Below are 72089 nucleotides of genomic sequence, written 5' to 3'. Positions count from 1 at the left end.
CAGCCTCAGATGTGAGTAGGAATAGAGCAGGGCAGCCGTGTTTTGGAGTGTGGGGAGGTGATGGGGAAGGTGTTTCCTTTATCTCAAGTCATCTCACAAGAGCCAGAAACTCAAATAATCCAGCGTTTAGGGAAGCCGGGCTTGGGTAAGAGCCTTGGTCTCTCCTTCAGGGGACTGTGGTTTGTAGTAATGCTCTTGTCAGCCCCTCAGGAGCTGCCACCATCCCTCTCCTGGATTGTAATCATGTCCTCCACCCTCTCTACTGTGCCTTATTTAGCTGCCTTTGCCAAAGAATCCCTCCACCCCCTTGCTTTTGCTGAAGTCCCCACGAAGCACAAGGAGCCATCTCAAGAGCCAAGAGTGAGCTTGTACCCACATCACAGTAACAACGGCTAGTGACTGAACGTTAACTGAGCCAGACCAGTTCACATCCTTGTTGCACATGCCTGTACACAGATATCCCATGTATTTTTTCTACCATTAGACAGGCCGAGATGCCAGACTCACAAAGCAGCCACACCACGCCCCTCCAGCCTGGGGTTCAGAAGTCACTACCCAAGCCTGTGTGCCGGGGGGCGGTGGGAAGGCCAGACCTCTGATGCTGATGGCAGGCTGTGACATTCAAGGCTGTGATCTGTGAGTCCTCACCGGGGACCTCGTCTCTTCACACATCAACTCTGCTCACACTTAGGGAATCTAAGGCAGGGCTCAAAAAAGGAAACGAGAAAAGTTCGACTTCAATGAGGTTGTACAAAATTATCTGCTTCAGATAAAAACCTAGAAAGACATTTTAATTTCACCATGGATATAGTTTTTTTCTAATTTATGTCGTAATACTGTATTTATATATACCTTTGAATCATAGCTAAGGGTATGGGGGAATAAGTATTAATAGCCTTTTCAGGGTCTGGGAAGTCTACGGGAAATAACCCTGCTCTGTCTACCCTCATTGACTTGCATCCATCCCAGTGTCTACAGGCCCCCGTTCCTGTCTCACTTGATTCCAACCCACTATCTCCACTGACACCAGAATCATTTTCCTCTAACTCATGCCCCATGTGGCTGTTCTCCATAAAACCACCAGCTCCAGGCTAACGCTCCAGGTCTTCACCTGGTACGCAGACCACGTGTGCATTCCTCCTTCCTGTGTCTCTCACACACACCTGCCCCATCTAACGGGATATCTCTCCTTCCTGTACCCCTCCTGGTCTTCCTGGTGAGAGTTGAGACCTCCTTTTTCTGAGCTTCTGCCTAGCATGCTGGGCACACCTCTGTTATCAGGCTGTCACTGTGATCATTTGTTTTGATGTACCTGTCTTCCCCAGTTAACTATTGGGAACTCAAGGAGGAGAGGTAAATTTCACTTACCTTTATGCTCCGGCATGAAAGAGGGGAAGAACGGAAGGAAGGAAAGACGGAAGGAAGCAAGGCAGGGAGGGGGAGAGGAAGGAAGCAAGGAAGGCAACATCATAGCCTGTGAGTGTTTAGAAAAAAAGGCTCCACTGTCACCCCCTCTTCCATCAGGAAACCCAGATGACTCCACTTTGGCCAAGGAACCCCAAAAGAAAAAGTCCTCTACACGAAGACAGAGGCGTTTCTGACTGTGGCTCTCACAAATGCCTCTGACCCCAGGGTGAGCATCCGTTCTGACACTGAATGGAAACAAGACAAAAGGCAAAAATAGAAGCGTGGTTAATGAAGTGTGGGGAAGCCGGCCACGCTCCCACAGCAGCCTGTGAAGAGAACACCGCTGTCAGAGGCACATCCTGGGGCTCTGGGAAGGCTCCGATTGCTCACATCAGGAGCTAATGTTGTCAGCCACAACGCCTCCTGCTGCCTCTCCAGGCTTCAGGGTGCAGAGTCAGACGTTGATTCTACAAAGTCAACTGAGGAAGACGCAGGGCATCCTACAAACCCAACCTTCACTGAGCGTTAAGACACCCTTTCTACATCTTCCTCCAGGTACTTAGTACCTGTGATTTGTTCTTTTTTAATTAATCAAGTAGTTAATTAACTGATTAATTTCACTGCACTGCGTCTTTGTTGGTACACGGGCTTTCTCTAGTTGCAGTGAGCAGAAGCTACCCTCTAGTGTGGTGCACGGGTTTCTCCTTGTGGTGGATTCTCTTGGCATGGATCATGGGTTCTACGGCTCTCGGGCTTCAGTAGTTGCAGCTCCTGGGCTCTCCAGCAAAGGTTCAATAGTTGTGGCTCATGAGCTTAGTCACTCTGGGCATGCGGACTCTCCCTGGACCAGGGACTGAACTCGTCTATTGGCAGGTGGGTTCTATACCACTGAGCTACCAGGGAAGTCCACCACTATTTGTTCTTAATGTAATCTTGGTTATCTACACACAAAGGTAGGACAGCACAACAGGCATAATTGCAATTTTCAGTTAGTTTGCATGAACTTTTTCACTAAAAATTATGGAATCAATTTAGACACTGACTCTACCACTTTGATCAGTGATCAATGCAAAGAAATAGAGGGAAACAATAGAATGGGAAATTCTAGAGATCTCTTAAAGAAAACTAATACAATTATGTAAAGTTTAAAAATAAAATAAAATTAAAAAAAAAAAGAAAGAAAATTAGAGATACCAAGGGAAAATTTCACGCAAAGATGGGCACAATAAAGGACAGAAATGGTATGGACCTAATACAAGCAGAAGATATTAAGAAGAGGTGGCAAGAATATACAGAAGAACTATATAAAAAAGATCTTCATGACCCAGATAATAATGATGGTGTGATCACTCACCCACCCAGAGCCAGACATCCTAGAATGTGAAGTCAAGTGGGCCTTAGGAAACATCACTACAAACAAAGCTAGTGGAGGTGATGGAATTCCAGTTGAGCTATTTCAAATCCTAAAAGATGATGCTGTGAAAGTGCTGCACTCAATATGCCAGCAAATTTGGAAAACTCAGCAGTGGCCACAGGACAGGAAAAGATCAGTTTTCATTCCAATCCCAAAGAAAGGCAATGCCAAAGAATGCTCAAACTACTGCACAATTTCACTCATCTCACACGCTAGTAAAGCAATGCTCAAATTTCTCCAAGCCAGGCTTCAACACTACGTGAACCATGAACTTCCAGATGTTCAAGCTGGATTTAGAAAAAGCAGAGGAACCAGAGATCAAATTGCCAACATCCGTTGGATCATGCAAAAAGCAAGAGAGTTTTAGAAAAACATCTGCTTCTGCTACACCAAAGCCTTTCACTGTGTAGATCAAACAAACTCTGGAAAATTCTTCAAGAGGCGGGAACACCAGACCATCTTACCTGCCTCCTGAGAAATCTGTATGCAGGTCAAGAAGCAACATAGAATGGGGGGACAGGGAGGAACAGACTGGTTCCAATCAGGAAAGGAGTATGTCAACGTTGTATATTGTCACCCTGCTTATTTAACTTATATGCAAGGTATATCACGCAAAATGCCAGGCTGGATGAAGCACAAGCTGGAATCAAGATTGCTGGGAGAAATATCCATAATCTCAGATATGCAGATGACACCACCCTTATGGCAGAAAGAACTAAAGAACCTCTTGATAAAAGTGAAAGAGGAGAGTGAAAAAGCTGGCTTAAAAGTCAGCATTCAAAAAACTAAGATCATGGCATCTGGTCCTATCAGTTCAGTCAGTTCAGTAGCTCAGGCATGTCTGACTCTTTGTGACCCCATGGACTGCAGCATGCCAGGCATCACTGTCCATCACCAACTCCTGGAGTTTACTCACTCTCATGTCCACTGAGTCGGTGATGCCATCAAACCATCTCATTCTCTGTCGTCCCCTTCTCCTCCCACCTTCACTCTTCCCCAGCATCAGGGTCTTTTCAAATGAATCAGTTCTTTGCATTAAGTGGCCAAAATACTGGAGTTTCAGCTTCAGCATCAATGCTTCCAAAGAATATTCAGGACTGATTTCCTTTAGGATGGACTCTCAAGAGTCTTTTCCAACACCACAGTTCAAAAGCATCAACACTTCTGCGCTCAGCTTTCTTTATAGTCCTACTCTCATACCCATACAAGACTACTGGAAAAACCATAGCTTTGACTAGACCAACCTTTGTTGGCCAAGTAATGTCTCTGTTTTTTAGTATGCTGTCTAGGTTGGTCATAACTTTTATTCCAAGGAGCAAGTGACTTTTAATTTCATGGCTGCAGTCACCATCTACTGTGATTTTGGAGCCCAAAAAGATAAAGTCTATCACTGTTTCCACATCTATTTGCCATGAAATGATGGGAACAGATGCCATGATCTTAGTTTTCTGAATGTTGAGTTTTAAGCCAACTTTTTCACTCTTGTCTTTCACTTTCATCAAGAGGCTCTTTAGTTCTTCGCTTTCTGCCATAAGGGTGGTGTCATCTACATATCTGAGGTTATTGATATTTCTCCCGGCAATCTTGATTCCAGCTTGTGCTTCTCCAGCCCAGTGTTTCTCATGATGTACTCTGCGTAGAGGTTAAATGAGCAGGGTGACAATATACAGCCTTGATGAACTTCTTTTCCTATTTGGAACCAGTCTGTTGTTTCATGTCCCATTATAACTGTTGCTTCTTGACCTGCATACAGATTTCTCAGGGAGCAGGTCAGGTGGTCTACTATTTCCATGTCTTTAAGAATTTTCCAGAGTTTGTTGTGGTCCACACAGTCAAAGGCTTTGGCATAGTCAATAAAGCAGAAATAGATGTTTTTCTGAAACTCTTTTGCTTTTTCTATGATCCAATAGATGTTGGAAATTTGATCTCTGATTCCTCTGACTTTTCTAAAACCAGCTTGAACATCAGGAAGTTCACGGTTCACATATTGCTGAAGCCTAGCTTGGAGAATTTTGAGTATTACTTTACTAGCATGTTAGATGAGTGAAATTGTGCAGTAGTTTGAGCATTCTTTGGCATTGCCTTTCTTTGGGTTTGGAATGAAAAATGACCTTTTCCTGTCCTGTGGCCACTGCTGAGTTTTCCAAATTTGCTGGCATATTGAGTGCAGCACTTTCACAGCATCATCTTTTAGGATTTGAAATAGCTCAACTGGAATTCCATCACCTCCACTAGCTTTGTTTGTAGTGATGCTTCCTAAGGCCCACTTGACTTCACATTCCAGGATGTCTGGCTCTAGGTTGGTGATCACACCATCATTATTATCTGGGTCATGAAGATCTTTTTTATATAGTTCTTCTGTATATTCTTGCCACCTCTTCTTAATATCTTCTGCTTGTATTAGGTCCATATCATTTCTGTTCTTTATTGTACCCATCTTTGCATGAAATGGCCTCTTGGTATCTCTAATTTTCTTGAAGAGATCTCTAGAATTTCCCATTCTATTGTTTTCCTCTATTTCTTTGCATTGATTGCTGAAGAAGTCTTTCTTATCTCTCCTTGCTATTCTTTGGAACTCTGCATTCAAATGGGCATATCCCTCCTTTTCTCCTTTGCCTTTTGCTTCTCTTCTATTCATAGCTGTTTGTAAGGCCTCCTCAGACCACCATTTTGCCTTTTGCTTTTCTTTTCCTTGGGGATGGTCTTGATCCCTGCCTCCTGCATAATGCTAGGAGCCTCCGTCCATAGTTCTTTAGGCCCTCTGTCTATCAGATCTAATCCCTTGAATCTATTTGTCACTTCCACTGTATAATTGTAAGGGATTTGATTTAGGTCATACCTGAATGGTCTAGTGGTTTTCCCTACCTTCTTCAATTCAGGTCTGAATTTGGCATTAAGGGGTTCATGATCTGAGCCACAGTCAGCTCCCAGTCTTGTTTTTGTTGACTGTATAGAGCTTCTCCATCTTTGGCTGCAAAGAATATAATCAATCTGATTTTGGTGTTGACCATCTGGTGATGTGCATGTGTAGAGCAGAGTTTTCTCTTGTGTTGTTGGAAGAGAGTGTTTGCTATGACCCATATGTTCTCTTGGCAAAACTCTGTTAGCCTTTGCCCTGCTTCATTCTGTACTCCAAGGCCAAATTTGCCTGTTACTCCAGGTATTTCTTCACTTCCTACTTTTGCATTCCAGTCCCCTATAATGAAAAGGACATCTTTTTGGGTGTTAGTTCTAGAAAGTTTTTAGGTCTTCATAGCACGTTCAACTTCAGCTTCTTCAGCATTACTGGTAGGGGCATAGACTTGGATTAGTGTGATATTGAATGGTTTGCCTTGGAAACGAACAGAGATCTTTCTGTTGTTTTTGAGATTACATCCAAATACTACTGCATTTCAGACTTTTTTGTTGACTATGATGTCTACTCCATTTCTTCTGAGGGATTCTTGCTGGTCCTATCATTTCATGGCAAATAGATGGGAAAACAATGGAAACAGTGAGAGACTTTATCTTTTGGGCTCCAAAATCACTGCAGATGGTGACTGCCACCATGAAATTAAAAGATGACTGCTCCTTTGAAGAAAACCTATGACCAACCTAAACAGCATATTAAAAAGCAGAGACGTTACTTTGACAACAAAGGTCCATCTAGTCAAACTATGGTTTTTCCGGTGATCATGTATGGATGTGAGAGTTGGACTATAAAGAAAGCTGCGTTTTGAAGAATTGATGCTTTTGAACTGTGGTGTTGGAAAAGACTCTTGAAAGTCCCTTGGACTACAAGGAGATCCAACCAGTCCATCCTAAAGGAAATCAGTCCTTACTATTCAATTGGAAGGACTGATGTTGAAGCTGAAACTCCAATATTATTGGCACCTGATGCGAAGAACTGACTCATTGGAAAAGACCCTGATGCTGGGGAAGAATGAAGCCAGGAGGAGAAGGGGATGACAGAGGATGAGATGGTTGGATGGCATCACCAACTTGATAGATATGAGTGTGAACAAGCTCTGGAAGTTGGTGATGGATAGGGAAGCCTGGTGTGCTGCAGTCCATGGGGTCACAAAGAGTTGACGTGACTTAGTGACTGAACTGACCTGAACTAACACTTTAAAGGCCTGCATTCTTGTAAAATTTCTTTCTGCTCTCTAGCTTCTGAAAATAATAATAAAAATAGATTATATTCTCTCTAGTGGTCTCATAAGGTTGTGGTGAGAATCAATATAGCAGGCGTGGGATTGTTCAGTGAACTGTAGATGGTTATTATTCCTGTGTTTACTTTGCATATTTAAAATCAGAGTTGAAACTCATCAGTTCTGACTTCTCCCAAGCACACTGAGAGATGGAGGGAGTGGATTGGGTGCCCACTCTGCTCCAGGAGACTTTCTTCATAAGAACCGTTGTCGACCACAGCTCTGGTGTGGCTCAGTGCTCATTCTCTGGTGCATATTATTATAGATGATCACATGCAATGTTCAGAGCAACACGCTTTGTCTAAAATGCTGTAAGTGCTAGAGGAGACTTAAAACTTTAACAGAATTTACCTTTACCTGGAAGTTCTGGTCACAAATCTGCAGAGGAGCCAAAAGTTTCACAGCAAGAGCACTTTATCACAGAGAAGTTTTGCAAGAGTCGGAGTTGAAAGCTTCACCTTTCCTTGACCCTTCTTCCCTGCCTCCCTCCTCGCCAGTGTATCTCATCATATGTTTATGAATTCTATGTCCTCAAGCACTGTCAGTACACCTTTCTATTCTGCAAATTGAACCTTTGAACCAAACTGCCGGGCCAGGGTTGGAGGATGTGGTGGTAGTCCTCTTGGAGATCAATCAAGTGTGTTAGTTGCTCAGTCGTGTCTGACTCTGTGCAGCCCCATGGACTGTAACCCACCAGGCTCCTCTGTCCATGGGATTCTCCAGGCAAGAATACTGGAGAGGGTTGCCATGCCTCCTCCAGGGGACCTTCCTGACTCAGGGATAGAACCTGAGTATCCCACATTGCAGGCTGATTCTTTACCAACTGAGCCACCAGGGAAGCCTCCCTTGGTCAAATGGAACCTCTTATTAGCCACCTCAATGGGCTTCTCTGGTAGCTCAGATGGTAAAGCATCTGCCTACAATGCGGGAGACTTGGGTTCGATCCCCGGGTCGGGAAGCTCCCCTGGAGAAGGAAACGGCAACCCACTCCAGTACTCTTGCCTGGAAAATCCCATGGATCGAGGAGCCTGGTAGGCTACAGTCCATGGGGTCGCAAAGAGTCGGACATGACTGAGCGACTTCACTTCACTTCAGGGCTGTTGTCAGCATCCTGAGTAGACAGCACTCAGCCCAATTCCTGGTGCTCAGTAAACACTCAATATATTGAAGGTGAGATGGATTACTGACCCTCTCTGCTGTCTTCGAGGCTGCCTCCCACGTGGCAGTGACATCAAAATTCTCAGATGAAACACTATAGTTACATGGAATAATTTATTTGCTTCTAGTGGCTAAGACAAAAGTCACACAGGCAGAAGCACCGCCAAAATTGGAAGAGACAAAGGTGGAAGGTGGACCTTTAGTCCTCCTCCCAGAGGGTTTACATGGCAGGTAAGAGAATACATTCTCTTTTACATTGACCCACAAGACAAAGAGTGAGAGAGACCTAGGTGGTGGAATTTATTTTATTTTTTCAGGCAGCCAATGGTAACTTGGTCCAATGGATTAAACGTGCTTTGTTGTCTTGGAGACCGAGGAGAACGGGAATGGAGAGAAAGTAGGGGCACCCGCCTTCTGTCTACACTTCAACATTCTTCCTAGTACCTCAGCATCCTTTTTGGTATTTTAGTATCTTCTCCTAGTACCTGTGGGAATGTGCAAAGGGACAGAGAAAATCCCTTTTGTATTAACCAAGATGGGGAATGTGAGAGGGAAAACAAAGAGTTACCCTCAGGGGAAAAAAAAAAAAAAAAGCTTGATTTCTGAAACAGAACTGCCAAACGAAAAATACCAGGTAGGCAGAAGTTGTCCAATAAATTGTAGCTATTATTATCTATTTCAACCTCACATTCCAGTGATTTATGGTTTTTTTTATTTCCCCTGCTTAAATTTAAATGCCTGCCAACAGGGTATACATGTCTGATTTATCCTTTTATTGTCTATAAAACTTTGCACACAGAAGGAGCTGAGTAAATATTTGTGTAATATGTCATGTGTATGTGCGTGCGTGTGTGTGATCAAAGGAAACCAAGCAGCACTTAGTTACTCATCTCTAAATATGATCTAGAGACTCTGAACTGAGACTTCACGTGCTGGGTGTTGATGGTGGTTATGACAGGTTCAGAATGATGAGCTTTGAGGCAAAATTTTAGATGACCAGAAATCTCAAACCTTAAGATTTGCCACCAACACTTTTTTTCAGAGTCTGCCAAGATTTACTGAATTCTATGTGTTAAGTGTTACGTTAAAAGATTCTGTATGATATTTACAGTTAAAGAGGCTCTGAAAAAAGATGTCATCACCTCCATCTTCTAGATAAGAAAACGGAAGTTTAGGGAGGTGAAATAATTTGTTCAAGGTCATGTACCTTGTACCAAGTTGAGCGGAGATGCTGAATTCAAACACATATGTTTCTTGGGAAAGACTATGAATTTGACTGCTATAAGGAATTAATTGATCATTTTTAAGTCAGGAAAAAAGTAAATATGCAAATATTATATGTCAAATGATTATTTTCTATGAAAAAAAGTTTCTTCATTTTCATGAGATAATATTTATAACTGTAGGATTGCTTCACTGATTAGTATTAAAAATTTGGGTTAATATAAGAGTCATAGAATCATATTGATTAAAATAAAGGGATTCATTCAAAGGGACCTAGGTTGAGAAAACTTAAAAAAAAATGAGTATACTGCAGTGGGATTCCACATAACATGATGAAGAAAGACACATTTCTCTCAGAATATCCTATTAATAATGACAATTGCTTTAAGGTCTGGGGAGCCACTTGTGGCTCAAATGGTAAAGAAACTGCCTGCAATGCAGGAGACCCTGGTTTGATCCCTGGGTCTGGAAGATCCCCTGGAGAAGGGAATGGCCACCCACTCTAGTATTCTTGCCTGGAGAATTCCATGCACTGGTGGGCTACAGTTCTTGGGATCGCAAAGAGTTGGACACAACTGAGAAACTAACACTGTCACTTCATTATATGTGGGTTTTCTTGTCTAATGCAGGAGACCATCTCCTTGAATCAGTTTAAGTTTCTTCTCTCCTCACTTCATCACACTTTGTACCTCCAATAATTCTGAGCATCCTGCCTAACTGTATGCAAGTAAGATATGATGTTTTCTACACACAGACTCTTTAGGAGACACAAAGGCAATATATGTGAAACAGAGGCAGGTTACCTGGTTGAGATTAAGTGCTACATTGTAGAAAGCCAATGGAAGTGACCTTCTGGGCTGTGTATTGAGAATCAAAGGTTTTAGGTTTAGATGCTAAACAGACCCAGATATAATCTCCATCTCTCTCTACCTGGGGAATTTGCCCAAGTAGTTTTCCTCACCTGCACGCCTGGCATAATAATATCTTAGGAAGAAAGTGCTTGTTGTGGTGATATGAGGACCTTATTAAAATATCTAGCAAGAGTTTGGTTCAAAGGAAGCCCTCAAACATACATGCTTCCTCACTGCTCTGTCCCCTCTGGGCCCATTTTGGGGAAATCTAGTTGATAGTTGAAGAGGTTTCTTGAAAGGAATCTTACAGACGTTGAAAGAGGCAGGAGAGATTCAAGATTAAATTATGGGAAGATGGTTATTTTGAACACCTAGCCAACCTAGGAACATTAGTGGTTTATTCACAGCTATATGTGATCTATTTAAAAGCAATTAAAAGTATCTGATGGAGAAGGGAACGGCTACCCACTCCAGTATTCTGGCCTGGAGAATTCCAAGGACTGTACAGTCTATGGGCTCGCAAAGAGTTGGACACGACTGAGCGACTTTCACTCACTTACTCATTCAAAAGTATTTGAAACCATATCATACTCGACTCAGCTTAACTAGGTAATGAACTATAATGTCTGCCTTTCTTGTTATTCTAATAACTAGTCCTGCTGCCTCAGACCTAGTAAATATTTGATTATGTGGTCCATCCAGGTCTGGTACCTGGAACTGTAACAGGAGGAGTGTTAGGGAAGCATTTTCGTTATCGGTTAACTCTTAGAGTTAACTGATACAGCAGCAATGGGTGTATCTTGGAAACTGAGATGAAACCCAGCAGGCAGTAAAGTGAGAAGGATGGTGTAGTTCAGTTCCTTATCCCCAAAGAACAGCCGCTGAGTGCTAAGTTGCTGGCGTAATTCAAGTCCCCCGGGAATCAGTAGAGATGGCTCATCAGGGGACGGTGGCCATTCAGCCAACTCAAGAAAATCAAGTTAGATGTGTCAGGTCTGCTGAAAGAAGCAGCAAGCCTTAGAGGGAAGGTGGAGGCAGAGGACACTGCAAACTACTCTTTATTCCTTAAGTGACATCATGAGATAAGGAGTGCTTGACATTTCGCCTCCCTCAGGGATTGGAGAAAAATATAATTTAGAGTAGGAATGGACCCCAAGAACTTCTAATTCTAGTGCCATTTTCTCAGAGTCCCTTCCTGGCATTTGTGACTGTATCAAACCTATTTTTTTATACCATTAAGACAGTGCATGTCTCTTTCATTGTTCTTATCTTCCTCACTAGGAGCTGAATCTGGTTTAATTTCCCACTCTGTTCTTAGCACCCAGAGAAGCACAGGCCCATGGTAGGTGTTATGTATGTGTTTGCAGAAACAAATTTATAAAATTGTCTTAGAGGGAGCTCACATGAAGCAGGGTTGTTGTTTTTATTATTATTTTTGATGATTTCCTTGATAAGAACACTTTTTAAGAGTTTGTTAAATTTTGTTACAACATAAAGCTTCTGCTTTATGTGTATTTTTTTTTTTTTGGCTGCCAGGCAGGTGGGATTTTTAGCTCCCTGACCAGAGATCAAACCTGTACTCCTTGCATTGGGAGGCAAAATCTTAACCTCTGGGCCACCAGGGAAGTTTCAGCGTGGTTGTTTTTAATCAAATCCAATGACACTTTAAAAAAAACCAAACAGACAAATGTCAGAAAGCAAGCTAAAAATATATTATGTGGAAGTATAATATCCTAATTATTTTGGATGAATTAATTAAAATCCAGAAAGCAGTGATGCAGTTTAACATTATAAGTAAACTAAACCAGAAAGCCAGTGAGTAGCAGTACATTTCCTTCCTTCAGTGCCTTCTGCTTCATCCTGCAGATGAGTGCTGGTTTTCTGAAGATGGTGCATGGAATCCAGGCACCTCTGAGGTTAAGTTGTCTCCACGTTGGACTAGCTCTGATTCAGAAAAATCCCAGGAAGCACTCTGATTGGGAAGCACTGGGTTGTGAGTCAACACACGTCTAAGGCTTAGCCTGCCTTTAACCTTTTCTGCCACAAACCATGAGGTAGGAGGGGGCAGAATTGCTCCCCAAGAGAAGAGGATGCTGTTGTTGAGGAGGCAAAGGGCACCAGGCAGGAACGAAGCAGAATGAGTACCCAAGTCAGCCATAGAAGCACTTCAGCCCTTCCCTGGTGGCTCAGTGGTAAAGAATCTGCCTGCCAGAGCAGGAGACTTGGGTTGGATCTCTGGGTTAGGATGATCCCCCGGAGAAGGCAATGGCTACCCTCTCCAGTATTCTTGCCTGGAGAATCCCATGGACAGAGAAGCCTGGTAGGCTGCACCAGAAAGAGTCAGACAGGACTGAGCAGCTAAACAACAACAAATTTATCTCCGTCTCAGAAAGAAGCTTCTCTGAAGTCAGGAGAAAAACTCTTTGTCTCCTCAGACCACATTTCCCTTTCTTACAAGTAAGGATTTAGTACCATGGACTCTCTCCTCGGTGCTAACTTTTGGACTGGATAGATTTTATAAACGTATGTTTCTCTGTATATAGCCATATATTGGGTTGGCTAAAAAGTTTGTTCAGGTTTTTCCATAAGCTGTTACAAAAAAGCCTGAATGAACCTTTCGGCCACCCCAATGCCCAGCATGTGTGTATATGTCATATGTCACTTTCTCCCTCCCGTGTGTTCACTCCCTCCACAGCTCCTTACTTTATGGCAGTTCCCCTGGTGACAGGTCATTGGTCCCAATACAACATGTCCTGCCCTACAGGAGTCCACTCTACTACAAGGATAAGGTAACAAAGACTCCGTGGAACCGCTGAGTTACATGCACACCGGGCACCATTGTGTGACCCAAGAATCCCTTTCCAGACTCAGTGGGAATTCCTCCAAGGACTGTGGGTCCTTATATCTGTCCTTAACATAAAATGTAGAACACAGTAGCTAGATCATTAGCATGTAAATGAATGAATGGGTAAAATCATACAACTAAAAACCACACCCTTCCTAGTTGCACTCATTTAAAGTTTTAGCAATTCATCTATATCTGATGTATGACTTTTATTGTCAAATTTGATTATGTTTTATTATAATTAAACCTTTTAGTTTCATAATTAACAAATTTTATTTAAATTTTAATAAAATTTAATAAGCCTAATACCTTTCATAAAGTTGATTAGCTTCTGCCATTCAATTTGCTAATGGAATGTAAAGCCAATGAGTTCCACTTTTCTACAGTATAACATTCAGAGGCGATACTTAGTCTGCAGGAGTTTGTTTCTTACGAAAACATCTATAATAAAGAATAAAGTTTGTTCAGAATAACTGCATATTTGGAATTTATATTGAATCTTAAATTATACATGGACATGTTAATATCCTTTTCCTATGGTTGAGAGTTACTAGGATTTTGACTTTAGAAAATATATTTCTGCTTTGAATGACCAAACTTTGGTTAAGTTGATTTAGTTGAAATTTTAGGCAGTTTTTGATTCGAGACACGGTAGTGCAACTTCATATGGAAGTTATTTTTCAGAATAGATGAACTCTGGAGTTGACATTTGTTGGCATGAATGAATCAACAGAGCTATGTGAAGGAGACTGGCTGGTTCTGAAGCCTTTAGAAAAGGAGTGTTTTGGGAACAGAGGTGTTTGTCTCAGAAGTAATGGATGGCAAACAGATTCTCAGATATTGGTTTCCAGTTACTTCCTATTCTTGTTGAAAGAAAGAAAACTAGATAGACAGGCAGATGGGGCGGCAGGGTGGGAGAACAATTACCCAAACCCAGCAGCAACCTAAACTGCATGTATGCTCAGTCATGCCTGACTTTGCAACCCCATGGACTGTAGCCCTCCAGGCTCCTCTGCCCATGGGATTTTTCAGGCAAGAATACTAGAGTTGGTTGCCATTTTCTCCTTCAGGGGATCTTCCCAACCCAGGGATCAAACCCACCTGTTCTACATCTTCTGCATTGGCAGGCTGATTTTTTTATTTTTATTTTTTTTAACCCCTGAGCTACCTGGGCAGCCCAACTTAAACTACAGTATTTGCTAATAAAGATGTGTAAGGGTTATGTTTTTCCTTTTTTTTTTTGGCAGAGCAGAACATTGAGGGCATTCCAACTAGCCTTGGGATAAGAGCATGTACACTGACATCTGTTTCTAAGGAAAGCTCACAGGATAGAGATCCACAGGAGGTCAATGAAAGGATGCACATTTGATACACTTTCTCTAAATGGAAAAATTAGTGTTGTCTTCACCAGAATACCCAAAGCCTAGCCCTGAACTCCTGGGATGGTTCTCTGAGAGCAAATGATATGAATCTCCTTCCAAAAATGCACATCAGGATGTCACATCCAAGAGAGGATGGAGAAGGGAACAGTGGAGACCGGCATGATCCAAACACATTGGGAGGTTAGAACCAAGAGTGCAATGTCTCAGGTGCCTGGGGCCTGTAAGAGGCAAGGAGCAGGAGGCAAGGACATCCATAAGAGACCAGAGGGTGAGCAGCGATGTGCCATGGAGCAAACCAGGACATTCCTATTTCTTGGATCGGTGGCTTGAATTCTCCCTGGTGGCTCAGTGGTGAAGAATCTGCCTTCAATACAGGAGCCCTAGGTTTGATCTCTGGGTTGAGAAGATTCCTCTGGAGAAGGGGAATGACAACCCACCCTAATATTCTTGCCTGGAGAGTCCCATGGTCAGAGGAGCCTGGCAGGCTATAGTCCCTGGGGTTGCAAAGAGTGGGACCCAGCTGAGTGACTAACACTTTAGTCTAATATAAAAGCCAGATTCTACACATGTAGGCTGTTTGATATCATATAAGGAGACAAACAGTACTAGCTTGATTTGCAAACTAGACATTTTACACTCAGAATACTTGGCTTAAAATATTTTCTTTTCACTTTGCTTATAGTTTCCTTTGATGTGCAGAAGCTTTTTAATTTTAATTAGATCCCATTTGTTTATTTTTGCTTTTATTTCCAATATTCTGGGAGGGGGTCATAGAGGATCCTGCTGTGATTTATGTCGGAGAGTGTTTTGCCTATGTTCTCCTCTAAGAGTTTTATAGTTTCTGGTCTTATGTTTAGATCTTTAATCCATTTTGAGTTTATTTTTGTGTATGGTGTTAGAAAGTGTTCTAGTTTCATTCTTTTACAAGTGGTTGACCAGTTTTCCCAGCACCACTTGTTAAAGAGATTGTCTTTTCTCCATTGTATATTCTTGCCTCCTTTGTCAAAGATAAGGTGTCCATAGGTGCGCGGGTTTATCTGTGGGCTTTCTATTTTGTTCCATTGGTCTATATTTCTGTCTTTGTGCCAGTACCATACTGTCTTGATGACTGTGGCTTTGTAGTAGAGCCTGAAGTATTACTCAGCCATTAAAAAGAACACATTTGAATCAGTTTTAATGAGGTAGATGAAACTGGAGCCAATTATACAGAGTGAAGTAAGCCAGAAAGAAAAACACCAATACAGTATACTAACACATATTTATGGAATTTAGAAAGATGGTAATGACAACCCTGTATGCGAGACAGCAAAAGAGACACAGATGTATAGAACAGTCTTTTGGACTCTAGGAGAGGGAGGGGGATGTGATTTGGGAGAATGGCATTGAAACATGTATAATATCATATAAGAAATGAATCGCCAGTCAAGGTTCGAGGCAGGACACAGGATGCTTGGGGCTGGTGCACTGGGATGACCCAGAGGAATGGTATGGGGAGGGAGGTGGGAGGGGGGGTTCAGGATTGGGAACACCTGTACACCCGTGGCGGATTCATGTTGATGTATGGCAAAACCAATACAATATTTGAAAAAAAAATAATAAAAATAAAATATTATTTTCTGTTTAATGCATGAGGAAGGAAAGACTGGGAGAACTAAGCTTGTGCAGGATTCCAAAAGAATCAGCCTTTCAGTCGCAATTAGAGCCCACTTCGGTCTGATTCTTAAATCTTAGTCTGCTGCCTGCTCCGTGTTGCCTTCACAGATGAGGAAATAAGGGGCCATTGGTCAGGGACCAGAGATCATGAATAGAAAATGGGAGGGAAGGGAGGGAAGGAAAGATGAAGATTATAGCTAAGGGAAATTGTGTGTGTGTTTTGGGAGTGGGGTTTAGGAAAGCATGTTGGCTGGCCAAAATCTTGGCTTTCTCTGCCCACTGAAACCAAATAAAAAATACAGAGACAGAGTCTGGAGGAAATAGAAAGTCAGCTTTAATTCTCAGCTGGCAGAGAGTGGGCTCATGCTTTAAGAATGGTGTCCCCCCTCCCTGAGGAGTCTGAATGAATGAAAATGAAGTTGCTCAGTCATGTCCAACTCTTTGCGACCCCATGGACTGTAGCTTACCAGGCTCCTCTGTCCATGGGATTTTCCAGGCAATAGTACTGGAGTGGATTGCCATTTCCTTCTCCAAGGGTTCCCAACCCAGGGATGGAACCCGGGTCTCCCGCATCGTAGACAGACGCTTTACCATCTGAGCCACCAGGGAAGTCCAAGTCTAGGGGCTTATATAAGATGAGGGCTTGCAGTCAGGAGTAGGTGATGGGAAACAAAGGTGTTAGGATCTTGATTTCTTCCTCTTGCATTGTTTCAAAGACAGTCATAAACTGGCCTCAGTAACCCAGTAATTGAGTTTGGCAGTTCGGTGGCTCTGTGGCCTTCTTTCTGATATGTAACTACAAGGGGAGGGGTGTTGTAAGGGTAAACACCAGATATAGGATGCATTTAGCATACGTCAAAGGAAAATAGGTGTAAAGTGTAACTCCTGCAGAATTAGGGGGCTGGAAAGCAAACTCAGTTACAGACATGCAGAGTTAGGAGCAGTTAAAGTAGGAAAACTAGGAATGTTCAGATCTGCTCACTGTTGTCATTATATTCCTTGTTCTCAGGGAAGAAAACAAAAACCAAAAAACTCTTTCCCCTTCTTTCCTTTTCACTGCAACAAACATTCCTTTCCAGTTTCTGGGACATGGTTGTTGTGCCAGGAATCTGTGAATTCTCTGACCTGAATGTAGAAGAGAAGATGGAAATCAGTCTCAGGTTTTATTTTCTCAGAGCCTGGAGTAAGCTGTCTGTCCTCCTGTGACCTAAGTCATCAGAGCTCAAGGTGCTCAGTGGAACTGTGTGAGTGGATCTCACATCACCAGGAAGTGGAGTCAGGCAGATTTGAGCTCCAGCCTTCGCTCTGCTGCTTGTTGCTTAAGGGAAACTGGACACACTTAAACATTCCTTGAGCCTAAAGTTGCAAAATAAATACAAATGGATATAATTTGTTCCTCAAAGCGTAACTGTGCCAATTCAATTAGGTAGTGTATGCTAATAAGCCTAGTACAATGCCTGGTGCATTGCAGGCTCTTAATATATATTAACTCTTCACTCTCTTAAACTTCTTTTTTGTTGGAGCATAATGGCTTTACAGTATTATGTTAGTTTCTGCTGTAAGGGGGAGTGAATCTGCAATATGTTTTACATATATTCCCTCCTTCTTAGACCTCCCTCCCCTGTCACCCCCACCCCACCCCTCTGGGTCATCACAAAGCACAGAGCTGAAATGCAAATCAAAACTACAGTGAAGAATCACCTCTCACTGGTCAGAATGGCCATTATCATAAAATCTACAAAAATAATACATGCTAGAGAGGCTGTGGAGAAAAGGGAACTCTCTTGCACTATTGATGGGAATGTAAATTGATACAGTGAAAGTGAAGTTCGCTCAGTCATGTTCGACTCATTGTGACCCCACGGACTGTATAGTTGCTGGAATTCTCCAGGCCAGAATACTGAAGTGGGTAGTCTTTCCCTTCTCCAGGGGATCTTCCCAACCCAGGGATCGAACCCAGGTCTCTCCACATTGCAGGTGGATTTTTTACCAGCTGAGCCACAAGGGAAGCCCTAAGAATACTGGAGTGGGTAGCCTACCGCTTCTCCAGCTGATGTTCCTGACCCAAGAATTGAACTGGGGTCTCCTGTATTACAGGCAGATTCTTTACCAACTGAGCTATGAGGGAAGTCAAACTAAAAATAGAACTATCATATGACCCAGCAATCCCACTCCTGGGCATATACCCTGAGGAAATAATGCAATGTACCCCACTGTTCATTGCAGTACTATTTACAATAGCCAGGACTTGGAAGCAACCTAAATGTCCATCAACAGATGAACTCTTCACTCTTTTTAACAAAATGATGTCACTCCAACTTCAGTCTTCCCACTACACTCTCAACCATTCACATCACCTAAAGCAGTAGGCCCATGGCAACTATTTGATTGATAGGATAATAAAAAAGATTACCTAGATGAATATCTTGGTGAAGTTGGAGAATGGACAAAGATTGATTTCAGTATAGTAGCATATCTTTCATGAATCATTTTTTCTTTCAAAAAAACTCTCTCCAACCACCTCATCTGAAGAATGTATTTCTATCAGGCTCTGTCTAAACTTCCACCTAACCAAAAACTACTGAAAGACATGCTTTACTATTAGCCCTGCTAAGTCACTTAGGTGGTGTCCGACTCTGTGTGACCCCATAGATGGCAGCCCACCAGGCTCCCCCATCCCTGGGATTCTCCAGGCAAGAACACTGGAGTGGGTTGCCATTTCCTTCTCCAATGCATGCAAGTGAAAAGTGAAAAGTGAAAGTGAACTCGCTCAGTCATGTCCGACTTTTAGTGATCCCATGGACTGCAGCCTACCAGGCTCCTCCGTCCATGGGATTTTCCAGGCAAGAGTACTAGACATCTTTTATTGTGATTGTTTTTATTCATAGCATAAATAATGATTGTTCCTAGCAGTATCATTTTCTTCATTCTTATCACCCCTTGGAAAGAGATGCTCTCACTGTAGTTAAACACTTAATATATTTTCGTGCAAATTAGGGAACCCTTGTGGGGGATGGCCAGAGCACTTTCCTTACAATTATGACACACAAGGGATACAGCACTAAATGCTAACCCGTTCTGAATGAATGGATTTTCTTTCTGCACTGCTCTCTGGACCATTCATTGGCCTTTAAGACTGAGCAAGCTTGAGGATCAGAATTGTGTCACGGTGATAATGCTTTGACTATCCCACTCCAGTAAAGAGAGCAGATTTCCTCTCGTTTGAAATGAGGACAATGACATCTTCCATAAATTGATATTGAATAGTTCGTGTAATAGCACTTTGCACAATTGGATACTTTACAAAACCTATGAAGAACGGGTTTTTTCTTGATGGGGCGATTATTTGTCCCTAGACTGACTTCTAATTCTTGGACATTTGCTTAACAATGACTTCCTTCTGCATTTATTGGCAGGGAGGAGAAGTTAGGTATCATTGCCTATCTAGTTATTCTTATCACTATTTGATTAAATAGCTGTTTGAGGACTCTCTATAAAACTGCCTTGACATTGGGAGGGTGGAGGATCCCTTGAGGGAATTTTCAAAACCTAAAGGACCCAAATAACTCATTGTAGAAACATGTTAAGTATCCATTTTATTTTTATAAAGAAACTGGAGGACAGCAAGGATTCACAAAATCTTCCTGAGGCATGGGCCAGTGCACCACACAGAGGGCTAAAGCATTGTTGAGAGGGTGGGTTTTAAAAGGTTTAAATTAGACTATTGCAATGATTTTAAAAAATACTGCATTCAATGATTCTCGAAATCCAAGATAGCTCTCATTCATGTATTTACTCCTTCAACAATTCATTACTGAGTGTCTACTATATTCTCCTCATTGTTTACCAATTGTTTAATGTGCGCGTGTGCTCATTCACTTATGTCCGTCTCTTTGTGACCTCACGGACTGTAGCCCACCAGCCTCCTCTGCCATGGGATTCTCCAGGTAAGAATGCTGGAGTGGGGTGCCATTTCCTTTTCCAGGGGATCTTCCCAATCAGGGACTGAACCTGTGTCTCTCAGGTCTTCTGCATTGGTAGGCGGGTTCTTTACCACTGCGCCACCTGGGAAGCCCTAAGGAACAGACTAGAGTGACTGCAAACTAGGCTCCCGAGGTACCCCGCCCCAAAATATTCACGTTCCCAGTTCCTCAGTGAAAGCATTAGTTGCTCAGTCCTATCCGACGCTTAGTGACCCCTGGACTGTAGCCCGCCAGACTCCTCTGTCCATGGGATTTCCCAGGCAAGAATACTGGAGTGGGTTACCATTTCCTTTTCCAGGAGGTCTTCCTGACCCAGTGATGGAACCCATGTCTCCTGCCTCTCCTGCATTGTTAGGCAGATTCTTTACCACTGAGTCACCTGGGAAGCCCAGTATTTTGGGGGTCAATATCAAATTCATTGTTTTGGTTGAAACCTGATTTCCCTGTCATTCTAGGGCTTATTTGGACAAGTAATTGTGTCTTTTGTGTAGAGATAACTAGTTCTCAGGAAGACTATGGTCTCCAGTGCTGCAACTGAGCCAATCATGATGCACTCAGAGCAGCTGAGTGATTGATGTGTTGTATAAATAGAAAGTTGAAAACACAATATGGGAATAGGAAGAGCCAAATGTCGAAAAAACAGCCCAGAGAATAACCATTCAAATACATGCAAATTGCCTAATTAATTGACCTCATTTGTGCATGCAGATCTCCTCTGCCTTTCCCTTTGTGAATTGGTTATTTTTCCTTGTGCTCCAAAACAATATTCCAAGGCTAATTAAACCTTTTCAAGCTATAGGTTAATATTCAATTCATATGTAAACACATTTATAAACAGTCATCAAGTTCAAATTACTCATTTCATAAGTACTATTTTCTTCATTTTTCACTGATAAGGTGTTCTCTGCATTTATTCAGTGTTGGTCTTGAGCAGTTTGTGTAGGGAAATGATGGTTATTTAAATGGCAAGCCAGTGTTTACTTCCAATTTGATGAAGACTTTTGCTAGTTCCCAACTGTTTGTTTCTGTAAATATTTAGCATAAAGTCTTCATCTGGAGTGTTGGTGCGGTGAGTAAAATGTAATGATGATTATCATTCATCCCAGAGCATTTGCTTTAAAGAGATGTCAAAGGGAAGACTCGCCATCTATTTAGACTAAACTCAGGGAAGAGTAAAATGAATCTTAATGGGGTCAACATCATCTCAGATCTAGCCTGAGCTCAACATTATGTTTCTTTGTTCATTCATTAATTAGATGGCTAATGGATGTAGTATGAGCACCAGGAGATGGTGAAAGACAGGGAGGCCTGGTGCGCTGCAGTCCGTGGGGTCGCAAAGAGTCAGACACAACTTAGTGACTAAACAACAACAATAATAACAACGGATGTAATTGAGCTAGCCAAAAATTCATTCAGGTTTTTCTGTAAAATGTTACAAAAAACCTGAATGAATCTTTAGGCCAATACAATATTTATTCATTGTTATCAGCCTACCCATCCATCCACTTAAACATTAACTCACTCAATAAACACATGCAAACTATCTTCCAGCCTTGAAATTTGAAAAATGATTGACCCAATGCAAATTCCTGGATTGTGTCACAAATCCACAGAATCCAACACATCTACTTTTAAAATAAACTTCCAGAACAATTATGTGCATCAAAATACTTCTGTCTTACATAAATACATATCATGCATATGCTAGTGCAAGGTGCTGAAATAGGGTTTGGGCACTGGGCTGCAGCTGTGAGTGGGGAAGACACTCCCTTCTGTCATGGGGATGTGGCTCAGACAGGAAAGAATCTGCCTGCAATTCGGGAGACTTGAGTTCGATCCCTGGATTAGGAAGATCCCTTGGAGAAGAAAACGTCAATGCACATGGAGAGAAGAGCCTGGTGGACTGCCATCCAGGGGGTTGCAAAGAGTTGAGTTGGCCACGCCTTAGCGACTAAACCACCAGCACCGTATACAATGAAATACGCTGAGTACTATGACAGTGGATGTAAGGAGTTGTTAGTTGCAGCGTATGGGATCTAGTTCCCTGACCAGGGATTGAACCTGGGTCCTCTATATTAGGAGCACGGAACCTTAGCCACTGAACCACCGAGGAATTCTCTGACTACCTTCTCTTTTGCTCCCTTTTCTCTTCTTCATTCTCTTTGTCCCTATTTCCTTTTCTCCACTCAGCTGAGATCTTTCTTCAGCTCCTTGCAATGTGCATGAGTGAATTCCTCGATGAATCCATGTGAGGTATGAAGAAGGGAGAAGTGTCTGCTACCAAGACAGACCTCTTTACCCATCCTGAAGTGTTTTCATTGTCTTTTTGTTTTTATTTTAAGTTGTGGAAAGACTAGAATGTGGTCACACCCAATTTCTGGGTGAAGCCAACTTCTGTCATTTCCAGTGTTGAGATTTCTAAGAGCCAAGTTAAAAACTCTGCAGACTTCAATGGGTCAGCAATAAACATGTAATTATTTGTTCATGTATTGGACAAAGAGGCGGGCCCAGCAGGGGACAGAAAAAGAAGAAAGCACAGAATTCCTGTGTGAGAAGGGCTTAGCAGCTGAGGCTGGGAGAGAGTGAAGGTTGGCACCACTGGTATCATTAAACATTGCAGAAAACCCAGTGTGCATGGGTGGATTGTATCTGCATGTGTGCATGTACACATGTGTGTACATATGTGTGAGTAAGCCTTTGTCATTGTGTGTTTTCCTGTATTGGCACACGAGTGTCCCAGAGTGCACCTCAGTGTGTGTTTGTGTGAGAGTGTGTGTGTGTGTGTGCCTGCAGAGTGCCTCCAGGAATTGCTGAGTATGTAGTGAAAATAGAACTCCTTGGGAATTCCCTGGAAGTCCAGGGTTTAGGACTTGGAGCTTTCAGTGCCATGGTTGGATCTGACCCCTAGTCAGGGAACTAAAATCCTGCAAGCAGAGAGCATGGGGCGGCAGGGGTGGGGGGGAATTAGGTCTCCAAATTACATTTTGAGGCAGGAGAAGACATTTCAATTTTTTTCCCCCATAGTGAAGTACAATATAACAGAAGTCTAGTATAGTCCACAAATAATTAATGTGAATTTTCACAGGTTAAACACATTTGTGTAACTGACACCAAGATGAAGAAACACAACATTACCAGAATGATAGAAGGCCCTCCTATCTCCATCCAATCACACTTCTTCCTAAAGATAACTATTCCCCTGACTTGTACCATCACTTATGTGGTTGGTTGTTCAGTTGCTAAGTCGTGTCTGCCTCTTTGTGACCTGAGGGATGGCAGCATGCCCGGCTTCCCTGTCCTTCACAACCTCCTGGAGCTTGCTCAAATTCATGTCCATTGAGTTGGTGATGCCAGCCAACCATCTCATCCTCTGTGGTCCCCTTTTCCTCCCGCCTTCAAACTTTCCTAGCATCAGGATCTTTCCTAATGAGTCGGCTCTTCACAACAGGTAGCCAAAGTATTGGAGCTTCAGCTTTAACATAGTCCTTCTAATCAATATTCAGTATTGATTTCTTTTAGGATTGACTGGTTTGATCTCCTTGCAGTCTAAGGGACTCTCAACTCTTTTCCAGCACCACAGTTTGAAAGCATCAATTCTTCAGTGCTCAGCCTTCTTTATGGTCCAGCTCTTACCACCGTACATATGTGATTTACCTGTTTTTAACTTGGTATAAAATATATACGTATATCCTATGTTTTTTCATGCCTGGGATCTTTCACTCAGTATACCTCTACATTTTTTTGTGGAAGTCATCACGGATTTGAGAAAATTTACAGGTTCTTTTTTTTTTTTTTTAATTCTTAATACCTGATATTCTATTTAAAGCTTTCAGTTAGTCATGTTCCTATGGATGGTCTTGTCCCTCATCTTTAGTGAATGAGTGTGTATTTGTTGGGTGTTAAGTCTGGGTGTAGAATTGCTGGGTCACCGCATCTGTACATCCTCACCCTTAATATATGCTGCTACAGAGCTGGCCCATGTTGTGGTACCAACTTATATTTCCATCAAGAATGTATGAGTGTTCCAGGTGCAAGACAAACCCACCAGCATTTCAAATCTAGTATCAAGTAGTAGCAGTAGTAATTGCCAGGTGAGTTCCAAGGCTTGGTTTAAAATCATGCTCCTGGCACTAACTCAATGTCACTCCCCATCAGTCTGCCTCAGTTCCCACAACTGTCAAACAGGGTTAATACTTCCCTCATAGGATTATGTGAGAATCAAAAGTCTGCAAATACGTACCAGTCATTTAGAACAGTGCCTGGAAAGTAAGACTTCAATAGAAACTCAAATGCACTGGTGAGTAACTATTATTCCTTCGTTCTGTAAATGAGGAAACTGTGCCTCCGAGTGCTCAAGGAATTTTTAAGACATTGCCTTAATAAACTTCCAAATCAGGTCATATCAGATCTTTATATATACCTTGGGTTGGTATATTTGGAAGATCTAAATTATTCACTACTATTGACACAAGGATTGTAATTCCAGCCAATGTGTTTCATTAATAGTGCATAATTTATTTCTAGCTTTTTAATTCATACTAAATGTAGTTATCAAATATGCTCATTTGTATCACAGTTTATTTTTGGTTACATGTATAATGAAAGTTCACATCTACATATGTACATTTTACCCATTTTGGAATATGGTTATAATGCATATGCATTGATAAATAATTGGTGTGTTTGTGGCTGTGTGTTTATGTGTGTGTATGTACATATGTGTGTATTTAGCATAGAAATGTGGAGTTGCAATTACTGAAATTATTTCTTGCAGGGTTGTGCTGAGTGGAAAAATAGTTAGATATATTCAGAGGTTCTGTGAAACATAAAGTATTTAGTATTTTACACTTGTTTTATTTCCTGGTTTGTGATTCAAAGTGCAATGTTAGAGATGTGACTTGCATTAATAGATGAATGTTAGGGGCAGGGTAGTGCCACTGGATTCTTATGGGATTGTTCATGTAATATCCTAGAACCCCATCAGGACTTGTAAAGATATGGGGGATCAAGGAAAACAAGATTGCTTGGGAAATTTACTGGCCTTGAAGATTCACTTTCATGGCAGTTCTGTCCTTGTGTAGGAAATCCTATGATTTAGCTCCTGTGATTCTGGCTTGGTCTGTAATACTCAACTACTGATGTTTTAGTTGGAGAAGCAAGACTAGGTTGAGGTATGGAAGGAAAAATGTGGTGAGTTTGGGGGCAGAAGTCAGGATTAATTTCTTACATAATCCAGGTACACAAAAGTTCTATCTTTTCTCCAATAACAAACTGTTTTAACTGTAACTTTATAGAACATCTTGCAATGAAGAATCAGGTGGTGTGAGTTCTGCAAATGTGTCATTTTTCAAAATTGTTTGGCTCTTCTTATTCCTTTGCTTTCTATACAAATTTCAGAATCAACTTGTCAATAGGAGATAATAACTGGGATTGCATTGACTCTGTAGATGAATTTAAGAGTTCCAACATGGAGTCTTACAATCCACAAAGCAGTATTTTTCTCTCTGTTTACTTAGATCATATTTGGTTATTTCACTAGGGGTTTGTAGTTTTCAACCTTTGGATCCTGCCCATATTTTATTAAGTATGTATCTATTAAGATACATATTTAATACAAACTTTATTAAGTATGTATCTGTATGTATATTTCCTTTTTGGATGCTATAGTGAGTACTACTTGAAAATTTTCTGATCTCCAATTGTTTATTTCTAGTTTATAGAAATATTTTATATTACCTTTGTAAAGTGTGACCTTGCAGAACTCAATCATTCATTTTAGGAGCCTTTTCGTAGATTCCTTTGGATTTTTCCTGCATGGGCAATCATGCCATCTGTAAACAAAGACGATTTTCTCTCATTACTCCCTCACTCTTTATTGCTTTCGCAAGGGCCATTGTTGTTCATCTGGATATATGTCATCGTCTGGCCTTAACCCGTCCCTCATAAATCTCAGATTATATTTGTGAATTTGTCCATTTCTCCTTTTAGTTCTACCAGTTTTTGCTCCATGTAGCTTGAAAATTTGAATTTATATTCATGGACATTTTAGCGTTACAATGTTTTTTGATATTATGAATCAAATTGTGTCCCTCTCAAATCTGTGTGTTGAAATCCTAGCCCTCAGTATCTCAGAATGTTACATTATCTGGGGAATGGTTGCAGATGTAGTTAGATGAGGACATAATTCAGCAGACTGTGCTTCTAACCCAGTACAAGTGGCTGGTTTGTAAAAGGAGGAAACTTGGACCCAGACATGTATACAAGCAGAAAAGCCTGTGTGGAGATGAAGACAGGGATTGGGCTGATCCTTCTACAAGTCAAGAACACCAAAGACTGCCAGCAGAGCAACGGGAGCCAGGGAAAAGGCAGGAAGCAGATTCTTCCTCGACTCTCAGAAGGAGTCAGCCTTCTGAGACTGAGTCTTAGCTTCTGGCTCCCAGAACTGGGAGACAATAAATTGCTGTTGTTTAAGTCATTCAGTTTGTGGTACCTAGCTATGGCAGCCTGCACAAACCAACATACTTGGCAAATTGTCCATATTATCAATGATATCTGTTTTGATTCCTGGTAAGGTTTCTTTTTTGCCCTAAGAAATAATAACCACTTTAAATTTTATTTTTCTACTTTTTTTTTTTTTTTCCTGTTGTTGTGCCTTGTGGCATTTGGGATCTTAGTTCCTTGACCAAGGACTGAACCTGTGCCCCCTGCAGTGGATGTACAGAGTCTTAACCACGAGAGCACCAGGGAACTCCCACTAGGGAAAACCACATCAAGTCTTCTTGATCTAATACTAATAACCACTCCATTTTTTTCTTTTAAAATTAACATTTGCTTAATACATCATTTTCATCTTTTTGCTTGCAATTTATCTGTATTATTTTATTTAACAATGGTATTTTATAGATAGAAATAGGTCTTTTCCCCACCAATTTAATTTGACATCTATTAATTGGTGTGTTTTGACTATTTACATTTAACGTAAATATTGATATGACTGCATTTAAGTATATCACTTAATGACTTGCTTTCTACCTGTCTCCTTTGGTTTTTGTTCTTTCATCCCTCATTTACTTCCTTCTTTAGGATTACTTTAATATGAAATGAATAGCATTTCATTTTAATTAATCTATAGGCTTTTGAGTTATACTTTTGGGGGGCCTTCTTATTGGTTCTTTTAGGTAATACAGCATCTATACCTGTCATATCTTTCACAGTCAGTTTGGAATGAATATTTCATATAAATTAATATTTTTACCTTTCCTCCTTAGGTTATATTTCTCACATGTATTACATTTACATACATCAAAAGCAGACTAAAAATGACTGGAGTTCCATTCTGTTCCAAAGGCAGCCTTTCACCGAAACTGACCAGGTGCTATTGTAGGTCTTGCTGGCTGTGCCCTGGTGCTCACTTGCTCTGTCTGTGCCAAGCCTCCTCATGGACATCTACTCCAAGACCAAGGGTCGTCTATCCAGTCAACAATTGTCCTTAGCACAGTCACACCTGTTGTTAAAGAAGTCACAAGCAAGTGAAGTTTCCAGATTAAAACAGAACTTCAGCAGTACCATTTTCTAGATTCCATATACTTGCGTTAATGTAGGATATTTGTTTTTCTCTTTCTGACTTACTCTGCTCTGTATGACAGACTCTAGGTTCATCCACATCACTACAAGTGACCCAACTTCATTCCTTTTCAAGGCTGAAAAATATGGAGTCTAGAAAAACAGTATCGATGAACCTGTTTGCCGGGCAGGAATAGAGACATGGATGTAGAGGCTTGAGGACACCGTGAGGGAAGGACAGGATGGGCCAACCTGTGAGAGTAGCACTGATGTGTATACACTGCTGCTGCTGCTGCTAAGTCGCTTCAGTCGTGTCTGACTCTGTGCGACTCCATAGACAGAAGCCCACCAGGCTCCCCCGTCCCTGGGATTCTCCAGGCAAGAACACTGGAGTGGGTTGCCATTTCCTTCTCCAATGCATGAAAATGAAAAGGGAAAGGGAAGTCGCTCAGTCGTGTCTGACTCTTAGCGACCCCATGGACTACAGCCTACCAGGCTCCTCCATCCATGGGATTTGAAATAGACAGCTAGTGGGGAGCTTCTGGACAGCACAGGGGGCCTCAGCTCTGTGATGACCTAGAGGGGTGAGATGCGGGAGCTGGGAGGGAGGCTCAAGAGGGAGCAAACCAGAGTGGGAAGCTGCTTGCAGACTCCAGGCTTGTAAGTCAGGCAATTACCTATTTAAATGAAATCTTGACTCTCAGCCAGGCAATCATGGACAAGTCACGGAATATTTCTGAGCATCTGCTTCATTATTTGTAACATTTGCCTGCTGATAATCATGCCCAATATAGGGTTGTTATGAAGCTTAAATTAGTATATATTGGTAATGTGTTTAAAGTCTCAAGAAAGCCTCAAAACCCACGGTTTTGGTCATTTCCCGAGACATGGTGCCCGTAATTTGAGGTCATGGCAAGTTGCCAGTGCCATTTCTCGCCCATCTTGTCCACTTGAATGACTGTCTCTCTGGCTCTAAGGCTGCGCTCTCATGCCTCTTGTCCCTGTGGTTTTCACTGACCCCCAGCTCAAACACCAAATTGATAATGTCCTCATCTGTTTTCCCAGAATACCCGACATGTATCTCTCCTATTAAATCTGCCTCCTGATCTCCATACTCTGAATTCCTCAAGGACAGAGATCTGATCCTTTTCATCTTTGTTTTGTTAGACAACCTCAGTAAAATTTGATGGTTTTTGTATTATCGATTATATATATGAAATATTCCTACAGATTATTATCTTATCAAGGGCCCAACTTGCCTTGCAGCTAATGGTGCTAACGTACATAAAACAGGCATGGCCTTTAGTCATGCACATGGTTTCCTTTATTTATTCTACTCCCCCATTCGCACCTTGGAGCCGTTTTATTTTAATGTTATTCTTTTCTTTTCCAATCCTACATTTTCTCCAATTCTATATGTTACAAGAATCACTCAACAAGGCTAGCTTCTGTGGTCTTCTCTGTTAAATGGTTAAATCATTGTCTCTTTTGAGTTTTGATATACAGCTGTTTCCATAGATACCTGATCATAATAGCTAATTAGCCAAGCATGTTTTCCAAAGCCTTTTGAATGACATTTTTACAATAAACATCCAGCTTTTATTCAATTAGTACATTTTTCTCTTTTCTCTTTGGAAACGTTCAGCAATGCTCCATGATGTTTCCACAGATATAAGGTAAAAGGACTCAGCTAAGTTTCTGGTCCCTATGTGGGAGCCATTTCTGTTCATTGCACCATCTGGAAGTCATCTTTTTCTGCTTAATCAATTCCCAGAGCAGAAGACTTAACAACAATGATGCATACTTTAAAACCACTTTTTTAGTTTAAAAAAGTGCTTCTGTATATGCTGTTTCACTAATGCCTCACAAAGAGCCAAGGAATTCAGTGTAGCCAGCACCTTCATTTTATAGACGGGGATGTCAGGGACCCTCCGTTAAGAAGTCTGGTAGATTTCTGGTGCATCATGGATGTTCAATAAACACTGATTAGAACTGACTAACTTTCTCGAGGTTGTACAGGCAGAGACGAGATGTTTTATAAATCTCCCCCTCTTCCTCCTGATCCATCACACTTTTGGTATTATCCCATCTCTCTTCTCCAGTATCAAACTTGGAGCAATTACCACTCTCTGCACTGCCTTATCGTTATTTGCACACTTGTTTTAAAAAATAAATAATAAGAATCAAGTTGAAGCCTTTTCTAGTCCCTTCATTTGGAGCGTGTTTATTTACCATCTATTATCTGACAGATAATAATGAATAAACACAATCCATGCTCTTAAGGCATCAGTTCACCCTTGTGTTCCCCGAAGTGGTCTGAGCAGTATTTGCTAATGGCAAAGACCTGAAGCTGTTTCTGGAAACAACACCATTTGCAGAACACATCATCTGAATCAGCATTAGGTGAAAATTCTCCACCCTTGGCTTTTCATCAAAGACATTCCAATTGGAATTTACAACATTACTTCTCTTCCTGTTGAGGTTGGCTTCATTCTTTGATCATGAGAATCTCCTCCAATTTTTCAAACACTAACCATGCTTAACTTGCTCTAAGGATAAATTTCTACAATTGAGATGAACGTTTACATAAGAAAAACTATTAGCAAAAGCCCTCCTCACCATAGACTCTCAAGTTTCATTCTCATGCTATGAGGGGAAACAGCATCAGGCAGGTTAAATAACACAGCCAAGTTCACAGTGATTGGCATGGCCAGGGGGTGAACTCCTTTATTGCTGACACCGAAACCTATGTTCCTGAACCTTAGCAGCTGGCACACCTGTGCTGGTGCTCTCTGCTCACCTCTTGCTCTGATAAAACCGCATCGTCCTCTCCCGTGGATGTGAATATGTGAATGAAATAGCTAAAGGGAGCTCCTCATCTATATTTCCTTTTCTGGAACCACGTAGTCTGGAAGCTGGAGAGACGATGGATTCTTGATTAAACCTGGCAGGTCCAAAAGAAAGTTGTTCCTCACCTCTTTTGCTTTCCCACTGAAATTTCAGTTGCTTGTGTTGGAAAGAGGTGTGCCTTCAGGGAGAGACAGACAGCATGGCCGAGGGAAAACGCTGTGTAGGTCTAAAGATGCCTAGAGCAACACTCTCAAAGGTGAGAAAAGCAAGCGTCAGGCCAACTGGGATCAAAGATCATCTCTGAGCATCAGAACCATGGATGTCAAATCTTCCTAAGATTTCCTAATGCTACCCCAGGTGCTTGATACCTAAAACCCTTATTCAGTGGTGCCTAGAGACACTCTCCCTTATTTGGAAAGCTGGTATTATGTAAGCAAACATTTGTAGCCAGATTTTAGCCATTCCTGGATGTTCACTAGAATAAAGAACTGGCAAAAACAAAGAACAGGAGTCCCCTTTTCTGCAAGGCCACTTTGACCCAGCCCTCTCCCCTGGGGCTGGGGACTGAGCATCTCGGTTCTCTCTCAGTTCTTTACGAACATCTCTCTCACAGCGCATTCACGCCTGCGTTATTCCCTGTTTTTCTTTCCCTGTACCTGCCAACTCACTGTATTATCAACACTTAGTACCAGGGGTGTTTACTCAATTTACAAATCTGGTGTGTAACATAGGACACGGCTTAAGATCACTGCCTAACTGTTTGCTGTGTGAATAGGTATACTCCCGTATCAACAATACTGGAAGAGACAAAGGGCTTCCCTGGCAGTCTGGTGGTTAAGGCTCCACACTTCTGATGCAAGGGCCATGAGTTCAATCGCTAGTTAGGAACTAAGATCCTTCATGCCTTGTGGTGAGGTCCAAAAAATATTTCTCAAAAATACTACTGGGAGAAATCAGCAAGAAATGCAGATCTCTGTTCAGTGTGACATGTCAGAATGTACTAATACAAGTGAAACAAAGGCAAAGTAGACATGAATATTAAACTGCAAAGAATGAATCAGGAACAATGATTTTAAAGCTTTGGGGGGTTTTCCCAACATGGGCAAGGAGGAGAGAGAGCAGTCCAGTGAAGACCTGTCCTTACAAAGGCAGAAGCCGTGCAGTTACATAAAGATAAGTGATTGGTTTAAAAAAAAAAAAATTACCAGTCGCCTGCTCTGGATCGATTGGTTAGAGTGGAGCCTGTGTTGCCAATGGCTGAGTCCAAAATCCATTTGTTGAGTCCAGAGAGCACAGACAATGAGTTTGCAGTCTGTTTTTCTGCTCTTTCTGGATGATTTAATGAAAGTCTTAGGTTTCTTTTTCCAGGGTCATTTGGCCTATACCTGTGTGAATAATAGTCCTCTGAAGTACTTGTGCTTGCTTGCGTGGAGTGCTCTGAAATCCGATACTTCTAAAGGGAAAGGCCAAGGCTAACCATTAGCAGGTCACTCGCCAGAACTACCACCCCTCCACCGTGTATTAGTGACCTGCCGATGACCAGTTTCTGCTCTCAGACCCTCTGAGTGATGCTTCACATTGTTCTATTAAAACAGTGAGCCCCTCACTTCACATGGAGCCGATGAAGCTGAGTGGAGGCAGGGCGAGAGGTGCCCGAGTCATGCCAGCTCTGTGCCTCCTTTTGCCTGGTTCCTGGGTCCCAGGACCCTGGAAGCCCCTGGCTCTGTCCAGCACACCCTCCCAGTGCAGTTCCTTCCCCATCTCTGGCGTTCTGTATGGCTCTGTTGATTTGACTGGAAAATAATCCCAGGTCAAAATCTAAGACGTACTAAGTTCAGTTGTGCATGGCTTGGTGGTTTTCAACAAACTGCTTTCTTTTTTTCTGATAATTTTATTGTTTAATAGATTGCATTTGAAAAATTTGACATAGCGCAAAGAAGGCACATTTGGAAATGATCTAATACATGCGTATAGGCAACAAAGATAGGACAAAGCAGAGAGGAAGCATAACATGTCCCTTAGAACACGTACTAAGATACTGGGAAATTGAGAAGCAGCAGTCTTCTTCCAGAGCAGAATTTTGGAAACAAGATCCAGTTTTTACATAGGTGTCCACGATGAATTTACCATGGGTTCCTTGCATTTAGCTAAGCTGGTCCTCACCTTAGTGTCTGTACCAGCTGCCCCCTCCAACTAAAGACTTTTCCTACTGACTTTCTCAGGAACCAGGGCTGACCCCTGCTTATCTCAATTCAAATACCCCTGCTCAGAGGGGCCGCCCTAAACACTCTCTCCCACTGTCCTTTATCTCCTTTTTAAAACTGAAGTATAGATGATTGACAATGTTGTCTTAGGTTTTTTAGTTTTATATATATATATATATATATATATATATTTACACACATTCTATTTTATATTCTTTTCCATTATGGTCTCTCTCAGGATATTGAATACAAAGTCCTGTGTTATGCAGTAAGACTTAATTGTTTATCCATTCTAAATAAAATAGTTTCCATCTGCTAATCCCCAATTCCCATTCCATCCCTCCCCTCCTCCCTCTCCCCTGGCAATCCATAGATTTAATGTAAATAGATTTAATGTATCGAATTACCCATGACCTTTATCACAAGAAAAAATATTCCTAAAATTTAATATGGAACCATAAAGACTCAGAATTGCCAAAACCCTTTATCTCTTCAGGCTGTTTTATTTTCGTCATAAAACTTAGCACTAAGTGAATTTTTTGTTTGCTCATGTCCCTCTCCTGTCTACTAAAATTTTGACTCCACAGCCAAAAAGAAACTTTTCCTTCTTCTCTCCCTTCTGCATCTCTGACCCCTTGAACAGTATCTGGTACATAGCATAAGCATGGAATGTATGTTGAAGAAACCACACTGGTTGTGAGGATTCAGGTACCACCTGTGAGCCAGACGTTGTTATTTGGCCCTCCTGGTGCCTCATCCACGAGGCACGTGTGCTCTGTGAGCATCAATTTTCCTTCACCTTTAGGGAGCAAAGCAGCAACCAGAGCCATGGTCGACTGTGGGCCTTACCAGGACAGCTGAGAAATTAGGTCCTGAAACCTTCCCTCGGAGCTACGTGGTCTCCAAGAGAAGTGGCTGCCCCATAGTCTTCAGGGAAGACAGAGCAAACACAAGGCCATTTGGGACATAAATACAGTGCAGAGTCACTCAGCTGAGCCTAGGAGGCTGGCTGGCAAGCTGGGATCAGTTACCCCTGGATCCTGAGTGCTGGCTAGATAGGACATTTCATCCGATGCAATTCAAAACAGGCAGAATGGGTTATCCCACCCGTGGTCACTGGGGAGAGGCAGAGGCAGAGGGCAGAGGATGGAAGCAACCACCAAGGCTGAGAAGATGGGATGAGATGGGGACCATGAGACAGCCCAGGATCAGGAAGCTGCTGTGGGACCCCAGATCCATGGATGAGTAGATTGTGAGCAAGTGCAGAGGGTCATTGTGATTGGCTGTGTTGCTGGCCCGATTTGGTTGCTATGCACAACCTGGCCGGTGCAGGGCAGAGGTCAACAGACACTGGTAGGTCGGTCCTGACATTTGCATGCAACTTGCTTTGTTACCAGAGAAATGAGTGCTGGGCTGAGAAGCAGTATGTTACGGTTCGACACATGGCACAAACCATGAACTACGTTGCCCTGGATGCTCTCTCAACACTCTTCAACCCAATATTATCTTTAATTAACAAGATCAACCTCTTAGAATGTTCAAATTTCTTTCCCAAGTCTCCACTGTCTCTGTCTTGGCCAGACCTGCCCTCCTGGATTGCTGCAAAAGGCCGTTAATTTCTTTCTCCTATTAAGCCTCCTCCAACAGTCTTACAGTTTTCAGAGAGATAGTCTCTAAAAACTTTGACCTTATTCCTCTGTAACCCTGCAAAAATGCCTTCAGCAGCTTACCACTGCCCACGGAATGAAAACTAAGCCTCTTACTTTGTCATAAAAGATCCTTTATGACCCTTTATGGTCAGGATTCTCCCACTTGTGCCATGCACCTCTCCCCACTGAGTAGTAAATTGCTCGTGGTTCTGTGAGCACATTGTAGTTTGCCCTTGAGATTTTTCTACTCACTGTTTCTTCTGTGAGATACACACTTCCCTCCGCCTTGTAAATTTCCAGCACTCATCTGGCTTGGTACAGTCATCACTTCCTCTTGGGTGTCTTATTGAAGATCTTCCCTCACCTCCCAGTTTATCGGTTCCTGCCTGGTCTTTCCAGAGCCATCTATGCATTTCTCCATTCTCAGCCCTCCTCACTTTCTTGCATTAATGTTCTTTTCCATGTTAGTGGACCTCATCAGCTTGTTTGTAGTCCACAGCTGCCAAGAAGCAGAGGCTCAAAAGGGTGTGGTTGAATAAATGGGTACTTATTCCAGTTGAGAGAGTGGGGAAGACACGGAAGTTATGAGGAAGATCTCAACTGGAGGCTCCCCGAGTTCCAGGTTCTCCACAGGGACTCAAACTGTTAGCAGGAGAAAGGGCACTTGGAAATCCCACATGAGGGAATCTCATTAGTTTCATTAATTCAGTGTCATCAGTTTCATTAGTCAATAGCCATACTGTTTAAAAGGCTGCTGGTTCCAGGACCATGATGGGAGCCTGAGTCTATGCCAACATCCATGCCATGCACAGCCTCCTTGATCGACCAAGCCTTGCCATGAAAAAATATGCCACCCCAATGTGACGAATGCATTCAAGCACAAACCCCTTTCCTCACTGCAGAATGAAAACACACTTTTTGTGGCTGGCAGAGGTCCTTGGGCCATGCTTCTGGAGTCTCTTCTGACTGAGTTTAGGAGAACAGGCAGGATCTTAGAAGGAGTCAATTTTCACCTGGTATGACTGCTTGGCATAAAACTATCATTTGTTTACTTTATTTCTCCCCATGGCCCAAATTAATATCTACCTCCAGGCTTTAAAAAAGGAAAAGGAGAGACCATGCCTAGAAATAAAACTAAATAGCACAGAGTTTCCGCCAGCTCTGTCCCTCCTTGTCTTCGTGACCTTGGCCAAATCACATCCTTTCCTTTTGCATTAGAAGGACTGATTAATCCCTGTCCCGTGTTCTTTCGTGGCATTTGTGAAGATTAAATGTGATAAATGGTTGGAAAAGTGCTTGAAGACTGTAAATTGATGTACAAATGGAAGGGATTAAGGGATTAGCTTCAATCCGGTAAAGATTTTCTCTTTTATAGAACAACCTGCTAAACATCAGTCCCTATGAGTTGCCAGCACACACACATACATACCACAAGTGTGTGCCCTAATGTTCCTTCTTGTCTCCCCACGTGGTTTTTTCATCCTTCCTCCTGCAACACTCTTGCTCAACATAAAGATCTTTATGCATCCTGACTTTAGGGAAACTGTATTATGTTAGACTTCTCATGCCTGAGGGCAACATGTTAATGATGATGATGATGGTGGTGTGTGTGCCTGTATGTGTCTGCAAAGTGAAAGGGAAAGTCGCTCAGTCGTGTCTGACTCTTTGCGACCCCATGGACGATACAGTCCATGGGATTCTCCAGGCCAGAATACTGGAGTGGGTAGCCTTTGCCTTCTCCAGGGGATCTTCCCAACCCAGGGATCAAACCCAGGTCTCCCGCATTGCAGGCAGTTTCTTTACCAGCTGAGCCACCAGGGAAGCCCTTGTGTCTACAAGTGCTTGTGTTTTCCTTCATTTCTTGGTCGTTTAGATTGTTCAGGAGGAAAAAGAAACTCCAAAAGGAAAAGTCTGAGAGAAACAAGAAACGTTGCTCTTTTATTCTTCTTGCCTAGGATTGGTTGGACTTCCCAGCTGGTGCTAGCGGTAAACAATCCACCCACCAATCAGGAGACAAAAAAGACCTTGATCCTTGATTCGGGAAGATCCCCTGGAGGAGGGCATGGCAGCCCACTCCAGTATTCTGGCCTGGAGAATCCCATGGCCAGAGGAGCCTGGCGGGCTACAGTCCATGGGGTCACAAGAGTCGGACACGACTGGGCGACTTCACACACATGCACTAGAATTGTTTATAAACAGAAGCTGATAACAAAATAGCATTCCCATCCTAAATTATTTTGTCATATTCCTCATTTTTTTCAGAGGATAATTACTGTCTGACTCTCTAAAAAATGTTAACAATTTTCCCCCAAGCATCTTGCCAGTGATCCCTCTTGAGAGAGGAATGCTAACTCCTACTCATGCATCTGACAACTGTAGAACAGATGACTTTTCTATGGGTCAGTTGTTTGACATCAGATGTGAACTAGTCTAATATTTTCAAGAAACCTGGAGGCCCTGATATACTTGCAGACACTCTGAGATTACTCTTAAAATAGTTTCCATGTTATATGTGTCCATATGTTTGTTTATCTCCCTTCATCAAAGTGAGCTTCTTGAGGGCAGGGATGTGTCTCCTCATTTCTGCATCCCACACGTAATCCTGCCTGACATGCTGTTGTTGTTCAGTGGCTAAGTCATGTTGAACTCTTTGCGACCCCATGAACTGCAGCACGCCAGGCTCTTCTGTCCACTATCTCCATAAGTTTGCTCAGATTCATGTCCATTGTGTCAGTGATGCTATCTAACCTGCTTATCCTCTGCCACCCTCTTCTCCTCCTGCCCTCAATCTTATTCAGCATCAGGGTCTCTCCCAATGAGTCAGCTCTTTGAAGTAGGTGGCCAAAGTATTGGAGCTTTGGCTTCAGCAACAATCCTTTCAATGAGTGAATAATTCAGGGTTGATTTCCTTTAGGATCGAATGGCTTGATCTCCTTGTAGTCCAAGGGACTCTCAAGAGTCTTCTCTAGCACCCTCCTGACATAGAAGCCCTCATATTTATTAAGTGATTGAAGCAATATATGTACCTGTATATTTACATACATCTAGTCTGTCCTTGTTCTCACATTTTCAGTGTTTATTTTTTATATTATATATGAAGAATTCACTCCTTTGTAATAAATAATTCTACCAGTATTTTTCTATAGAAATGCATACTCCATGCATAATTTAGAGATTATTCCTATTTACCCACATATGTATCTTTGAATTTTTATAGCAAAATATGCATTAGCGACAAGAAATGAAAAGCCAGAACAATGCAATTGCATTTTCATATGTTTTCAATTGAACTCCCATGGAGCAGACATGGATTGATTGCAAAGCAGATCCCGAGAAAGAAAGCACTTTGTGATTCTGTATGACTTGATGTTCTGTCTGCCCCAGTTGGGCTGGGCAGGATAGAGGAGGCTAGAGGTGGGAGGAGGAGAAATATTTGAAGGCAGTAGATAGGAAATAAGCAAAATGCAAAGGTACATTAGTTATGGGGTGTGCATTCTGGGCAGTAGTCAGTCAGGAAAATAATTTTTTTTTTCCTTGAAAACCCGGGGAGGGTAATTAAACTCCTCCCATTACAGCTCCGTAGCATTTCATAGAGGTTATTGTGATGTTTTTACATTCAAGGAGAGCCACGCTTGTTGAATTTTGTCATTTTCATAGATTTACAAAATAGCTATTTGGGATGAAAACAAAGACCTAGGGAGACAGTTTATGAATTCTGGGTAATTAAAGCACAATTCCTTTAAAAGCTAACATTTGAGGAAATGTATCCCCCAAAGACTAGTACTTTATTTAATGCTAAGCCCAACTAATGTGCAGTATAAATAAATAAATATGACATTAGTATTGGCTGACATAGATGCTACCTTTAGCTTTCTAAGGGCTCATCCAAAGTCCCAGTGAGGTAAAATTGGTAAATACCATGAGACCCACAGTTAGGTGATTCTTATATTACATTTTTATGAAGTTTTTTTTTTTAAATCCTAGATTAATAGTTTTATATTTATTCATCGATTTACTTGGAGGTGTTGGGTCTTGGTTGTGACATGCAGGATCTTTGCTGCGGCACCACGTGTGATCTCTTGTTGAGGCACTCGGATTCTCTGGCTGCAGCTTGCAGGCTTAGCTGCTCCTTGGCATGCACCATCTTAGTTCTCTGACCAGGGATGGAACCCGTGTTCCCTGCATTGCAAGGCAGATTCTTCACCCCAGACCAGCAGGAAAGCTTCTATATGACTTTTAAACAACAAAGATTTGACCTAATATTTATTAAAGCCTATATAGACAGACACTTTATTACATTGGTGTGTGTCTATGGACATCATTTGGAGAAAGCAATGGCACCCCACTCCAGTACTCTTGCCTGGAAAATCCCATGGACAGAGGAGCATGGTAGGCTGCCGTTCATGGGGTCGCTAAGAGTCGGACATGACTGAGCGACTTCACTTTCACTTTTCACTTTCACTTTCATGCATTGGAGAAGGAAATGGTAACCCACTCCAGTGTTCTTGCCTGGAGAATCCCAGGGATGGGGCAGCCTGGTGGGCTGCCGTCTATGGGGTCGCACAGAGTCGGACATGACTGAAACGACTTAGCAGCAGCAGCAGCAGCAGCAGCATGGACATCATTCGTATTCAGTACATGGTTAAGTGGTGTGTGGAAGGTACTAATAAATGTTTGTTGAAAATATCCATAAATCACAAGTTTAGGCAGAATATAGTTTGTCCTATAGACTGAATTCACTCTTCTTATATTTACAATTTTTCAAGTAAAAAAAACAACTTAAGTGAGGCAATGCTGTTGACATTTGTTCACACTGTTTTCCAGAGTCTCTAGAAGAGTTGAGAAAACAATTCTACTCTCAGGTTGAGTACAGGGGCAATTTCTTCATTTGATTCACAGGTCTGAGCCCAGGTCTCACCTCATTACCAGCTGTGTGAGGTTGGCCAAGTCACAAATTTCTTTAGCCTTTATTTTCTCACACATGTAAAATGAACAAGATCACGCCTTTACAAGGGCTTCCCTGTTGGCTCAGTCAGTAAAGAATCTGCCTGCAATGCAAGAGACACAGGAGACTTGGGTTCGATCCCTGGGTCGAGAAGATCCCTTGGAGAAGGAAAAGGCAAACCATTCCAGTACTCTTGCCTGGAGAACCCCATGGACAGAGGAGCCTGGTGGGCTGCCATGGGGTCATAAGAGCTAAACATGACTTAGTGACTAAACCACCACCACACTCTCACAAAGTGGTGAGGATTACATTCAGAAAGTTTTACACTAAGAACACTTTAAGCATTTTGTCTCATTCCTTATACATGACAGAGCTTATTGATTCAAAGCACCAGCCAACCCAACACTTGAACTCTCTTGCTTCTAAGCCACTTCAGTCATGTCTGACTCTTGTGACCTTGTAGATGGTAGCCAGCCAGGCTTCTCTGTCCATGGGATTCTCCAGGCAAGACAACTAGAGTGGGTTGCCATCTTCTCCTCCAGGGGATCTTCCTGACCCAGGGGTCAAACCTGTGTTTCTTATGACTCCTGCACTCGCAGGCGGGTTCTTCACCACTAGCACCGCCTGGGAAGCCCAAGAATTGTCTTACACACCAGTAAGTACTTTATATGTCACCCTTGCAGACACTAAGAGAGAGACATTATTTCTCCCACGTATGAGAGAGGAAGCTAAAAATTAGGAAGGTTAAATGATTGACCCACTCTTAGACAGTTATTAAGGGACATACTTTAGATGTACAGTAATATCTTTCAGGACCATAGGAAATGAACACTGAGCCATATGATTTCTACCTTCTTCACTTGATTTCTACCTTCCACTTTCCTAGGTGGTACATATAGCTGTCATATCACCTTCAGAGTGCTCCCTGAAGGACAAACACACAATGTCTCCGTTTCAGATGATCAAGCAGAGAGAAAGCCAGTGCTGTAGAAGAGCATCTGTCCTCCACTTCACTGGTCTGTGCAGTCTCATCAGAGGAAGCTTGACCTGCATGGGGAGGGACGACTGTGTTCCTTGAAGTCTCCAGAAAAGTATTCCTTTCTGCTTATGTTACTGTCACATTCAGGGTCACTGACTCAGGCACATGATTTGTGTGTTTCAAGTCAGAGAAGCCAATAGAAACACCAGTAGGAAAAATCACAGATCATCTGTACACATGTATATTTTTAAAGTCCTAAGAGTTGTTCACTGATTATGTGCAAACTACCATTCTTCAGACCTTCAGAGTTCATCTGCTCGATACATCGGCGATCTCAGCCAAAGTCTATTTTTAGAAATGCATTGTCATTCTCCTCCCGTTGTGACTTTGTGTTTGCCACGGGCAATTAGACACAACCTAAACTTATTGCAAGCATAAATTAAAAGCAGGATTACATAAGTTTGTTGTTTTCTCATACTGTGCAGTTGCTTCTATACCCAATAATTAGGAGGGGAAATGGGCCACTGGAGATTGGTTTTGCAAAGGCCCGCCTGTTCTGGCCAATCTTACCTGGGGCAAGACGCTCTTCTGGGGACAAAGGAAGCAAATTCAAGAATAACAGTTGGTATTTAAATTCATGGGGCTTCCCTGGTGGCTCAGCTGGTAAAGAATCTGCCTGCAATGTGGGAGACCTGGGTTTGATACCTGGATTGGAAAGATCCCTTGGAGAAGGGAACAGCTACCCATTGCAGTATTCTGACATGGAGAAGCGAAGAAGAACTAAAGAGCCTTTTGAGGAAAATGAAAAAGAGTGAAAAATCTGGCTTAAAACTCAACATTCAGAAAACTAAGATCATGGCATGTGGTCCCATCACTTCACGGCAGATAGATGGGGAAACAACAGAAACAGTGAGACTTTATTTTCTTGGGCTCCAAATTCACTGCAGATGGTGATTGCAGCCATGAAATTAAAAGACACTTGCTCCTTGGAAGAAAAGCTATGACCAAACTAGATAGCCTATTAAAAAGCCGACAAAGGTCTGTCTAATCAAAGCTATGGTTTTTCCAGTAGTCATGTATGGATGTGAGAGTTGAACCATAAAGAAAGTTGGGCGCCAAAGAATTGATGCTTTTGAACTGTGGTGTTGGAGAAGACTCTTGAGAGTCCCTTGGACTGCAAGGAGATCAAACCAGTCAGTCCTCAAGGAAATAAGTCCTGAATATTCATTGGAAGGACTGATGCTGAAGCTGAAACTCCAATCCTTTGGCCACCTGATGTGAAGAACTGACTCATTGGAAAAGATCCTGATGCTGGGAAAGATTGAAGGCAGGAGGAGAAGGGAACGACAGAGGATGAGATGGTTAGATGGCATCACCGACTTGGTAGTCATGAATGTAAGCAATCTCCAAGAACTGGTGATGGACAGGGAAGCCTAGCATGCAACATCCATGACGTTGCAAAAAGTCAGACGCAACTGAGTGACTGAACTGAACTGATTTAAATTCATAAGTCAGGAGACAGCTAGGTAAAAATTGTTAACAGTATAATAAGCTTACTCTGTCTTCAGTGTTTCACCCCTAAATTTTTGGCACTACTCTGTAGCATGGATGTATCCTTAGTATTTTTTGTTTACTTGATTTATAATTTTCTTACCAAGATGTGTTAACATCTTTCTATTGAGTATTCTTTAAGTTAATCAAATGTCCTTTCTACTTCAACTTTTAGCATCTATGTTTTACGTACTCATAGATGCAAGATTATATTATCTTTCTGGTGAATTATTCATTTTATCATTTATAAAGGTCACCTTTATCCATATTAATGCTTTCTGCATTCGCTTAATTAGTATCTTTCTGGCCTATGTTAAAAGAATGTAGTAGTAATATTAGTCTTTCAGTCATGTCCAACTCTTTGTGACCCCATGGATGGTAACCTGGCAGGCTTCTCTGTCCATGGGATTTTCCAGGCAAGAATAGTGGAATGCATTGCCATTTCCTACTCCAGGGGATCTTCCTGGATCAGTGATCGAACTCATGTCTTCTGCATTGGCAGGCAGATTCTTTACCACTGCTCCACTTGGGAGGTATCCAAATATTGATTTCAAAGATAGTATCCTCATAAGGGGTATTTTATTTGGGGTATTGATGGGAGACGCTTAGATTTTGGAAATGTAGCCTCAGAAAAAAATTGATTTTCCTTCCCCTGGATGTCCCAGGAGTGTTCCAGGTTTGAGTTGGGTTAATTTGCTAATTTATTGGTTTAGAGATTACTGAGCATTTCAGATGAGACTTCCCTGATGGCTCAGCAGGTAAAGAATCCACCTGTAAGGCAGAAGACACAGGAGACTCGGGTTTGATACCCGAGTTGGGAAGAGCACCCTGAGAGGGAAATGGCAATCCACTCCAGTGTTCTTGCCTGGAAAACCTCATGGACAGAGAAATCTGCCAGGCTATAGTTCATGAGGTTGCTAAGAGTCAGATATGACTGACTAGAATGGATGCACTCACGAGCATTTCAGATAGAGTAAAACCAACATACCCCACAGACTTGTATGTTTAAGAATTCCTCATGAATGGCCTTCTTCATTTTTTTCATTCTCAGCCAGAGGTCTAGCTGGAGACAAACTTTGTTCCCTCTTTTCTTGGCCCCTCCTTGACTTAGGCATTTAAGTAGCAAAGTCATTTCAACATCTTTGGATATTCATTTCAAACTCTCTGGATGTTATGGCCAAATAACAAATCTTCTTCCCTTCTCTGGGGTTAACACCCCTTAAGCCTCTAGAATGTCTGTTTTAATTTGTATCTTTAGGCTTCAAAGACTTCAAGAGTAGGTCATAAACTGATAGCATTGATTTTGAGCACCTGGGTATTCCTGGTCCTCGTTGGATTTTATGTTCACATATATATCTAATCTTTAAAGAATTTATTTTATCCATTATTTCTATGGAAGATGCAAGAGGGACATCGATGTTACAGTGTTAGCTCAATCCACCATATGTCAGAACTAGAATCCAGCAATCTCATTTCTTCATCCCAGAAACCCTGTACATTGTTATATTTTTATCTACACAACTTATAATGGGACATTTGAACTTAGCAACATTAGGTAATATAGCCATGGTCACAGAGCTATTAAATAACAAATTAAAAGAACTGTGTTCTTTCCATTTTGCTATGTTGTGACTCTGACATATCACAAGACAAGGAATCATATTATAAGGATTTTTGAATAAACACAATACATGTGAACTCATGTGAAATCACTCAGTCATGTCCGACTCTTTGTGAACCCATGGACTGTAACCTGCCAGGCTCCTCTGTCCATGAGATTTTCCAGGCAAGAGTACTGGAGTGGGTTGCCATTTCCTTCTCCAGGGGATCTTCCCAACCCAGGGATGGAACCCTGCCCTCCCGCATTGTAGGCAGACGCCTTACCGTCTGAGCCACCAGGGAAGTTAAACATAATACATAGATACAGTTATATTCATCAGAAGTCTCTAGACAGCATATGATAGAAATAGCTCAAACTGGGGAATTCCCTGTCGATCCATTAATATTCTATGCTTCCAGTGCAAGGGGCATGAGTTTGATCCGTGTTTGAAAACTAAGATCCTATATGCCACAGGGTAGGGCCAAAAAAACCCAAAAAACAAAAAACCAGAAATGGCTGAAACAGTTTAGTGGGGAAAAAAATGGCTTATGCTTGTGAAAAATCCATTATGAAGTTGCTGCCTCTGTTCACCTCTTAGCTAGTCCTGATTTTCTATGCAGGGGCTTTGCTCTTGGGTGAGCTGGTCTAATGAAGTGAAAGGATGACCATAAACTGATCTCAGTCTGGATCGTACAGCTAAATAGCTGGAAAGAGTTTCTTTCTCAACATTTCCAGCAAATTCCAAGGGATGTCATTTGTGAGACTGACTTTGGCCAATGGGTGATTTAATGGGTGATAGTGGTGAGAGTAGCTTTTTCCATGGATTTATTTGGAAACCAGACTAGAGGAGGATCCAACAGCATGAAATTTTGGTTTTCAAGTTTACATTGATTATTAACATTCATCTGGCAGGTGAATGAAGAAGTGAGAAAATAGGATCATCCAGAAGGGTGTTGAGTGGGGTCAAGCCAAGATGTGATATAAATTGCTTCCACTGTTGGCAAGAACACAATGATAAGTTTCTCCCTGCAACAGTATCTGTGTCCCAGAAACACCTCTATATCATGGAACAGAAACATAGATTCTTGTCAAAGAGGAACTGATCTTTGTCATAATAAACTTTGTTATCTACATTCATAATCTCAGCACACTTTGTTTCAAGTAAGATTGAGATATGGGAAACTCTAGAGCAAATCCTAGTTCCTGCTTTTATTTTTGGCTTCTTTTTGGTTATTATTCTCAGAATGAAAATTCAGTTTATATTCTTGGATGTGGAGGAACCTGGGAGTTTGGGAAATTGTCACAAAGAACTGGGCACTGCCAGGGCCTGTCTGAAGAATTTAAAAACCGTCTTAGGGTTGCTATAGTAGCTGACACTTTTCTGGAATGCTGTATTTCATCTCTCTATCTTTGACATACCTTTCTACTTCCTGGAAGATTTCAGAAGATAAGTGAAAGGAAGACAAAGAAATAGAAGTAGCTTATTCTGAGCTTCTACAATGTGTCTAGTCCCATAGTGCTCACAATGCATAGATTACCTCATTCAGTTGCTTCAATAGCTCCATGGAGATGCATTAGAAAATTGATTTACTTATAAAATAAAATATGATAAAAACAGCAACAATAATGAAGTGGCATTTAAAGGGTTCTTACCACATACCATCATTTTACATGGATGTTCTTCTTTAATCTTCTTGATAACCCAATGAATTTGGATGAACAAGATGTTAAGAGACATGTTCAAAATCATTCGTGTGGTAAAAAGAACAGGGATCTCCCTGTTGGTCCAGTGGTTAGAATTCCAGACTTCTACAGCAGGGGGCATGGGTTCAGTTCCTGGTTGGGGATCTAAGATCCTGCTTGCCCTTGTGGTGCAGACAAAAAAATAAAAAGAAGAATAGAGAACAGACAGAAATGTAGGCATGTCTTTGAGTTAAAACCAGGCCTGGGATTCAGCCAGCTTTTGCGTTCTCCAACCAGACTGGTGTCTTTGGTCTTCAGTAAGCACACATTGTTACTTGCATGCCCCCAAGTGGAGGAAAACCAAAAGTCATATGACACCTGAGTGGAATGAGCTGTGGCAAAAAGGAATAAACAGCAAGAAGGAGGCATGAGCAATGCAGGGCAGTGTGCTGGTGGGGAGGTCCCTGAGAGGAGGCTGCCAAATGTGAGACGAGAAGACAAAACGCTTCCACTCAGTGCACTGTGCCATGTGGTGTGGGAGCTCTCAGGTGACATATGTCTTTGTTTGACTATAATTCCACAACGTCTGTTAGAACTTGTCGGTGCCCTGGTTCCAGGGTGATAAATCCATGCAGACAGCTCTCTAGGCAGGTAGCTTCTGTGTGTTTAAAGAAAAAACACACATCCTTAGGCAATGCAACATAGTCCCTCTCTAGTTTGATTTCAGGGCCTTATGTGTGTGTTTACACATAAGACACAGATACATACAGATCTGTACATACAAATATGGATGTGTATATACATATATGTATGTATCTATGCACATATATTTGCGCGTGTATACATATACACGTGTATACACGTATATATGTGTACATATATTTACAAATGTGTACATGCATATTCACATATCTTGCATCTTTCTCTCAGCTACTTCACGGGGAAAAAAGGTTTTCTTAGTCTCAGGAATAACATACTTGCTGAGGATTGAGAGGTTTGGGTGGCTACTTTTGGCTCAATCTTATTTTTCCCATTGCTCTCTATTTTCTGACCTAAAAGAGATAAATATCAGATGACAGACTTTTTCAGTCCTTAACGGAGATGCAATAAACTTACACTCCCCAGGCTTTCTGCTCTAGCAGTGTTGCCCCAGTGAATATTAACATACTGTGTAAATCAGCGTTCTCTAGAGAGACAGAACCAACGGGAGGTAGACAGGTAGACTGATAGATAAATAGATAGATAGATAGATAGACAGATTTAAAAGGAAATTTATTCTAGGGATTGGCTCATAGTGTTTTGGAGGTCAAGAAGTCCCACAGTCTACTGTCTCTAAGCTGGAGAAAGAGGAAAGCAGGTGGTATAATTCAGTTCAAGTTGAAGGCCAAGAATCTAATGGTTTAAGTGTCTGTCAGTCAGTAGGAAAGTTACGACAAACCTAGACAGCATATTAAAAAGCAGAGACATCACTTTGTCAACAGATGTCCATATAGTCAAGGTATGATATTTTCAGTAGTCATATATGGACGTGAGAGTTGGACCGTAAAGAAGGCTGAGTGCCAAAGAATTGAAACCTTTGAGTTGTGGTTGGCGAAGACTCTTGAGAGTCCCTTGGACAGCAAGGAGATCAAACAAGTCAATCCTAAAAGAAATTGAATTGACACTGAATATTCATTGGAAGGACTGATGATGAAGCTAAAGCCCCAATTCTTTGGCCACCCAATGCAAAGAGCTGACTCATTGGAAAAAACCCTGATGCTGGGAAAGATTGAGGACAGCAGGAGAAGGGGGCGGAAGAGGATGAGATGGTTGGATGGCATCACCGACTCAATGGACATGAATTTGAGCAGGATCTGGGAGATGGTGAAGGACAGGGAAGCCTGGAGTGCTGCAGTCCATGTGGTCACAAAGAGTCAGACGTGACTTAGAGACTAAACAATAACAATAGGAACAATTGCGTCAGTAACCAGAGAATCTGGAGTACCGATGGTATCAATGCCTGAGGGCAGGAGAAGATGGGGATCTCAGCTGAAGCGGAGAGAGAATTCCTCTGCCTTTTTGTTCTGCTTAGACCCTCTAAGGATTGAGTGATGCCCACCCACACTGGGGAGGATCTTCTGCTCTACTCAGTTCACCAAATGCTGATTTTTCCTGGAAGGACTCTCACACACAAACCCAGAGATAATATGTTACCAGGTGGCCAGGCATTGCTGAGCCCAGTCAAGTAGACACCATGAAATTAACCATCATGCATATGCAGTCCTGGTCTGAGGCCAAACTCAGGGGACCAGGGAGAAAATGAAATCTTGCTGGGTCCTTACTATGTGCCAAACACCAGTCCTTGCAGTTCCCTTATGTTTATCTGTTCTGCCAATAACTTTGAGAGGGTGACAGACTTCTTCCCATTTATATATTTAGGGAATGAAACTCCAACAACTTAAACAAATAATGTTGGAAGTAATGTTACTTCTAGTATATGATGGACCTAGGGTTGAACCCAACTCTTAGTGTCCCAAAGGCTAGGACATTTCCACTGAAACTATGGATTTCAAACTTTGGTTACCTTCAAAATCACCCATGCAGCACTTTGAAAATGAAAATATCTGAGTCCTGCCTTAATCTGGCTGAATCTTACTCTCTTCACAAGACACCATGTCCTTTTTAGAAAAAATAAGCAAATGAACCAAAGAAATATCAACCATTAAAAATGCCAATATATTAGGATGGTCAGCTTATATACTCTTGAAAAGTCCTTGCAGTCTTCAAAATTTGTATGAGTTACCTATCGCTGTATAACAAAATGCCCCAGACTTACCAACTTCCAACAACAAGCTTCTATGATCTGGTGTGGGTCACAGCTCTTGGAAAACTTTGTTGAGTGTCTCTGGCTCAAAGCCTTTCGTGAGGTTTCAGTCAAGCTGTCAAGCAAGTCTGTGGTCTCATTTGAAGTCTTGATTTAGAGAAGAACATTCACTTCCAAGCTCATGTATGTGGCTGTTTGCAAGCCTTGATCTCTTACCCTATGGACTTCTCCACAGGGCACCCCAAAACCATGGTACACAGAGAAATTTCAAAGAGCGAAAGAAAGTGTCCAAGTCAGAAGCCACCATCTTTAAAACCTAATCAGGAGTGGCATGCTGTTGGTTCAGCTTTGTTCCCTTTGTTAGAAACGAGTTAGTAATTCCAGCCCACAGGGAGGAGAGGGGGTATTGTAAAAAGTCATGAATGCAGGGATGATTGGGGGTCACCTTGGGGGCTGCCCACCACAACACATCTCAGGCTTCCTCTGGTGGAGCAGGTCAAGAAGGATACAGGTGGGGAGGGGTTTGGCCTCCTCTGGAGATGACCCATGAGCATGAAAATAATGTCTGATCCAAGTTGTTTTTCTTTGCCGAAGTAGATTTGCAACAGAATTGGAACTGATAGTCCCTGCTTCAAATATTAATGAAATAGTGAAATATTGATTGTTAACTACCTACATGTTACATTCTAGACTGTCTAGAGAAACACTAAAGATGTCACATGATGTGGTTACGACCACTCCTTCAGCCTATTTCATTACTGGTCCAATTTGCTGGTCTATAGCACAGCAGAAAGCAACAGATTTGAGGGTAGAAAGCTTTCCAGCTTTGGCTCTGCTATTTTTGGCTCATTTTCCTAAACCTCAGTTTCCTCATATGTAAAAGGAGAATCAAATCCTATGTTTTACTCATCTCACAGGATTGTGAAGAGGATAATAAAGTAAAATACATTATATGAAGTGTTTTGTGAAGAATGCCTTGTAACAGAGAGTGGTATGCAGTGGTTGTAGTAAGAGAATCATATATATTCTCTCTTGTGGCAAAAATATCCTTCAGATATGTATACATCTTTCTATCCAGGAGATGTGTGCTGGTTACTTTACCTGAGGTCACTTTTCTTTGTTTTACTCCCTATTGAAATGCTGGCTGCAAAAGGATCACTCAGTTACATCCTGTTCCTTGGATCAGAATTAATCTCTGACCAACTTTGCTTTGTGAAGAAGTCTTGCACTGCTTTTTTTCTGGCAGGCTTGCATTCTGGTGTCATGTGTTACATCTACCTGATTATACGCATCACCAGTGCAGGGGCTGTCTTTTACTTATCTCAGCATATCCGTAATCCCTCATAAAATTAAGTATACTCTACTCCATCTCAATAAGCTTTGGGAGTGGATAATAAAAATGCATTCTTGGGAGAAGTTAAAAGAGTCATATTAATTTCTGAATTTCCTAGCATCTAACAGAGGTGTGTACACAGGAGGCACACAGTCTCTTTTACCATCTTGTACAAACAAAGTAACAGTCAAGACAGTTTGTGTTTGGGGAACCCCATGTTATCCTCTCTCCTTTCATCAATGCCTAGCATCTTCTTTTTTCAATTTTTTAAAAAGTTTTTATGTTATTCTGGAGAACAGTTGATTAACAATGTTGTGTTAGTTTCTGGTGTACAGAAAAGTGATTCAGTTATACGTACCAGTTCAGTTCAGTCGCTCAGTCGTGTCTGACTCTTAGCGACCCCATGGACCGCAGCACGCCAGGCTTCCCTGTCCTTCACCATCTCCGGAGCCTGCTCAAACTCATGTCCATTGAGTCAGTGATGCCATCCAACCATCTCATCCTCTGTCATCCCCGTCTCCTCCTGCCTTCTATCTTTTCACAATCTTTATACATAGACATGCAGGGTTTTTTTTATTTTTTTCAAATTCTTTCCCATTCTGGTTACTACAGAATATTGAGTAGAGTTCCCTGGGCTATACAGTAGGTCCTTGGTGGTTATCTATTTTGTATATAGCAGTGTGTGCATGTCAGGTCCAAACTCCCAATTTGTCACTGCCCCTCACACCTTTCGCCTTTGGTAACCAGAAGTTTGTTTTCTATGTCTATGAGTCTGTTTCTTTTTTGTATATAAGTTCATTTGTATTTTTTAAAATTCCACATATAAGTGATATCATGTGATATTTATCTTTGTCTGATTCACTTAGTATGATGATCTCTAGATCCATCTATGTTACTGCAAATTATTTTCATTATTATTAATGAAAAGAGTAAAAATAGCACATTATTTCATTCTTTTTAATAGTTGAGTAGTATTTCATTGTATCTATGTCCCACATCTTTATTCATTCGTTTGTTGATAAACATTTAGAGTGCTTGGTTGTTTAACAGCTCTGCAATGAACATTCAGGTGGCCTCACATCTTCACTTTGTCTAATGCCCCAGCTTCCGTGAACTGATTCTGGCAAGTGCCTGGCAGTGACGTCTAGATGTACATCAGATCATCTGTGTTTCTGGTACTCCAGGGAAGACAGCTGCATTTGCTTCTTCATTTCAGATTTTCTTTAGGTTTGTTAATATGACTTGGGCTGTTTTCATTGATTTTTGCCTTTGGAAATGCAGCCTCTGTTAATTCTCCTTTGATTTGCATTTCCCAATCTTCACTTTGGAGCATCATCTTATTCCCACCATGTAATTTCTCCACCACTTCAGGTCCTAGTCCATGGAGGCAAGGAGATTCAACTACATAGTATCGATTTTATAGAAGTACTTCTTACTAATTTGTTCTCTTTCCTCTCAACCCAGCCCTAGGAGTGGATGGAACTATTAGACTGTGAATGTTTTGAATTAACTTACCTAATTATGAAGAATCCCTTAAACTTTCTCTTTAAATCTAATTCAGGCTTCTCTTTCCAGACTGATTCAATTAAGATTCATTTTAACTGCGGAACCCTGTCTTTGTAATTGTTCTTTTTAAGTCCTTTAAAAGACATGTATCAAATTCCCAAATGCTGTCTGGCTTCTCAGTTTTACCTCCAATTCCTTACTTAATGAAGCTGAAAAGAGTGGGTGATTACATTGTTCTTTTCTTTTTATTGGACCTGCCCAGGAGAATTTGTCCAATTCTGCTGAAATACTACTAATTTGAAATTTTCACAAGGACTTAAAACACATTCTGCATGTGTATAGAATGTGGAACAGTTATTTCCCATGATTTTCTATTCAACTTATATTAATAGAAAAGAACATACCAAAGAGTGTATATATGTGTATAACCGAGTACAGCAGAAATTAGTATGACATTGTAAATCAACTATGTATCAATTTAAAAAAAAGCATGCCGTGTAAAAAGAAAAACAGCACATAAATAAAAATTCCATAGCAAGCATTTCAGCAGTCTTAATACAAAAACAAAAAACAAAAAACCCCCAAATACAGTAAGTGTCCATTATATGCCAGACACTTTTCAACATGCTGCTGTTTCAGTGGTGAAAAGACAGTTGTGTGCTTGCTTTTGGCCCTCACTTCAGTCCAGTGAGAAAGATGCTGGGTCAGGCTGTGATTCTGTGATGTGATATGTGTTGTGGCAGAGATACATTCAGAAGATCATGTTGACAAAGAGAAAAGACACTTATTTCTGCTTAGGGAAGAAGTATCACAGCAGACTTCCTGGAGGAGGAGACACTTCAGCTCTTCCAGAAAGATGACTATGAATATAGAACATCCAGAATAATTAATCTGATATTATTCAGATTTTGAGTAGGAATACCAAAAAGATAAGCTTAAACACACAAAACGGAGAAGGCAGTGCACCCCACTCCAGCACTCTTGCCTGGAAAATCCCATGGATGGAGGAGCCTGGTGGGCTGCAGTCCATGGGGTCGCTAAGAGTCAGACACAACTGAGTGACTTCTCTTTCACTTTTCACTTTCATGCATTGGAGAAGGAAATGGCAATCCACTCCAGTGTTCTTGCCTGGAGAATCCCAGGCACACAGAGTCGGACATGACTGAAGTGACTTAGCAGTAGCAGTAGCAAACACACAAAAAATAACCTATTGGCTGTGCTAAGTGAGGGGTTCAAGGGAGTGTCTTGGTATGGATGGAAACCTGATCGAGATAATGTCTTCAGTTCTCTTGTTCTTAAACATATAACATATATTTTATTTTCTTGTTTATCTCTTTTGGATTTTTTCTTATTTAGGCAAGTGGAGGACCCTAAACTGATTCAGGCTTGCATGGTCCTTATACAAGTGATTCCTCTGTCAGGATCCATATCAGTTCCCTGAGAAAGCACACCGAGAGGTCCAGGCTGGGCCATGTTCCTGCTCTCTTGCTCACTCATGTATTCCCTCAGCCATGGCGGGTGATTAGAAGCACTGTTCTGGAGTTTGTCTCTGGACTCTGCAGTTTATGCACCCAGGTCAGCCTGAATCACGAGATGCCCTTAAGATGGGGGAGATCAGCCATGTATTAGTAATTAACATCCACATCATGTTGGGCACCCCTTTAGGATTATTTCTGGACTAAGGCAAGTGCATCCCCTATGAAGTCCTGGAGTTCTTGCGGGCATGATCCATGAGGGCAGCACCCCCTATGCTTCCCTGGGCACAGGAATCATCTAGAGATGTCGATTCACAGTGGATCTGGACTCAGCAGATGTGAGATGGAGCCTGAAACTCTGCAGCTCCCTGAGGATGCTGATACCGCTGGTCTGTGAACCCTGCTTTGAGCAGCAAGGCATCAGTGACCCAAGTCACTTAACATGGTTGGAGTTTAGGTGACAGGAGAGAGTCAAGTGCTAAAGGAGGCTGAAGCAATGAGAAATATTGCAAGGTGAAAAATAAGGGCTGAACCCCAAAAGCCCTGGACCATCAAGTCCCGTGTTCAGTTCTTCTCCATCTGCCTGATAGATCCATTTTTACCTGAGTTGGTGCCCCAGGAGGCTGCCCTTGTGTACTGAGCTGCTCATCTGAGCAGCACTTCTAGGGTCTCGTTACTGGAGGGAGGCCCCAGCAGAAGAAGACTGGCATGAAAGTGGCCGCCGTCTTTGCTCTCACTGCTCTGTCCCCATTGAACCAGAGTCTGGGTGGCAGGTGGTGCTTCTGCCCAAGGCCACAGCTCCCAGGGGGAAGTTTCAGCTCCCACCAGGTCCCAGAACACCTCACCCTTGCCCTGACCCTGGGTCCGGGGGTGGCAGTAGATACCCACTGAAGCTGATTCCTGGGTCAACATCGTCCCTTGATGTTGTCTGAGCCCTGCTGGAGTGTGCCATCTGTTCTCTGCTGGACTCTGTCTGCCGCATCTCTCAGTCCTCATCTGTAAAATGGGCTAACAGTGGCTAAGCTGCCTGGTTCTTGTGAGAATTATATACAACAGTTTATCCAGTGCACCCACCATGGTGCCTGGATGCACGGACTCTTCACAGTCGAACACTAGAAATTCTCATTGCTTCTCAGTGTTCATGCACTCCTTAAGCATCACTTACCTTCTCCTAAGAATGTGTTCTGGGGTCCCTTAGACTCCGCCCCCAGCCACTGCTGGTCTGGCCAGTGCAGACTGAGTGCCCAAATGAAGCCAACTGGCTTCTGCCTACAAGGAATCTGGAGTTCAGAACGCGGAGCCTTATAGGTCTGTGTTGTGCCCTTTGTCTGGGCAAAACTGTGTAAAAGTGTGGGATGAGGGGCTAGATTTGTTTTCAGACCAAGTAAGGAAGTTGGGAGGGCTTCCTAGGTGGTGCAGAGGTAAAGAATCCGCCTGCTGATGAGGGAGACACAAGAGTTGTGGGTCCGATCCCTGGGTCGGGAAGATCCCCTGGAGGAGAGGGGGGGCAACCTGCTCCAGTATTCTTGCCTGAGAAATCCTGTCAAGAAATCCTGGGACCTGCCTGGGTTGCAAAGAGTTGGACATAACTTAGCGACTGAGCACTCTCTCACATAAGGGAGTTGAGAAGAGTGAAGATGAGAGATTGAAAGGTGAAGAGAAAGATGGGTAGAGAGGGGGAGAGGCCGTGAGGTGCTTGGCATCTGATTGACTTATTGTGCCTATTTCTAATCCCACATGAGGCTCAGCTTCCTTTGCAGGACTTGAGACTTTCCCAACATCCTCCAGTCTTTGTGAGTGACCATCTACACAGACAAGCAGGTAATGTGAAATCCTGTGGCCAAGGAGTAGCCCTGAACAGATCTGTTGGGTTAGGATGGAAGAAGGGGTAGCTGGCAAAGCAGAGACCCAGACAGTTCTAGTGAATGAGCACTTGATTCAGTGTCATTCACTGAATGAAGCAGTGCAGCAGGGAGCCCTCAAATCACACTCCCCTCGGGGTTTTCCCTTGGCTTCCCTGGTGGCTCAGATGGTAAAGAATCTGCCTGCCATGCAGGAGACCTGGGTTCAAGCCCTGAGTCAGGAAGATCCCCTGGAGAAGGGAATGGCTACCCACTGCAGTATTATTGCCTGGAGAATCCCGTGGACAGAGGAGCTTGGCAAGCTAGAGTCCACGGGGTCTCAAAGAGTCTGACAGGTCTGAAGCAACTTAGCATGCACGCACTGCTTTCCACATAACTTTCAGAAGCTGCTGTCCACTCTCTGTCTTGCTTGTTTCCAAATGAAGAATACTCACCCGACTTACACTTTCCAAAATTCCTAACATGAAGCCACTGTGTACCACAGACTTCCTGAGCACCAAGGATGATGGAGCGGGACCATGTCTCAGGACAGAACAGGTGAGACATTACTATAGCTTGCACCGTGACTTAAAAGCTTCCTTGGGCTGACTCTCATTGGCTGTCTTTCCCCACATGACCTGGCCAATCATCCTGCGACTGGTGCCAGCCCTTCACCCTTCATCCTTTACCGACAGCCCTTACTTATCCCGAACCCCTCTGGTCCAACTGCCCTAGGGATCCTCAAAATCCTCTATTTGGAGGACTGACAGAGGCCCTGTTCATTTGTTATGTAGAGAAGAGTCCCTCCTAGTGTATACCTCAGCTCAGCTTCTGGATCTCAATCTATATTTTGAAAGAGATCTATTCATGAATCTTCCTAAACCAAGAACAACTGTCTTCCTAAGAGAATTCTTCCATTTTTCTAAAGCGCAGTGTCTAAGCTGCAGCCAGCTTGAAAAGCCCAACACATCCAGGGCACACAGACACACGGGCTCAGGGCATCACACTTTTTGCTTCACGTATGTGAGTGGGTTATGGTCACTTCCTTTCCAGCTTTAGTTTCTCTTAAACTGATGAGTGAAAAACAAAGGTCCTGCCAACAAGCAGTAACTATGCTCCATTCACCAACAAGATGGCGTAATGTGTCGATCAAGCCATTACCTTATGCCCAGACTAGGATATATCATCACCTAGGCCCTCATATTTTAAGGGAAATTAAACAATATTTGGTGGGTGGATTCTTCTGAAGGAAGGAAGAAATGCCTTCATATTCCTGGGATTCATTAGCTTGCTTGCTTGGTTTTTTTTGTCAGGCCCTAAATTTTCCCAGGTTTTTACATCAAGACATATTCGTGTCTCTGCTGTGAGCCAATTATGAACCAATCAACGCGACAGAATCAGGTAAACCACGTATGAACAACTGCAGCCTCACCACCCTCCAGGGCCAGGGAATGGGTCTCGAAGTGACCTGAGGACCTTTATCTGGGATTCCAGGGCTTGCCTTAGACAGAGGTGGTTCTCTGCTAGGTGTGGGGTTCTCTGCCTTCTGCTTCTCTGCTCCTCCCTCCCTAGGACTAGAACCCGGCCTCACTCTCCCCTGGGTCCTCACAAAGGCCAAATGTTCTCTCTGAACCGAAGAATGGAGCCTGGAGACCAGGCTTCTACTATCAGGACTCCTCCGATCTCTATGCTGCCTGCCTGTCCCTCTTTTCAGGAGACACACACGCCAAGGGCCGTGTGAAAGGGAACGTATGTCCTCTCTGTGTTGACTCTCTTCGTGTGATAAGTTGGCTTTGTTGTTCAGTCGCTAGGTCATGTCCAACCCTTTGGGGTGCAGCATGCCAGACCTCCCTGTCCCTTACCATCTCTTGGAATTAGTGTCAAAGTCGGCCTTGATCCCTTCCTTATATGGGATCCGGCTCTCCATCCCCTTCTCTTTACCCTCAGCACACTTTAGTCTGGATCACAAGCGTTGACACATAGTCTGGTTGCAGCTTTGACTCTTTTCCACCCTAATCTGAATTCTCGATTTGCCAACATCTCCTGAGCCTACAGCGGAGGTTGATTCATCCCCAGCACCCTCTTACTTGGTGCTTCCATCCTTCCAACATGGTTTTCTCCATCTATAGGGTCAGAACTGGGCAGAGCTAGCCAGATGAGCTAGCCAGATGTTCCGGACTAGCCAGAGAGTCCTTTGCCCCAATTGGAGAGATTATTAGAATAGACGTCAGCTTTCCTTCCGACTTCAGGTGTTACCTGTGACCTGGCCTTCTGTCACTGTCCATCTAAGTCTGCCAGAGCACCCTTGTCTCTGCTTTAACCTCTAATGGAGTCACGCCTTGCACTAAAGTCTATGCTAATATCACATTGTGAGCTATAGTTAATGTGGATTATGATACTTATTGCAATTCAAAAACATACCTTTTTAGTACTTGGTAGGATGATAGGTCCCTTCTCCCTTTGAAGTTAAACATGTGGAGTCTTTTAGCCAACAAAATGAAGCAGAGGTGACAAGCTTTGCTTTATCAAAGAAAGTTTAAGACCCTGGGTACAGGGGCTTCCCTGGTGGTCCAGTGGTTAAGATGTTGTACTTTCATGGTGGGGGCATGGGTTCAATCCCTGGTCAAGGCCCTAGATCCTGCATGCCATTTTTGGTGTTGCCAAAAAATAGAAAGAAGAATACCCAGGGTACATTTTGCATTGTGCTCATCTCACTGTGATGACAGGGAATGCCCACGTGGGAGGAGGGCCTCTTACAGCCTGTGTACCTGGTTGACTGATTTCAGTCATGTAGCATAGGCAGAAATACCCCCTGCCTCCTCCACCTTTTTTTTAATTTGGCCATGCTGCATGGCATGCTGAATCTTAGTTCCCCAACCAGGGATTGAACCCATATCCACTGCAGTGGAAGCTCAGGGACCCTAATCACTGAACCACCAGGGAATTTCCACTCCCTCTACCCCTGGCTTTTGTTTTTTAAAGCACTGACATGAGATTGCTTGCCGCTGCAATCTAACCTTGCCTTATTGTGACAAATACAGTGATCACAGCCTCTCTGTAGGCCCTGGTTTATTCATTTGTAATAGGGTATAGTTGGACAAATTATCACTCAAGTTCTTTCATCTCAGACATCCAAGGACTCTACACCTTATCTGACAACATTCAAGAAAGAAGGGTGGCCCCGTTATTTGCTCCTCCTGGCATGTGGCCACAAAACTCATGAATGATTAAGATATGTGTCTGAATGACACCCAGTGGCAAAAGAAATGAGACATCTGGCTAAACAATTGTAAACTATAATCAGGGTGTGTGTTCCAGATGTTCAAATATTCTTGTCAAATGTCCAAATAAATGTCCACCACAATTTGGATGCTGAGATTTTTATTTTTCTTAACATGATTTTTACTGGCTGTCAAACTAATTTATGGAAAGCCCATAATGCAAGTGCCACATTGTTTTATTAAGGACATACGAGCATTGTGGAAAGTGTTTATGAAACCAAGCATGCAGTATAGATAAATAATACACCAATAAAATACCAGAATAGCAAGAGTAATTTTTCAAGTGGAAGCATCTTATTATTGAAACATCTTTTTTCATAATATTTACAAATATGGTTGACTATGTTTTCTTTTCGTTTAATATCATTATTATTATTTTTTGACTGAGGAAGAGTAACATGGAGAAAATCTATTTACAGACTTCCTTGATTTGATTATTTTACAGCAGATTCCATGCAGAAGTTTTTTGCCATTGTTCAAAATGTGACTTAAGCTCTCTGAGTCTGAGTTTGTTGAACTGTAAAATGAAGATATCATTACAGCCCCAATTTATAGTCATTGGTGTGCTATACTGAGTCTTTGAGGTTCCATGGACTGTAGTCCATGGAATTTTCAGGCAAGAATACTGGGTTGGAGTGCTGTTTTCTACTCCAGCAGATCTTCCTGATTCTGGTATCAAACCTGTGCCTCTTACATTGGCAGGCGGATTCTTTACCACTAGCGTCACCTTGGAAATCCCATATATAGTCATTAGCCGAGCAATATTGCCAGCATCTTCGCTGTCGTCATTGTCCCATAGAAAAGGCACTGCTGGTGGCCTTTGTGACTTCACCGGGCATTGATAACACACCTGAACATTATCAGATGCTACCGACATCAAACAGCCACAAGGTAAGATTAACTGCCCTTGATGCTGCACTCTGTCATTTTCAGCACGGCTTCAAGCACAGATATCACAGGGGCTTTCTCATAAAACCCAGCTTAGTGAGTTAATCAACCTTCTGGAGGTATTAGAGGACAGAAGGGATGTACATTTCCAAGGAGCTTTATCCCTAAATCGTTCCAAATCGCATGTCTGAACACTCTTCTTCTCTATCACAGTTAACCTGTTGGTTGAAATTGATTGAACAGCTTTTACTTACTGCGGTTCTGGAATAATCCTCACCATCCATCCCTCATCAATGTAACAAATGCTTCCCTCTCTTCCTGAGTTTATCTGTCTGTGAAAGGAGACAGATATCATTTCCCTAGAGTTCCAAAGATTTAAAGGTTTGAATGGTGGTATCTTCCAGAATTTAAAATAATCCCATCTTTTGAAAAAAGAATCAAAATGTATCAATGCTTATCATGGGTTGGTTTTCTCTGGCATCAAAATAGCATTGTTGTTGCTGTTTAGTCTCTAAATTGTGTCTGACTCTTGTGACTCCACAAACTTGAGCCTGCCAGGCTCCTCTGTCCATGGGATTTTCCCGGCAAGAATACTAGATCAGGTTGCCATTTCCTTCTCCAGGGGATCTTCCTGCGTCTTCCAACCCAGGGATCAAACTTGCGTCTCCTGCATTGGCAGGCAGATTCTGTACCACTGAGCCACCAGGGAAACCCCAAAATAGTATAATAACAGCTAACAGTTGTTAGATTCTTACTATTTGTCAAGTACTTCAGGGAGTTTTGTTCTCTACCTGGGTTCGATCCCTGGGCGGAGAAGATTCCCTGGAGTAGGAAATGGCAACCCACTCTAATATTCTTGCCTGGACACAACTGATCGACCGAACACAGCCACATAGAGCATGGACATTCGTGCCTTGGGGTCTCTATCAGGCAGCTCTGGTGTGCACAGCAACCCTGGCTGGTACCTCACCACCTTTCCTGATGCTAAAGATGTCTCCTCCAGGCATAGAATTTCATATTTGCTGCAGATTCTCCCATAAATCCTTTAGGTTTGTCATCTTGTTACCAATGTGTTTGCTCTTCATCCCTTTATTGGATTAACCTCACTTTATGTATGAAAAAATAAGAAACTTTGGTTAGGTTTTATCCAGCATTCTATTTGTTTTAGCTTGGAGATAGAGAATTCGTATGTCAGCTCAGTCTCTTATATTGAATAAGAATCCTCAGCAGCTCTGTGCATAATAAAAATCTTGCTGGCGATAACAGTATTAGAATTGACAGTTTTCTTATTCATTACCACCTCACTTCAGCTCTGTTCTTATGATGGCTGGTGCTGAGCTTTGTCCCTGGAGCACGGGACTGCCCTCCACATGTTATAGATCACAGGAAATGCTGACAATTGGATGAGTTAGCATTCCTCCACTCATTTCCTTCCAAGCTTTACCCATTTGCTGATTTCCTATGTCTCCCTCCATTGTAACCCTAGTGCCTGCTGCCCCTCCCTCAAGCCTAGCAAACTCTGGAATATGTTCCAAGGCTCTGAGTAATTTTATTCAAAATTTTCTGTTTTCCCCAAACTAATATTCAAGAACCATCTACTCCTGCTAATGACTGTGGCTCCCTAAAATTTCTGGACCCACAACTTGGGTTCTTTTCTAGCATAACCCATGACTTGGAATGACCTCCTATTTTCATTGCTTTATTGCTATATCTTGAGATATCACTGCTCAGGTGCTCATGATACCCAGGCCTGGTACTTTCATGATGGATGGAAGCAAGCTGGATTCTGAAGAAGGCAGGATGCAGAGAGTACAGTGTTGTGGTTGTACGGGACATTAAGTGAAAGTGAAAGCTGCTCAGTCATGTCTGACTCTTTGCGACCCCAGGACTGTACAGTCCATGGAATTCTCCAGGCCAGAATTCTGGAGTGGGTTGCCGTTTCCTTCTCCAGGGCATCTTCCCAACTCAGAGATCGAACCCAGGTCTCCCACATTGCAGGCAGATTCTTTACCATCTGAGTCACCAGGGAAGCCCAAGAACACTGGAGTGGGTATCCTATCCTTTTTCCAGGGGATCTTCCTGACCCAGGAATCAAACTGGGGTCTCCTGTATTGCATGCAGATTCTTTACTAGGTGAGCTACCAGGGAAGCCCCTGCGATTATTAAGGGGGAATGGCAAAAGGTGAGTCCAGAAAACAGTTAAGAATATACAAACCATGCCTGGGATGGAAATCCTAAGGGTAAGGTATATGTATCTTGAGGGCACTGGGAAATTGGAGCACATGCACAGAGAAGGAAACTAGAATATAGCTATTAGAACGGGGCATATGGTTAAGGCTCATGTGTCAGAGAATGAGTTGACAACAGAGGTAACGTGTGTGTGTGTGTGTGTGTGTGTGTGTGTGTGAACTTCCTGACTGAAACAGACTATATGCACACACACACACATACTACATAAGGGCTTCCTTATGGTGGTGCTAGTGGTAAAGAACATGCCTGCTGATGCTGGAGACTTAAGGGACATAGATTTGATCCCTGGGTTGGGAAGATCCCCTGGAGGAGAGCATGGCAACACACTTCAGTATCCTTGCCTGGAAAATCCCATGGATAGAGGAGACTGACAGGCTACCATCCATAGAGTTGGACATGATTGAAGTGACTTAGCACACATGAATATATACATAAATATACTTCTTTCTTTTGCGATTTGGATGGCCAGACCTTCAGATGATGGTGCATCAGTCCCATCAGTGGGTGCAGAAGGATGTGAAACCTGGGAACCCAGGGGCCTGTTTGCACCATGTGCCCCGGAGAACTGAGCAACGTAGGACCATGGTTTCTGCCCTTCTCACCTCCAATCAAAGGTAGTTAGAACCACTTACGTGTGACCAGAGGAGGCCTGGATGGAAACAAGTAGGAACTGTGGGCTGAAAACAAGAAATGGAGGTGTGTTTTTTTCCTCCCTGCACCCCTGACTTTGCTGGGGAAACCTTATTAGGTTGTTACAGTCTCAGCAGATAAATCTGAGAATTCATTTTTATTTATATGTGTTTTCTTGGCATTTCCTGTGATAGACTTCAGTTGTAAAGAGAGTTATAAATGCTGTTTCTGCAGGCTGTTTTTACTGCACTGTATCTGTGTTATTTCAGAAGGACCCGCTGAGACTTGATTCCAAAAGGTCTTGTTGTTGGATAGAGGTCTGCTCCTTGTTAGCCGCAGCCCAGAGGCTTCTTGATTGGCATTCTGGAGCAGCTCCAATTACCCAGAGTGGTCAGGGGAAGCAACACACTGTGGACACAGCTCAGCTTGTTCACTTCTACACACTCAAGTGTCCGCGAAGTTATTCCTTTATTCATTTAACAGTATGAATGCAAATCTAAATAGAAATGGATTGTGTATGTGTGCATATGCACATAGTATACATATGGTATACATATATGCATGGATTATGTTATGATCCAAACTGTTTCATGATCAGGACTGTTTTAAGCATGTGGGGCTTAAAATAGAGAACAAAAACAAAGACTCTATCCTCTTGGAGCTTACATTATTACAGAAGTTGGGTGAAGAAGTAATACACTATCATAAACTATTATATCAATTGATCAATACATAATATAACTTCAGATAGTGATTATTGCAAAAAAAATTATCGCAGAGAGTTAGCTTGATGTGATGAGGAGGAGGAGGGGGAGGGAGGAAACAGGAGTTGAGGTGGCCAGAGTAGGCTTCCCTGAGGACATGAAATTTCCCTGGAGAATGGGGAACTGAGAGAGCAAGCTGTGCAAAATATGGGAGAACAAGTAGAGAGGCTGTGGGGACAGTCTTGACATTTTTTAATCAAAGCAGGATGGCACCACAGCAATAGTGCAGTGACTACCAGGTGGGATTGCAGGAGGTGAGTGAGAGGAGACGGGGACAAGATTATGTAGGATGTTACGAGACCTTGTAACAAATTTTATGGAGTTTGAATTTTATTTTAATGATAAATGTTCTAAGCAGAAAAATGACATAAAATGATTTATGACTTTAAAGAATGCTCTGGAACTTGGCTGTAGGGAAGAAAAGTGCCAACAAAGAACCAATTCAGAGACAATGACACTGATGTGCCTGAGAGATGAGGGCCGCTCGGGGCCAGGTGAGCAGCAATGGGCATGATGAGTAGTTTTTTTTTTGGTCATTCTTGTTTGTTTCTGCTTTACTGGATGTTTTAAAGGTATAAATGGAAGATATTGTTGGTAGACTGTGATTAGCAGATAAATGGAGGCGCCAAGGATAATTTTCTTTTCTTCTCTGGAATGCCTCGGTGAAAGGTTGCCACCTGTGAAAGTGGTAAACTAGAGACAATAGTTGACCACCATCTCTGTACATATGTTACTTTAAAGACACCTGATGCAGTAGTGTCGTCAAGAGTGCAAATATAAAGAGAGCAAAGAAGAGGTCCAAGGACTGAGCTCTTGGGATCTCTACTTTGTAGAGATCAGGAAGGGGAAAAGGACCCAGAAAAGGAGACAGTGAGATAAACAGCCAGCCAGGGGAGTGTGTTGTCCTGGAAATCAAGTGCCGGAGGTGTCTCAAGGAGTAGAGAGATCAATGATGTGGAAATGTACTGGTGGACCAAGTTAAGGAAAAAGAAAAACTTGGCCATTAGATATGGCAAGATAGACATCATCACTGATGTTGAAAAGCCTATTTCAGTGAAATAATGGCTGTGAAAACCTAAATGAATAGGTCAGGTGCGACTGGGAGGTAAGAAAGTTGAAACAGTGAGCACATCAACTCTTTCAAATGTGTGCCTATGAATCAAAGTAGAAAATAGGAAAGAAACTTTCTGGTTTTGAGTACCTAAATTATAGAACAATTTAATCTCATTTATTAGATAATCTTTATTTATTATTTATTGATGAGGACAATTAGACTCAAATTCTCAACCCAAGATCTTAAGGTGAGAAGCTGGTGGAACAGGATGCAAAGCCAGTCTACTGGACTATTTTATTTCCACGGCTACATCCTTGGAAGCCTGCTTCACCACACAGGAGATGCTTACATGAGCAAAGAGCAAGCATCCTATCAGTGTGGGCCTCTACAACAAAGCATCACAGATCAGATGTCTTATAAACAAGAGGAATTTATTTATCACATTGCTGGGGGCTGGAAATCTGAGATCAAGGTGCCATCTTGTAAGGTTCTGGTGGGGTCTCTCTGCCAGTCTGCAGACTACTGATGCCTCCCTGCATTCTCACATGGTAGAAAGAAGAGAGACAGAGCTCTTTGGGCCCTTCTATAAGGCAGTGATTCCATTCATGAGGCTCCGCCCTTGCGACCCACTCAGCTCCCAAAGGCCTCACCTCTTCATACCATCACACTGCATGTTAGGATTTCACTATGAATCTGGGGATCAAAAATGCCAGTCTGTACTCCAAGGAGGATATTCTTTCTAGATATCATTTCATATCTCATTCATCCTAAAGGCCTAATAGCCACCTGTGGGCTGATTGACCTGACAGCGATATAGGTCTGGGTGGATATTTTTGATTTTTTTAATTGCTTGAATAGAATTTTATTCATTCCCTCTCTTTTTTCTCCATCTGCTCCCACCCCATGAAGAAACAGTGTCATAATTTGTCTGGAAAACCTCTTCCACATCAGCTTTAACTTTGTGTCTCAGGAATGGAGCCCTCAGTATTAGCAGGCAGAAGTCGACCCTTCTGGGAGCTGTGACTTCCTAGTATTGGGCACACTGGCAAGCTGTACCTTAATGTTTCCTCACAGCGCACTATGCCAACAGCTCAAGCATCAAGGGCTCCCTGTACAGCAGTATTCCCTGACATGATGGATCACTATAATTTCATTATAGTCTTGTGAGTCAATGATGTGGGAAGAATGGGCCATCATTTTTAGCCCCTTGGGAAAGAAGCTATTTTGCTTCCCAATGGAACCACCTGCCATTTTATCCATGTCCACCATTTTAGAATTTATGCCTCAGGCTCTCATACCAGCATTGGGCAATCACATCTGGAGAACCACAATTTTTATGATTTTCAATGATATAACCATTCAGTTCAGTTCAATTCAGTTCAGTTGCTCAGTCATGTCTGACTCTGTGACCCCATAGACTGCAGCGTGTCAGACTTCCCTGTCCATCACCAACTCCCGGAGCTTTCTCAAACTCATGTCCATCTAGTCGGTGATGCCATCCAACCATCTCATCCTCCGTTGGCTCCTTCTCCTCCTGCCTTCAATCTTCCCCAGCATCAGGGTCTGTTCCAGTGAGTCAGTTCTTCACATCAGGTGGCCAAAGTATTGGAGTTTCAGCTTAGTATCAGTCCTTCCAATGAATATTCAGGAATGATTTCCTTTAGGATAGACTGGTTTGATTTCCTAGCAATCAACAGTTCAAAAGCATCAATTCTTCAGTGCTCAGCTTTCTTTATAGTCAAACTCTCACATCCATACATGATTACTGGAAAAATCATAGATTTGACTGCACAGACCTTTGTTGGCAAAGTAATGTCTCTGCTTTTTATTATGCTGTCTAGGTTGGTCATAACTTTTCTTCCAAGGAGTAAGCCTCTTTTAATTTCATGGCTGCAGTCGCAATCTGCAGTGATTTTGAAGCCCAAAATATAGTCTCTCACATCTCACTGTTTCCTTTTGATGAAAGTAAAAGAGGAGAGTGAAAAAGATGGCTTAGGTTCAACATTCAGAAAACTAAGATCATGGTATCTGGTCCCATCATTTTATGGCAAAAAGATGGGGAAACAGTGGAAACAGTGACATAGTTTATTTTGGGGGGCTCCAAAATCACTGCTATGGTTTTTCCTGTGGTCATGTATGGATGTGAGAGTTGGACTGTGAAGAAGGCTGAGCACCGAAGAATTGATGCCTTTGAACTGTGGTGTTGGAGAAGAAACTTGAGAGTCCCTTGGACTGCAAGGAGATCCAACCAGTCCATTCTGAAGGAGCTCAGCCCTGGGATTTCTTTGGAAGGACTGATGCTAAAGCTGAAACTCCAGTACTTTGGCCACATCATGCCAAGAGTTGACTCATTGGAAAAGACTCTGATGCTGGGAGGGATTGGGGGCAAGAGGAGAAGGGGACGACAGAGGATGAGATGGCTGGATGGCATCACTGACCCAATGGACGTGAGTCTGAGTGAACTCCGGGAGTTGGTGATGGACAGGGAGGCCTGGCGTGCTGCGATTCATGGGGTCGCAAAGAGTCGGACGTGACTGAGCGACTGATCTGATCTGATCTGATCTGAAAATCACTGCAGATGGTGACTGAAGCCATGAAATTAAAAGACACTTACTCCTTGGAAGAAAAGTTTTGACCAACCTAGATGGCATATTAAAAAGCAGAGACATTATTTTGCCAACAAAGGTCCATCTAGTCAAGGCTATGGTTTTTCCAGTAGTCATGTATGGATGTGGGAGAAGGCAATGGCACTCCACTCTAACACTGTTGCCTGGAAAATCCCATGGATGGATAAGCCTGGTAGGCTGTAATCCATGGGGTTACAGAGTTGGACATGACTGAGCGACTGAACTAAACTGAACTGTTTCCATTGTTTCCCTGTCTACTTGTCATGATGTGATGGGACCTGATGGCATGATATTAATTTTCTGAATGTTGAGCTTTAAGCAAACTTTTTCACTCTCATCAAGAGGCTCTTTAGTTCTTTTTCGTTTTCTGCCATAAAGGTGGTCATCTGCATATGTGAGGTTATTGATGTTTCTCCCAGCAATCTTGATTCCAGCTTGTGCTTCACCAGCCTGGCATTTCTCATGATGTACTCTGCATACAAGTTAAACAAGGAGGATAACCATATATAGCCTTGGTGTACTCCTTTCCCAATTAGGAACCAGTCTGTTGTTCCATGTCTGGTTCTAACTGTTGCTTCTTGGATTTCCCGTTGTATTTATGGTGTGAGGAAAGAGCACTAAAGTGATATATCAGAATAGCAGTTGGTGGGGAGTCTGGTCACTCCATTTTCTTTGTGATTTTAGAAAAGTGTGTGCATATGTGCATGGCGCTGCTGTCCAACCCTTTGCGACCCCATGAACTGTAGCCTGTTAGGTTCCTCGGTCCATGGAATTTTCTAGGCAAGAATACTGGAGTGGGTTGCCACTTCCTCTTCCGGGGGATTGGCAGGGTGATTCTTTACCACTGGTGCCACATGGGAAAATAAAGAAAAGTAAGTAATACTTATTGAGTGTCTTATATATAGACAGAGATGGACATATGTACACACAAATGGGTATATGTGTACACATACACGTTCACAAATACATGCATATGTATGTATGTATATTTGTATGTACGTATCTGTCTAACTACGATCTATCTGCAACTTAAATCCTCAAACCACTAGTAGCATGTCTGACTCCTAGCAGGAATATAGTCAGTATAAGCCTTTTCTGTGTGAAAGTGTTAAGCATGTTGTTGCTCCTGCCTCCTTCGCAGTGCTGCTGGAAACCTGACGAAGGCAGCTGTGTGAGAGTGAGAGGAAATGTAAAGACAACGAGCAGATGTGTCAGGCACTGGGCCATTCACTGGAAATACAGCGATTCGATAGAAATGTCTTCAGCGCGGCTTCCTGGCAATTTGTCTCCTGCCTGGAAATATGCAGGGCGCTGAAGGTAGGAGTCCATATGCTCAGGTTCTCAAAGTCTAAATGACAGGCGGAAGACTTTTTCCACTGACAAAGGAAGAAAACTTGGTATCTGCAAAGCAAGAGTGGATGCAGCTGAAAGACCCAGAAATTCTGATGACAGAGCCTCTTACTTGCCCTAAGAGGATATGTGGTATTTTAGGGTGGCCTTTGAAATACAGTTGGGTTTCTCCTTTTATTTTCTAGGTAAATATTTGTCTAAGCTCGCTCTTTTAAGAATAAAAATAGAAGCTCTTCACCATTGTAGAGTGTTGCTAACTTACCACAGTGTTTTCACATAATTAGTTTGTGCAATGCTCATGATAATCCCAAGTTATTTTGCCTTATTTTGATGAAGAAGCAATCTCAGAACCATGAAGAACCTCATCCAAGGCGGGGAAGGCGATAGTGAAGCTGGGACTTGGACCTGGGCCTATTTGATGGCGCCTTGAAAAGTCACAGCTATTTGTGTCCCTTCCTTGAACTTCCTGGTGGTATCCTCCTTGCCTTATCACCAGACTCTTCAGATGGGATGCTGCTGAATGCTGCTGCTGGAGCTGGAGCTGGGGGTCACGTGCTGAACTGGGCATTTACATATTCCTTACTAGACCTCGAGAAAGTCAGAGGGTTCAGGGAAGTAGGGTGGTTAGGTGAAGAGGAGCTTGAGACTAGCTTATTTACCAAACATGATGCAATTATTTCAATATCTTTATATGTAGTGTAACCACACCAGAGAGAGATGACTGAATCTCAGCTCTTCTTAGGGCAACTGTTAAAAATATACATCTCCAGATACCTGCTGTGAAGGTTTTGATGAAGCAGCCATCCAGGGAAGCTAGGCAATAAATCTGTCTGTGTGTATATTTGAACACAATTCTGGTAGATGCTGGGGAGCAAGCGAATTCTGGAAACAGTGGCATCATGTTGAATGTGGTCAGGTTGAATCAGACTGCCTATATAAATCCCAGGTATGTAACCTTAAGAAAATTGCTTAACCTTTGAAAATCTCATTTCCTCCTCTATTTTCTCTCATCATGTATATTTGCAATAATTAAAGTGAGTACCTCACATGGTTGTTCAAAAGATCAAGGTTAACCAATCTATGTAAAATGCTAAGTACAGTCACCAGTGGGTCCCTGTGAGCAGCCCGTAAATGTTGGCTATAAAGACATCCTTTTAGCTGTATAAGTGCCTGTCTTCTAATGCAGCCTTTATCCACACTTTGAGTGTCTTTGAAGCTGAGTTTCTCATGTGAAGATGGCTTGCTGTCCTTTCATTATTTGAATAATTTAGCAATGATGACAATAATTTAGAGCAGTAGTTCATGGACTTAAATCATCTGGGGAGAAAGTTTACTACTGTCTTCCCACTTCAGAGAAATCTGTACATGCAGCTGCAAACAAAACCCTCTATAAAATAATCTGGGGAGGCCTAAAAATTCCTAGAGCTTCCCTGGTGGCTCAGTGGTAAAGAATCCACCTGCAATGCAGGAGACATAGGTTTGATCCCTGGGTTGGGAAATGGCAACCCACTCCAGTATTCTTGCCTGGGAAATCCCACGGACAGTGGAGCCTGGTGGGCTACCGTTGGTGGGGCCGCAAAGAGTCAGACATAACTAAGCAACTAAACAACAACAAAAATTCCTGAGTCTATAATTCATTAGGTCTGAAAGATATTGGAGAAGCTAGTTAACATCTCACATAATTTTAAAGATAAAAAATGTGAAGACTAGAGCAATTGGGAGATTGCTGGGTTCTGTGTGCCACCATCCATGTGGTCACTTCTACCCGAAGCGGATGGCACAGTACCCTGCCCGCTGGGAAGACTTCATCACCACTGTCTTACAAGATCACCTCTGTGTGAAGCAGCCAGGGTCAATTTTTGACTTGGAACAACATTCTGAGCTGTACATCTGCTCATCAAGTTCAAATATTTTTCTTGCCCCTTTCACAAGTCACATAGCTATTTTCAGGTATCTTGCTCTTTTGATGATCAGCTTTAGAAGTTTTATCACCATAATTCATCTTTTCAAGTAACTTATAATCGTTGCTTTTTTTTTCTGTTTTTATCTAATTTTTATTTCATTAATGTTGACTCATATTTCGATTGCCTTCTTTTTTCTCCTTTGGGTCTAATTTGCTTTGTTTGTGTGTATCTTTATTAAGTTACGGTCTTAGGCCTTTGCCTTTATACCATTCCTTTCTTATACTGCAGCACTTAAAGCCATTCCAACTCTTTTTATTTAATTTTTAAAGTTTTTTGGCCACACCAAGTGGCACCTGAGGATATTAAGTTCCCTGACCAAGGACTGAACTCATGCCCCCTGCAGTAGAAACATAAAGTCTTAACTACTGGACAACCAAGGAAGTCCCTCCTACTCCCTTTAAATGCTGATTTAGAAAAATTCTACAAGCATTGATGTTGTCAGTATTTTTATCTATGTTCTGTTAATTACCAAAAGAGGAATGTTGGAATCTCTGTACTTGATAGTAGATTTGTCTATATGTCCCTCTAGTTTTGTCAATGTTTGGTTTTAAAATTTTTTTAAAAATTTGTTTTAATTGAAGGATAATTGCTTTACAATATTGTGTTGGTTTCTTCTGTACCCCAGGGTGAATCAGCTGTAAGTATACATATGACCCCTCCCTCTTGAACCTCCCTCCCACCTCAGCCCCTGGCCCACCCTTCTAGGTCATCACAGAGCCCCAAGCTGAGCTCCGTTTGTTATACAGCAGCTTCCCACTGCTGCTGCTGCTAAGTCGCTTCAGTCCTGTCTGACCCTGTGCGACCGAATAGACGGCAGCCCACCAGGCTCCCCCGTCCCTGCGATTCTTCAGGCAGGAGCACTGGAGTGGGTTGCCATTTCCTTCTCCAATGCATGAAAGTGAAAAGTGAAAGTGAAGTCGCTCAGTTGTGTCCAACCCTCAGCGACCACATGGACTGCAGCCCAGCAGGCTCCTCCGTCCATGGGATTTTCTAGGCAAGAGTACTGGAGTGGGGTGCCCTTGCCTTCTCCGAACTTCCCACTAGCTATGTGTTTTACATATGGCAGTGCATATGTTTCAATGTTTGTTTTGTAAAACTTTTTGAAACTCTATTATTAGTTTAGTACAGAGTGTGATCCTGACACCTTCTTGATTAATGTAATCTTTAACCATTGTTAAATGCATTTGCTTAGTAATATTCTTTCTTTTTGAAGTTTACTTTGATGAATATTAATAGAGTTACATCTTTTTCTCTCAACGTTTGTATAATGTACTGTTTCTATCCTTTTATTATCAGCCTGTTTGAAGTCTCTTGTTAATAACCTGTAACCAGGTCTTGCTTTGTATCCAATTTTACAAGTTTGGCCTTTAAATTGGATTGCTTTGTCTCTTTGTTTTCAATATAAATATATATGTTTCGGTTGAATTCTACTGTAATTCCTATTGGTCTGTTTATCCCATTTACTTTTTGTTTCTCTGCATCTCATTCCTTTCTTCCAGTTTTGAATTTGTAGTATTCTATTTTACCTCATTCACCTATTTGTTATAGCTCAGACTTTTCATTGGTTGCTTTAGATGTTACAAAGATGCATGCTAACATTTTACATTTTTCTGCAAATAAAATTATAGCATCACATGAAAATGTAAGATTCCTATAATGGTATTTTCCATTTTCCCTCTCCCACTCAGAGTAAGGACCAAGGTGAAGTGCATGAGGTGCAAACACGGCCTCAGTCCTTAGATTTTGTGTTTTCAGTGCCTCATTCACCTCACCCTCAGCCCTCCTCCCACTCTGATTGTCTGATTGTTTTATGCTATGGACCTGCAGTGCATTGCTATTATGTTCATTTTAAACAGTCAATCAACTTTAAAGAAATTATAAAAACACATACGCATGTGTGTATGTGGGTGTGTGTGAGTACAATAAAAAGGTATATTGACCCTTTTGTTACTTTAATGCTTTCTCCTGCAATCTGACTTTTACATGGTATCTTTTAGCATTCTTTCAGTTTAGGTCAGCAAAATTGTAGACAAATTTTCTCACCCTTTATCCATTTCAAAATGTCTTTATTTTGCATTCCTTTTTGAAGAGTAATTTGGTTATATCAAAAATTCTGAGATAGGACTTCCCTGGAAGGAGAAAGTTAAGACTTTGCCTTCCAAGGCAGGGCGTGCAGGTTTGATCCGTGGTCAGGGAGCTGGGATCCCACATGCCTCCCGGCCAAAAAAAATAAAACATAAAACAGAAGCAATATTGTAACAGATTCAATGAAGACTTAAACAAATTCTGAGTTGATATTTTTCTTTTTTTTCAGCACTTTAAAGATTTCATTTCAAAAACTATGAACCATGTATGTGTGATTTCCTTTGTATTTATCTTGCTTGTATATTGCTGAACTTTCTTGGTTCTGCGAGTTGATGTCCTTCAAAAATTTTGGAAAATTATTGTAAAGTCTCCAGTTCTCTATATTCTTTCCTCTGGTACCTCAATTACATATATCATTCATTTTGTTCCAAAGGTCTTGAATGCTGAAACTCATTTTTACTGAATCCCTTTTTCTTTTTGTGTTGTATGTTGGGTAACATCTACTCACCTGTCTTCAGGTTCAGGGGACTTCCACGTGGATTAGATGGCAAAGAATCTCCTGTACTGTAGGATACCTGTGTTTGATCCCTGGTCGGGAAGATCTCCTGGAGAAGGGAATGACAACCCACTCCAGTATTCTTGCCTGGAGAATCCCATGGACAGAGGAGCCTGGTAGGCTACAGTCCCTGGGGTCGCAAAGAGTTAAACACAACTGAGCGAGTAACACTTTCACTTTCAAGCTCAGTGATCCTTTCCTTGATATATGTACTCAGACTGTTTTGAAGCCCATGAAATAATGTTATATTTTTAATTTCTAGCACTTCACTGAACCTTTTTATTGGTTTCACCTCCCTGCTGAAATTCCCCATCTGTTCCTATGTGTTAACTTTTCCTACTAGATCATTTAATATATTTTTCATACCTGTTTTGAAGTCATAACGTGCTAATTCCAAAATTACATCCAATGTCAGACCTGCTTCTATTGACTAATTTCTCTCTTGATCAGGAGTCATATTTTCTTACATTTTTCATGTGCTCCAAATTTTAATCACTTGCCAGACATCCTCTACAAAATACAACAGATAATGAAATAGGTGGTATTTGCCT

Source organism: Bos taurus, chromosome 14 (assembly GCF_002263795.3).
Source record: "Bos taurus isolate L1 Dominette 01449 registration number 42190680 breed Hereford chromosome 14, ARS-UCD2.0, whole genome shotgun sequence".
Lineage (NCBI taxonomy): Eukaryota > Metazoa > Chordata > Mammalia > Artiodactyla > Bovidae > Bos > Bos taurus.
Note: the sequence above shows the minus strand (reverse complement) of the source record.